This window comes from Rhipicephalus sanguineus, chromosome 8 (genome assembly GCF_013339695.2).
Source record: "Rhipicephalus sanguineus isolate Rsan-2018 chromosome 8, BIME_Rsan_1.4, whole genome shotgun sequence".
Lineage (NCBI taxonomy): Eukaryota > Metazoa > Arthropoda > Arachnida > Ixodida > Ixodidae > Rhipicephalus > Rhipicephalus sanguineus.
The window spans coordinates 58,954,725-59,026,813 of NC_051183.1; the positions used below are offsets into that span (position 1 = coordinate 58,954,725).

The window sequence follows — 72,089 nt, forward strand, 5'->3', positions numbered from 1 at the left end:
CCTAGACAAGCAGGAGTGTCGGGGGAAGATGAGCCTAGAGCGTCGTCCAGCCAACAAACCACCGAGAAGCCAGCTGTGCAGGCCCCAAGAGGTTCAGCAGAGACTGCTATAGAACACCGTTATAATACATCCCCGCGGCGGTCATCAAGAATCAGAAGACCTCCCCACCGATTGGGCTACCAGAATTAACAAGTCTGCTCTTGCACCTTATGAAGGACATACTGTGTAATCAGCTCGCCATTTTAGAGAAAAGAGGATGTATCGGTTACCGCTAAGACCGTCTATGTACGCCACCAGTCTGGCAACGCGCTCGAGCACTTCCGGTGTGCAAGCAATAAACATCAGTTCTTCCATGGCCACTGTACGTGTCGGTCTCGTTGCATACAGAGTGAACAGCTATCTCTCACGTAGACCACTACTCGCACTTGATTGATAGGTATGGCCTCTTACGTGGGAATGCGCAGATAAATATTTGTGTCTACCTTCGTTTCCGCCGCTGTGCGATTTTTCAGTTGTTAGCGGCGTTTCTGGTGTCTTGACTACCCTCCTGTGTCCGTGTTTGCACGCGCTGTTTTCATAAAAGGTCCCTAAACAGCCTCTGAAAACAAAAAAAAATACGAGCACGTTATTCTCTTGGAGTTTCTTTTCTTTTGGTGCACTTCGTGATGCCAGAACAGTGATTCACGTGACATCATCAGGGTACATACTCTTGAGTTATCCATGTACGATAAATAACAGTTGTGAATTGGTCTCCCACACTGCTTTGCTATGCAGCCAGTTCTTGTTTCTCTAGCGCCACTATCCTGCGTGATTAACTGATTTCGCTCCATTTTGTGCGTTTGCGACTGAGCATGCAGAGATAACATACTGTAGCCGACAAGCGCGAAATTCTGATAGGTTAAACGCTTAGTGCTGACATTGTATGCGTGCTTTGTGAAGAAATTAGTGGCTAGGAGATGTCCCCTATAACAAGGGTATTGAAGGCGAGAACGAAACCAATGGAAAAGGCGCCGGATTAGACAATTCTTCCAACGGACGAACTATTTACAGCGGAGACGATGCAGCTTTCCAGGAAAAAGGCGAGCCCGCTTCGACGGTTTTTTGTATGGGGGGACAACACATGCGCAGACTCACAACTGAAATTTTATTGAGTGAAGGGTGACATATATACACTGAAGATTAAAAAAAGGATGATTCTAGATCTAGGTTTTGACATGATGATTGACGCGTTCACGTGACCAGTTTTTGCCGAATGAGCTCATCCTTTTTTTAATCTTCAGTGTATATATGTCACCCTTCACTCAATAAAATTTCGGTTTTTTGTATATTTCTTTATTGCGTTAGCAATTCTATGGACACTCAGGACAGGTTTTCACCGTCGCCGTCATGTTCCGCATAAACTCAAAATTGATGACATCGTTCCGCGCATTGTAGTTCTACCCGCGAGTAAAAGCTCGCGATCGTTGGCAAGGAACATGACTAAAGCAGAGATGAAACAAGCTGGCCATCTCCGTCACATGGAGTAGCATCAACCCGCGTACGAGGCCTGCCCAAGGTCAATCTAAATAGGTCGCGAAAGTCGAAACTAAAAGTGGTCGCAAACCTATTGCGACAAACATCAACACCCGCGTGACGATTAAAGCGCTACTAGGTGAGGGGGGGGACAAATAATGAAAAGAAAAAATTAATTAAACGTTTATTTTCATTAGTTTTATTTTATTTGTCACGAATTAAATTAGTAGATTACTTTAATCAAACTTTAGTCTTGGGTATGTGGTTGAGTGGCCAATTTTTTTCGTTTATTTTCAGAAACAGCGGGCACATGCAGGCAGTCTGGTAACATGGGCCAACGGTTTTGCGCATTTTCAGATGCAAATGGCGTCGCTCGTTTTTGTGCAGTAGGTTTGTGCCTGTCGTCCGTAGGTGATTTCCTCGCATAAGCGTTGTTTTCTAGTCGTGGTACTTGGCAGAAGGTAATACAGCCCATCGCAGCCATCGTGAACCGTTTCAGTGACTGTGTTTTGCCAGCGCACGGCCGGCGTGTTGTCGCCCTTCGGGACGATGACTCCGCCACGCTACGCGAAGAAACGCTGCGCTGTCTACGGATGCAAGAGCAACACGTGTGCAAGGTTTGTGTGCACGTTGAATTCTCATGCTACTTCTGATTTCTGTGTTATATATTTTGGGGTAATATCCTGCTCAACTGCAATATTTCGCCAATAAAATACACCTTATTTATCAAATCTGTCTTTTTCGTCTTCCCGTTATCTTGCAGGCTTCCATTATGTAGCAGTCATAGTGATAAGAAAAAGAACGTGCAGCTATAAAAAAAGTAAGAAGCGGCGCCCTCTCAAAAAATTTCATAATTTCGCGCCCATCGCGTTAAAACGTGACGTCATTTCCGCTTCCGGTTGTGACGTAATCTTTTCTTTTTTTAATTATGTTTGTCCCCTCCTCACATAGATGGCGACTGTTGCAACAACTAGCCACCGGCTTGACACGTGGGCTTCTACGGAAGTTACGCTACCAGTTTACATATACCTTGGCCTGCCGTCGATTGCCCTCAAGCAGAAGTCATTTGCTGGGCGAAGGCGCAGGAAGGGATGTATGGGGAGAGGGACTGCGTAACTCGAGCAGCAACTGTGGACTATAAGCGCGGTTGAGAGCGCTGGCACGCGCGCTATTTCAGCAGACATCCCCTAGCGAACGGCTTTTATACCTGCTACGCGCTGTGAGCGCTGTGATCTCACTGCTTCGCGCTCGACCACTGATACGACCAACTGACCGAAAACCGCTTCTCTCCCGGGAGCGGCCGTATTGCCATACACCAGCGTTTGTAGAGTTAAATAAGATCGGATCAAAAAGAGTTAGCTGCTAGCCCTCGGTCATGTTATATTACGGCGTATACTTATCGCAAAAGACACGGCGTCTTTTGGGGATTATCACTATTTCTCCCGTTAGGGCCCCCCAATGTCTTCTCTTCGGAGACGACAGATTTAAGCTTTTGCATTCCCAAGCTATATCACAGAATGGCACATCACACAAGGTACATAGAAACGTTTATTGCACGTGCTACGAATCTGCGACGAGCCTCCTAGGACATCACTGTGCAAGGCCAAAACAGTACAGATCGGCACAGCAAGTCTTTTCTAGCAATTTGACGACGTCACGTCTAAGCATGGAGAACAAACATGCATACCTTAAACTACAATAAACGAACAGGGTGTGAATTCAGGGGAACGAGTTAAAATGAAGTAGTGGATAAAATTTTAGCAAATTGGAACGTACAAAAAAAAATGATTCCAAACGTCCGCAAATGCTCGTATCCGTTTTAGTGCTCAGCCGCGGACCCCGTGCGAATGTGGCAGGGAACGGCCTCAGGGTAACTTATTCGTCAACATCTGCGTTTTGAAGCTTCCGCACGATCATCTGCCTCATAGCGTCAATGAGGTCATGTAGGTTGTCCTGCACATCGGCCACATTAACATGGGCTACCGGTACGGGGAACGCATCGCGAAGGGCGTAGTACGCGGACCTCGTGTTCATGCAAGCCAATCGAACCCGGTTTTCCGCCGTGCGCGGCGAGAAGTCTGCGACCCGCTGATACAGGTCCAAGGGCGCTTCGCAGACGTCGAGCAAGTCCGCGAGTGCAATGCCCTCGGCTTTCATCCAGTCCCGGAGAACTAGCTTCGTGGCCCAGCCTAGCGCCATCTCATTCCTCTGGAGGGACAACAGGATCTCTGGGTCGCACTCGGCCAATTCGTCTCGGCGCTCACCCTCGTACATCTTGAGCACCATCACGCAACTGCAGAGTGTCGGAATGAAATATTTCGTTCAGATGTTACCCGACTGTCTATTTCCCTACAAAATCAAACTAATAATAATATCTGGGGTTTAACGTCCCAAAACCACCATATGATTATGAGAGACGCCGTAGTGGAGGGCTCCGGAAATTTCGACCACCTGGGGTTCTTTAACGTGCACCTAAATCTAAGTACACGGGCCTCGAACATTTTCGCCTCCATCGAAAATGCAGCCGCCGCGGCCGGGATTCGATCCCGCGACCTTCGGGTCAGCAGTCGAGTGCCATAACCACTAGACCACCGTGGCGGGGCCCTACAAAATCAAACTAAAAGCAAGGTAACTATAAAAATAGATAAAACGTCAATTTCTCATCAGCGAATTACGAATTCTTCCGACAGGCGGTATGCTTTGCTTAAAGGGAGTGAGCGTGATCTCACAATCAGCAAGTTATCGAGTAGGCTTGGATACGCGAGGCCGCTGTCCCGATAATTGAGCTCCGACAATGCCCTCTCCATGCTTAACCTCTGTGACTCGAGGCCCGCTTGCGTTCGCATAAGTACTCCGGTTGGCGCTCTTTTCGTTTTCAGCAAAATGAAAGCGTCTTTGGAATCCCTGCCCGGGGTACGCGCTAATACTGTTCCCTGAACATGCATTAAAGGGACACTAAAGGTATAATAATAATTGTTCGGGTTTACCCTCCCAAAACCACGATTTGATGATGAGACACGCCGTAGTGGAGGGCTCCGGAAATTCTGACCATCTGGTGTTCTTTAACGTGCACCTAAATCTAAGTACACAGGCCTCAGGCATTTTCGCCTCCATCGAAAATGCGGTCGAATACCGGCCGCGGCCGGTATTCGATCCCGCGAAGGGACATTAAAGAGAAAATATTTTCCTCGTAGAGGTAAATTGCACTTTCACGGTACCGGAAACACCACGCTTGGCGCGAGAATACTCTCGATGAGCGAAAAAAGGACACGCAAAAAGTAAATGCCGGCGGCGACGCCACCTTGAAGTTCCCGCACCAATCGCCGTGACGTCATAGGCTTTGATGGAGTCTCTTGGGGCCTACGTAATTACTAATGGGTAAAAATGGGGTGCATTGTTTCCTTCGGGATCTAGAGACGAAACTCTCACACCAAGTTTCAGAAAACTTCATTGAGCCAATGGAGACAAAAACAAAAATTACACCATCTCCCGCTCAAGGGAACCATGAGGGGATGCGAAGCAGCATTGGGGGCTCACACCAAGTTTCCGTTACGTTCACTCGGCGTTTCCGTTAGTGTGTGAGGTTTGTATTAGGGGCGAAGATCCTTAAGCCGTGGGTCTGTCCTTCCTCTGTGACCGGTTTGTAACCACTCGTCAACGTCATCTACAGCATACCAGAACGCGCGCTTCTCACGAGCTAGTATGCAGCTCTGGTATGCAGAAGCAGAAGAAGACGACGTTGAAGAGTGACTCTCGTGCGTGTTCGCCTGTGTGGTGTTCTTTCTTCTTAACTACGTCGTGGGTCTGTCCTTCCTCTGTGACCGGTTCGTAACCACCTAGTTGTATGACTCATTCAGCAGGTGGCGCTAGTGTGAGTGACGTCATGATGACGTCACTCGCACGTGACTGACGCGATAAAAGGCAATCGCTCTTGACGCGCTTCCTCTTTCGCAGCGAGTCATCGGATGGAGCAGGTGGCTGTAGACAGTAGACGAACAAAATAAAAGACAAAGGTTGATTTGTATATACGCGCACAGCCTCACGTCTTTCTTAATGATGTAATGGGCGAACTTTCACGGGAGGGTTACGGTTTTACCGATGATCTCCCCCTCTCGAGCTTCGCCTACTTATTCATTCCGTGGATATAGCGTGATTTTTTTTACTGTGTGTTATCATTACGTTGTGTTTGCGCGTTGCTTTCCGTTTGCGCCGAGTGAACGCGTAGCGCCGACGTTACAACTCATCTGAACGGGAGCGAAGCGAGAATGACGGAAGCCGAACGAACGCACACGCTTACATACACATGAAATTAGGGAGGGAGAGGAGAGAGTGGGTTACAGGCTGTATTTGGCTGCGATGCGGCTGCATCACGTGGGAGGAGAGGCTGCGCCGCGGCTGCAGCGCTGGGGAGGAGAGGAGAGAAGGCAACCGAACACCTGCGTAGAGGAGGAGAGTGGGAGAGAGTAAGCGCATGCGCAGTGGAGCGCGGATGCCACCTTCGACGACGGACACAGCCCCGAGCAAAAGCTGCTTTGCATTTAAAAAAACTGAAACCCAATTTGGTCAGGGAACTGGAAAATGGAACTGTCACCGCGACTTTCTCTTCATAAACAATAAACATGAAATTACATTAACGACACTAGAGTTTTCATAGTATAATTTGGCAACCAAAACCAGTGCCTCTATTTTTTCAGTGCCTTGGCGAACGCTCTCCTCGGGCCGTCGAGCGCGCGCTCCACGTCCGCTCGCCGCTTCCGCGTGGTGGCGCTGTGCAAGTAGACTACGGGAAGCTGGCGCTGAACGGTCACGCGTATCACGAAGCTCACGAATTCGTGTTTGCATCAGAGTGTTTGCATTTGTGCTTCTCGCAGGCTTTCACAAGTACAGGGAGAATGGAAAGAAACGCGAACATATCGCACGCTGTTTTCATCACGCTCTAATCGTGGTGGCAATAAAAAGATGCTAGATGGTATTTTATCGTGTAATGGATGACGTCGTCTTTTCACCAGTCATGCAGGCTATAACCACTTGAAAATAAATGCGAAAGAGCAAGGGATGTAGGTGCAGCAATCACTTGGCATAGGTCCTCTTTTTCTGGCACCAGCGGTTGCTTTCTGCTGGTGGCAACAAATGTAATTCTCAAAAGCTTCACGAAGGGAACGGGCGATCACGTATATCTCTGGAAGCAGTCTAGTGACATTTCGTGGTAGTGAGCGCATGAACTCCAGGCTTGCGTATAGTGCGCTACACCAGTAGACGGTAGCACGCATCGGGGAACTTTAGAGCCCAACCTTTCAGTATTAGCTCTTGGCAAATGCTGCTTTCGAAAATCGACTTTGAGACAGTCAAAAACGGACTCTCAGTCAAGCGAACGTAACGGTGACAAAACAATTTTCCGCGCATCACTGGCATGCGCTCTCTGGTATCGGGCTACCAGACGACACGCAAGCGTCGTCTGCTAGCCCGAAGACATGCCTTCGAAATGGGCTGGTTGTCCAGAACGACAAGTGCTTCATGATTCCAGTTTACAAGATTTCATTATACTTTAAACGACGCGAATGCAGCCGAAAACTGAACCATGTAGGAGCCTCGAATGCAGCCAAGGCATTCGTTTCCGCGAGCGACGACGCGACGGTGGGTCTACTATGGTGGCGGCGCCCGGTGGCTAAAAGCCGCACTAACGCCAACGGTCGGTTCCCATTGCGATCCGCTCCCTCGCCCAGGCACAGAGAAATCGAGGAAACGCTGCCAAAACTAAATTGTTTCACTTCAGTGTCTCCTTAAAGCTCACGTCGCATGACCTCGTTTGTTCCGGATGTCAACTGCCGCTTGAAGCGAAAACAAACATTTCCGTTTCGCTGCGGAACCGAACAATAAACGCTCTGGGTCACGTTTTTGTTCCGGTCAAAATATTTGTGTTTTAGATGCGAAGCAGCTTATGAACGAGGCCTGTCCCCCTGGCGTAAACAGTGCACCGCTATAGGGTGCCTCGATGTGTGCGCACCTCCACTTCCAGGGTGGAGACAGCTTTTGAAAGACTCCACGCCGCCTGGCGGCCCATATTGGTTCAAAAGTATCGGCGGCGCGAAGAGGCTAGCGCGGGAACGGTGCTGGAAACGCGTTGTTCTCGACGTATTGAGATCCGTTCTTTGGCCGCTATGACAGGTGCTGTGTGCAACTGTGTACTAGCTCACACGCAAAAGGCCAGCGGATGTTTCGCTTCCCTCGTAACAGCGAGCGATGTAAAAAATGGGAAGCACAAGTGGAACGCGACCGCTTGCATCCGACCGACAGCACCAAGATATGCGAAGTTAGTTGTTGACTTGTCCAGCATGTGGCCGTGCATTTTTTATCGCTGGCAGGGAGCATGCTGTTAAAGACATGCCTGCTTGTCTCGCTATAGCTGCATCGCATAATCATCGCGTGAAGCTGCTTTCACAAAGACGATGGTAAGCTTTGCGCTAAGCCGTGCGGAGTGAATGGATGCTTGGGCTACCTTGGCGATTAGCTTAGATAAGCTTGTCGTCAAGACAAGTTAGTCATTGCTCAAGCTAAATAATCATTGTCAAAACAATCAATAGTAATCGACATAAATCAATACTGATTGATACTCGTTGATACCAATTAGGCCGCCGGATTAAACCAGGTTAAGCTTAGACAAAGAATTCGGCGACGGCCCGGGCCCTCTGGACAGCCTTGAGCTCAGCTATGAGCTCTGTGCTTCGAAGCGCTGAGTCCCATGAGGACTCGTCAGAAGAGTCTGTACCCGCGTTGGCAGGGCACAGCCAGAGCATGGGCTCGAAATTGTTATATTCGTGGTCACAGTGCGAGCATACAGTAGGAAAGTCAGGATTGATCCTGCTTAGTGTCGTCGGTGTTATGTATGTTCGAGTCTGCAACTAAGATATTGCTTGTGCTCTGTTGAGCTTCGTGTGAGGAGGAGGAAAAGTTTGACGTCCTAGCCTATGATGGGAGGACTGTCTACCGGCCCCGACCTGGGTGGAGCCGCCGGATTGAATGGCGGGGCCTTCAGGACCGCTCTCTTTCTGCTCAGGACCTGAATAAAGTTTATACTCACTCACTCACTAGAAAAAGCATCGTTAATCCAGCATGTCGCAGCCTAATTGAGTTTGGACAAGCCCATTTAACGCTAGTCGATACCAATCTATACTGATAGATACCTATCAAGTGGGACTAGGCAAAGTTAGTGGAGATTATGTCGGATCACGCTAATCCGGTCCGAGATGAGATGGCATAATCATGAGGTACACTGGACCCGACTAGGCTATGTTCTTTCGGATTAAGCATGGCTAAATAAATCCGCGTTAAACTAATCCTGAACAACTCAATGTGGAGTGAATTCAGAATGACTAGCCGTTTGGGTGACTGCGTATGGTCACATTAAGCGGATCTGATTAAATTCAGTTAAGCTGGATTAAGGTAGTCCGAATCTTGAACCATCCAATTTTGAGTAAGTTTAGATTGCCTAGCCAGTTGGATGACGGAGTATGGCCACAATAAGGCGATGTGGATTAAGCCGGATTAGGCTAATCCACATTAGGCTAATCACGAACAATTTGGAGTGAGCTGAGATTGTCTAGCCTGTTCGATGCCGGAGCATGGCCACGTTAAGCCCACCGGCTTTAACTTAGATTAGGCTAATCCGAATTCAGCTAATCTTGAGCAAGTCTCTTATCAGTAAGTTGAAATTGCCTACCATTTGGATTACTGAGTATGGCCACAGTAAGACAATATAGATTAAGCCGGATTAATCTAGCCCGGGTTAAGCTAATCAGGACTAATGTAGTCCTGAACCAGCAATTTTGAGTAAATTGAGTCTGTCTAGTCAGTGGGATGATAGAGTATGGCCACAAAACAGCGTGGATTAAGCTAATACGCATTAAGCTAATCACAAGCAAGTGATTTTGGAGTGAAATTTTCTTGCCTGTTGGATGCCTGCGCATGGCCACGTTAAGCCAGCCCGGATTAAACCGGATTAAACTGATCCGAATCAAGCTAATCCTAAAGAAATTATTTTGCGTAAGTTGAGACTGCCTAGCCAGTTCGATGACAGCGTATGGCCAAAAAAAGGCAATGTGGATTAAGCCGCATTAAGCTAATCCACATGAAGCTCATCACGAGCAAGTGAATTTGGAGTGAGTTGAGATTGTCTAGCCTCTTGGATGCCGGAGCATGGCCACGTTATGCCCATCCGGATTAAGCTAATCTGAAATAAGCTAAATTAATAAAGCGGTTGTTATAGCTCCATGACCGGGCAATGTATGTCATGGCCTACATGACATGCATGACAAAGTTTTCGTGTTATGATCAGCTATTTATGTTATTCACAATCTCTTATGCCATGTAAATTTTGGTACTCAACTCTTTTACAAAACCGCCATTAGAGCTTCATGACCGGGTCATATATGTCATGGCGTACATGACATGCATGACATCTTTTTGGTGTTATGACCATTCATTTTTTTCATCTTACGCTGCTATCATGCCCCATCAATTTCCGTATACATAAAGTTAAGAAAACGGCCGTTAGAACATTATGAGTCAGGGCTGGGCAAAGATACTTTCAAATTGTATCGCGATACGATACAAGATACTCGGGTAAGAAGTATTTGAGATACAGATACAAGATACTCGCGGAATAATTGTATCCGATACGATACTTCCCAATTGTATCTTAAGATACTTCGATACATTTGCAAATTTGCTGTTATATATCTATATAATGAAGCAGCAAAGGCCTATGTGGAAATGTGTTTACTTGAAAATTTCTTAACTGCCACCAGCATTGTTTAATTTTAAGAAAATACCTGTTTGTATCACAATATACAAACTTTCTTGTTCAAGGCGTATTAGTTTCATTTCTAAACGACTTATTGGGATTTGTTTGGCTGCTTAACATGACAGCTCTAACTGCCGCGCTGTTAGTTGTTTTTGCTTGACACTTCTGTAGTTTATTGGTGTCGCTGCTCTACTTGGCGACCAGCTAGCTGGTTACCATCTACCTGCAAGTGCATTCGCACGATGGCGCAAATACCGCTGTGCAGTCTTACCTTGTCCGCAAGCTTAATGTTTTCGTAATACCGCATCCACCGACAGGTGTACAGCAGCAACAACATTGATAGCGGTATTGTTTGTGACGCATCGTGTAAAGACGAACTACATAGTGTGCGCTCACAATTAATTGAGGACATAAAACTGCAGTGATTTTTCATATTTTACTTATCTGCTGGCGTAAAGTGTTCGTTAGCAACATATTCACTAACGTGCAATCTTTTACCATTTGTTCTCCGAGAGAACCTGAGCCACCAGGAAACGTCTCAGACGTATTCTAGCGGCACAAAACGCCGTAGGTTATCACTGCTATTTACACTATTGCCACTTCTAGCTCTGCTTACCTGCGGATTTGTAACAATAAGAATACTTTAAGGTGACCTAAAAAAAGGCAAACGAATATATTTAAGTCAAATAGCAAGTCAAGTCAAGTTGGTTCTGATTTAAACAATCAAAGTGAGTAAGTATACAGGGTGTTTCACGTAAGTAGAACCCAATATTAAAAAGACAAGTGGTTAACCGCCGTTGAATGAAACCAAAGGTATTTGGTTTGCCGTCATGTGGCACTCGTTATGGTATGTTTTGTACTAATTTTAACTGGTTAAATAAATAAGGTCAATTATGAGACATTTTTAATATTCACTTTAGGGCTAACGGCGCTTCGACACATCGTAGAGCGAATTTAAAAGCGACCGACCCAATTTTTTTTTTTGGCAGCGTACATGCTGCGTGGTAAATGTTTTCGGGCTTTTAGAGAAAGCCCGCGAGATATGAAATAAAACCACGTTCGCAGACAGTTAAAAAATAAGAATAAAGCAGAGAGCGTATTTTAGCAGCAGGTTACAAAAGACATATTACAATAAACAGATGGGCGAAAAACTATGCAGAGTACTATATAGTAATGTATGGGATGCAAACGAAAGGCAGCAAAGAAAGCACTTGTGCTAATAATCAAGTTATCATTAAAAGACCGTTTTGAATAATTTAACAGGAAGAACAAAGACACAGTACGTCAAAATATTTCCTGTTACGTAAATGCTTGTTCTATTGCATCTAACGTCAGCACCGATAGTGGGACGGTTGTTAGAATCTCCTTTGCATGTAAGTCAATCTCATCGTACTATGTAATTCAAGCTTGTATCCACAAGAACTTTCGAATCGCTGATGTGTGAAAGGCGCGAGACGCAAAGCAGCCCCATTCTTGCATTCTTGAGACATTGCAACGAAGCAACACGCAAGACAAACTTCGATAGCGACAGTATAGCGGCATCAGAATTTGTGCGAAAGACGCCGCACGCATTGGAGTACGCAGCAGAGTGCAGAGTCTATGAACAAGTGTCATGACATCAACACAACTAAAAAGAAAGAAAACATCTAGAAAGAAAAAGCTAGGCTGCACGAAGACGTTCGCACGCTTGTTTTTGTCGCGATGGCTCGGGCGCCATCACGTGACTCTGCTGGAGCGCTCTGGCGGAAATATAGAAGGATGTTACGGTCGCCAGTTTTATTCAGGGGGCTTAGTGGCAGCAATATCAGCTTGAGAACCGGAATTCCTGTCGACGTTTATTGTTTCGCACGGTGGTGTTTCTATAGCAGTATCTTGTATCTTAAGATACACGATACATTATTGAATGTATCGGAAATACAGATACTCGTTTTGCAATACGTATCGCGATACAGATACAAGATACCCAAAGAGTATCTAAGATAGTATCGAAGATACATGTATCTTCGATACTGCCCACCACTGATTATGACTCATGTGTGTCATGGCGCACATGAGATGCATGACAAGGTTTTCGTGTTATGACCAGTCATGTATATTTTCCTCATGCTCTTTCATACCATGTCAATTTTGGTATACATGAAGTTGACCATAGAGCCGTTGTAGCTCCTCGACCATGTCACGTAAGTCATGGCGTACATTAAAGGCATGTAATGATATTCATGTAATGAGCAGTCTTTTGTTTTTAACCTGCTCCTGTCATGCCATGTCAATTTTGGTACTCGTCAACTTAATCGGCCGCGAGAGCCTACGCAGCCAGTGAGATAGCCAGACCGTTGATACGCTCTAAATGCCTTAATTTCGCCATCAAATGCTTCGTGCTTAATTACTGCCTAATCTATTTGTTGCCAACATTATATGTGCAAGCCTTACCGCCAGAAGGGATAAACTGAGCCAAATTACCGCGCATTTCACTTAAAGCGTTCCATCTTTGCATGCCAGGCGTTGCCACCCAACGCGAACGTTTGCACCACTATGGCGTCCACAAAAGCAACGTCTCCACCCTGTTCTGGAGGAGTACATCGAGGCACCCTACGCCACTAGTACTCGGAGCGCCCTCTAGATGGCTCTGCAGTAGAGCGCCCGCTTCACTACGGCCATAGAGTATAATATATTTACTCTAGAGGAAAAGCTGGGCCGCAAGACCGCTAACCTCAAGAACGCTGACATGTTGGAACGTTGTCATTCTTGCCATCACATATCAGTCCTAAAGCAGCATTTGCGCAATTAAAAACGCGTCGATATTGTCTGGTGTTTATTTTGAATACTTTTACGAAAGAATACGACGGCTATTTAGGCAATTTACTGTGCGCAGAAAGGAGCGTTTGCAGGCTGGTTTACTAGATGGCGCCACCATATCAACGCCAACACTCGAGAGTGTGCTCGCGGCCGATCGCGCCGGTTTGCGCGTCGTGCTAAAGCCCCTGAAACTTCGTTTACGTCGTGTATCTCGTAGTTGTCACAGTGTCCCGTTGTGTGCGTTTTCTGTTGCCACGTGCCACTCGCCTTCATGTGACAGCCTTTTTTTCTTTCAAGCTGGAAACTTCAATGCAAACCAGGACGGACGGCAAAGAAGAGATGAGACAAGCACTGAAAGTTATGTACCAACTAGGCGCGACCGAAGTTTTTTTTTTACTCTTTTTAACGGCGATAACATTTCGTGTGCCGTGTATTTTTTTTATTGAAGCTTTCGGGTGAAACCTCACTCAAATTCGCCGCTGCATGCTGCAATCGACATTTTTCTGCTTTACGTTACGGCTCTCTGCGTTAAAGTACGCCACCAATGATCTGAAAAAGAACGTGGATACAGGTGTCTCGTCATTGCAAGTCGAAGCACCGCGCGACCACGGCTTACGCACTTTGCTTCGAGCTGCGCATCTGTCGAGTGACCCTTATGCCAGCGAACGTTGAAACTTTATTCGTTATGCATCATCGGTAGGGCGTGCCTAGTAAAAACCATGCAGAAAGAGGTGGAAATAGCTTATCAGTCGGCTCAGTTGCACAGACAACGCTACACTAATACACGGCTTCACGCATCAAAACACAGCTGATATTTCCTGAACTGCGCGTAGAAGGCTTAGGTTGGTAGATTAAAACTGATTACTGCCGTCAACTATAACGAGCGTCTCAGGGTCTGGCAACGTTCGTTTTGTTCCATCATGGCGGAACGCATGCGATTATAGGTTTCAATGCATGGGCCCTATGGCGGACTTCTCTACAGTCAGTATATTACCTCTATGACTCCGGCGCGCTATTTTTTGTGTGGAGACCGCTAGCGGCGCTCCACTCCTCTCCCTCCTAAAGTCCCTCTATCTTTCAAAAGTAGTGAAAGGTCTTGATCCAGCCGCCGCGCCCTGCGATAGGTCGGTTGGCGACACGTGACCTTTTCGCCTTCGCGCCCCGCCCAAAGGGTCCAGCGGCGGCAGCGCTGTGCCGGCCATAGGTACGGATCTGTGTTTTCAAGCGTGGAGTGGCTCAATTTTAGCAAGTAAAGAGTACTTCACGCGCCTCTTTCGCAGTGTTGTTGCAAACTAGAAGCGTTTATGTGCCTGAAATTGAGTGGACACAGGAATTCCGCGTTTGAATTTAATGCTTGGAGCGTGACGTGATATAGTATGTCGGGTCTATGCCTTCAGTGGCGTATCCAGAGGGGGGGCGGTAGGGGCGATCGCCCCCCCAAAGACTGACACGACCCCCCCCCCTTTTCTCTAGTGCCTGCGTCCACCTCAGCAGAGGAAACCGAATGGCTAGAGTGTCCGTTTCCAATGCGGAATCTACTGGGTTCGATTCCCAGTGCCGCCGGACACCCACCGGTTTTTCTAAAGAGTTGCCCCAGCCTGGCAGTTTGTGTTCTGGGCACTCTAGATGGTGCCCTCGTCTTTCCTCGGTCTTCTTTCACCCCCTTTTCATCTTTTCCAACGACGATGAGCCTCTGTTCTGCTATTTTAATCCCCCTCCCCTGGACAGGAGGGTTGAGATGTTCTTCTCGACGAGAGACCGGTTACTATCCTGTACTTTTCTTCTTTTTCCAAGATACTCATCTCCTCAACCCCCTTGCTTCCTCAGCAAAATGGGGTGGCAGATTGAAGGAGCATTGACACAAAAAATTTGGATCTTGCTTTTTCTACGACTCGCTTATTACGGATGGAAAGCTCGTTTCCTCGAGCGCGTGACGGTTAATTATTTGTAGGTGGTTTTATAGCGCCCAGCCGCAGTTGCGGTTTCAGATAGCGCGGAGTGAACACAATAGTTATCATGCAAATAGTTATGTGTATCGAGAGGGCAGCCACCGTACCGTAAAGAGACACACTATGCGACCACTCTCCCTCCCTGGCCACCCCGCCGGCTACAGCGGAATCGTAGCCACCCCACCGGCTACAATGGAATCGAAGAAGCCGGCCAAGCGCGTTGTCATTTCATATGTGCCGGGCATCAGTGAACAGCTCTCCAAGGTCTTCGGAAAAGCGGCGGTCACGGTAATTCACAAACCGGAATCGACGCTCACCCGCTTGCTACCGAGGCCGAAAGACTGACCATCACCAAGGCGTAGTCTACAAGGTGTCATGTTCCGAGTGTCCAGCGAGCTACATAGGCGGGAGCAAGTGTTTGCTGGAGAAAATACGCCAACACAAGAACGACGTCAGGAAGATGAAATCGCAGCGCAGCGCTCTTGCTGAGCACTGTGAGAAGCACGACTATAAAATTGACTTTGACGGCGCTTCTGGTCTAGAAACAGAGAGGAATCTGCGGAGGAGGCTCTTGCTCTAGTCTCCGAACATTCAGCACACACCTGCAAATGTGAACCGCTCGCTAGGGACAATGCCCCAGTATACGTTCACGGCCTCCGAAACGTGAGGAAAAGGGAAAGCAGGTGCCGTAGTGAGAGAACAAGACGCGGTCATGCTTCTATGATCAACGCAGTCACCCCCTGAGGAAGGGACCGAATCGATCCCGAAACGTTGGGCTCTCTGCAAGCTGTGGCTGGAGCCATTTCAACTTCCTAAAACATCGTTGACTACGTGAGTACACAAAACCGCGTGCACATGGACATCGTGTCGTCAACTCTTTTCAACGAAGGCTTTCTGGGTGCTGTTATAATCCCCTCCGAGGCGTTGTAAGTATGCGTGACCCCCCAAAAATGCACTGCCGAGGCCAGGACATGACCATTTGTACTCCCGTTCAAGTGTGCCCCCTCTTCCCGTTCAAAAAGTCTGCTAGGAAAGAGCGCTCGCAAGAATCGTGACAGCCAGCACAAACTCGTGGCGCAGGTGGTGGTTGGCTCGTTACACGAAAACCAAAGGCGAGCTTCGCGTGCAGTGGCGCTACACGCACTTTAAAATCGATTTTAAATATGTTCTAGGCGATATTATCCATCGATATTTCGTAGGTGATGCGTCCATGTCCACACAAATCTATCCCACAAGTTATCTCGCCTTCAAAATTTTGCGTCAGTACTCCTCTAACAAAGTCTCTTCGCGGCGTAAGACAAGGCGCTGGATTGCACACATCGCTGACATATCTGAACCAGAGAAGGTTATGACAACGAAACAAAGCATGTAGGAACCTTTGGATTGTTGCCGTCGACGGGATGAAACTGTGTTCTTCCCGTCACCGTTTTTTCCGGCATTCCCAATGCAGCTTGTCGCTTGGCACGAAGTTGTCCCTCTAAGAAGTCAAAGGTAAGAGGTTCTTGAAACGATGCACCTGCAGGTATTAGGCTGCCGAAGTTACTAGAACGTAGGTTTTTACCGTCACTGCCGCATCTTGCTAAAACGTTTTGTCTCCCACGTGGTCTCATCTTTCACTCCTTTCCGTCTTTATTTTTTCGGTGTAAAGCATGGGAGAGCTTCCACGGCAGCTGCAGGTTTTTCGGATTGCAGTCCTATAATGCTGTAGGTTTGAAGTTGCACTGCGCTTCTTACAGCGTAGGAGTGAAAGGAAAGTGGCTGCATCGCCTTTGTTTACGCCAAGGATTTCCACTCTCAAATTTGGCGGTAAACAGCGGTGCGCATTGACAAGGCACAGGCGGCTGGCAACTGCCCCACCGTCCTTCGAGTGTCTAGACGCGCGCGTTGCTACCCGAGTCGTATGAATCCGGAGACTGGTACTGTGGTTGCCACTTGACCCGTGCCGGCGACACAAGGTAAGCGTAGGTCACGCACAAATATATAGCTTGCGTTTAGAACTTTCGGTTTGATATTGTCACCCCCTCATTCTTTTGTTTCTGAGTTAAAGGAAACTTCCCTTACAAAAAATCTTATTGAAAAATAACTGAAAAGCTAGTGGTCAATGTTGACGCAGTGTATTGAAAAGTATTTGAATGGTATTTGAAAAGTTATTGAAAAGTCATTGAGCTCACCATTTACACCCATTGAAAATTGGCCGGTGATATTTTATAAAAAAGTTATTGACACAAAAGTGATTGAATAGTAGTGAACCTGTTATTGAATAGTTTATGAGCTGCAATTCAAGCAGCATTGAAATTTGATGATCTAGTTATTGAAAGTAAATGTACAGTATGTCGTAATAGTTGTTGAATTCTTGTAGACATGCAAGTGTGATATCCTCCCCCTGAAAAAACAATGCCTACTGAAGCACATGCCACAGCAGGCATGGTCCAAAAGGTCTTGCATAGAACCTCTTGAAGAATGCCTGCTGAGGCACGTGTTTACAATATAAATTGCAGTTCCTTGGGCTTCATAAACACTTTTCGTAACTCTAATAACAGCTGCTAAGTGCCCTTTATGGGTTTTATATGAGCACACAGCTATCTATAGATAGGCACTGCTGGTGTATGCTTGCATAAAAAAGCAATAAGAGGCCTGCATAGTTAGTGTTATTGTGGCAGACTGTGCCAACTCGCATTCTGCATGGGAAACAGCAAGCTATACGTACACAAAAAGCAAAGAATGACTTAAGTCAGGTACTTTTATTTTCACTGCAGTGGCACTACAGTAAGGAAGGCATAACTGCTCCACTAGACATATACAACCTCGTGTATGCAGCATAAACATCTCTAAAAAATATAACTGAAATTGTGTGATACGAACAAAATTGGAACACAGAAGCCACTCCAAAAGCATAGTTCCTAATATTCACTTAGAAATAACACGTACTGTGCACATTTTGACTTGTTCAAAACTTTGTCCCCTCCCAAGCAAAAAAAGAAAAACAGAACACGTACACTTACAGCATAATAAGGCAGCTTGCCTATAAAACCCAAACACTGAAACCACTACAAATTAAAGCAATTAATCAACACCTGAAAATGCGCTGTGCATATTTTAAATTGTAGAAACCCTACCCTCTCTCAAGAAAATACTACAGAAGGGACATGAACATTTATGGCATAAGGCAGCCAGCATATAAACCAATATCTCAACACTTAAAATTAGAATACTGCAGCCACTACAAAACCACAGATATTAAAGTTCACCAGGAAAAAACATTGCACATATTTTAAATTGTTCAAACATACCCTCTCAACACCAAAAGAAATGCAGAACAAGAGAAGTAGCATAAACACTTACAGCATAATAAAAACACCATTTCACTGCTTAAAAGGGAAACACAGTAGCAACTACAAATTAAAACACAGTTCTTAATAATGACCAGGAAAGAACACATTGTGCACATTTCAAATTGTTAAAAACTTTCTACCCTCCCTTAAAATATATATGACTAGAGAAAGATCACGTGCAGTCTGAACTCGAATGCTGCGCTGCGTTACAATATGTATTTCAATTCCCCATTGTATGCTTGGGATTCATATACACTTTTCGTAACTTGAATAAGAGCTGCTGGGTCCACTTTCGTGAGTTTATATGAGCACACAGCTGTCTACATGTGCACTGCTGCTGTGTGCTTGCATAAAAAACTATAGGAGGCCTGCAGAGTTCAAGTCTTATTGTGACAGACTATGCCAACTCACTCTGGACGGGAAACAGCAAGCTACATGTACACAAAAAGCAAAGAATAACTTAAATCAGGTCAGTTTACTTTCACTATAGCTGAATTACAGTAGGTAAGGAACAACTGCACGGAGGCAGATCGCGCTTTCAATAACTGCAATAGCAAAAGCTTTTTATCGCCTGTTATAATGCTTCAATTCTTCCAACCCCGCGTAATCCTGGAAACAAGGTAATCTGGGCGAGAAATAAAATACCAGGACACGGGCACATAAGTCAACTGAATGACACACACACAGACACTGGGAGAAGTCAACTCTTTTATAAGTTCTGTGACCTTTTGTTTTCTTTCAAGAGCCCAAGGAAAAGAAAAAAAAAACGCAAATATGCGGACAATCTATCTTTATTTATGCAAAAACTGCAAGTAACCCCATCACCAGAAATGAAAGCCATAATTTGTTTGGTGTAGCACTTGTTTCAAAATAAAAAGGGTGACTCCCACCTGCAAAAAAAAAAAAAAAAAAAAAAAAAACAGGAGAAAAGGAAATTGTATAAGTTCGTACCAGCAGAGGACGGTGTGAACAGGCGAAAACTCGATAACATCGTACGGCTACAAAGGGGCGAACATACTACAATTAACCAGGCTGAAGCGACGCGCGGGAGAACGACCACTTTGAAGGCGCGCGTCGAAATAGTCAAGGCAAAGTAACACCTTGGCACTAGAAAAACGCCCCAATTATGTCCCTAAAACAAGATTTTGAACACTCACTCACCATTCGAAACTATTCCAAAATAGCGCAAATAGCGCAAAGTAGCTTTGCAGAGTCAGAATCGTAGTACAGGCGCTCGAACGTAAACGTATATTGTATACCTTGAAACAAGCTCCGTTAAGCGCGGCCGATAAAAGTCAGTACGTTCGAAAGTCAACGTAAATCGTAACCTACATTTATATTAGGAGAGTGTAATCCTGCATGCCGCAAAAATTACGCAGTCACGTACTTCTGAAACATGTCGCGCATGTAGCCCGTGATGCAACAAAACACGCATTTTTCATGGCTTTCGAATATAATTGCGCACAGGTAAAGAAAATTAACTTACCTTCAACAAGGACAGAGGCCTGTAGTTTAAAGAATCCGCAAATCCAAGCAATGGTAAGCGCACATCACGGTGATCGCTTCCGTCCCTCCATCTAAGCAGAAATGAAGATGCGACAGTCTCGCGCCCAAACTGAGACGTCCATTTCTCCGCAGGAAAGGTTCCGGGACTAGGCTTAACTCCAGTACGCGTATAACGGCCACTAACAGGCATTGCAGAGGAACGTAGTCCTTGCATGCAGGTACACGAGTGCTGAACATGCCGCGAAGTAGCTTCTTCACACCTGCATTCATAATTTCCGTGAATCACGGCACTCACAGAGCACGAACCAAAGCGAGAGGAAACTAGCGCGGCGAGCGCGACCGGCACGTTCGAATTCCGCGTACTCGACTGACGTCACACAACGACGCGGATGGATACACCGGACTAGAGCACCAGCGCTACGAAGCCCGTCACGAAGTTAGGCGGTAATTGCTATTATTAAAAAAGTTACGTAAAGCTTGCTGGTTAACGACCTTCGCACTCTGCATGTTTGTTGACTCAATGCAACACAACAAATTTATTATTCTTTTGGCGTTATTTTCTTAGTCGCAATAAGACATGGCACGCAAGCTCGAGTTCAAGCGTTCAAGTTTCAACGTGTTTTGCATGGAGCAAAGGCGTGCGTTTGCGACAGCAGGGATAGTAATAAAATGAAATGAAAAGGAATGATAGTCGATGGTACATCACGTTTCTTTGGCAGATGTACGCGGTGAGGTTTGAGATAATGGTTTAGTCGACACCGGGTACAGGCAGGCGCTGTATTACGCGCCGAGGCCCCCACCATCCATAGGTAGATACTTTTACGTCATGCCCGCGATAGCGTTAAAGAGCTCGTTTCGCAGAAATTCCGTTGTCGGCGGCGGCTTCTTTGGTTGCGAGCGAAAAAGCAGCGTTGGCCGTGAGCGAAAGCACGAGGTAGATGCAAATAAAGATATCAGCCATGGGGCACTCGCACATTGGCTTTCCATGCGGCACGGTTTGGGTCTCTACCGAGAAGCGAAGGCAGGCTAGCGATCGGCAAGGCGATACTCACTCGTATACATTGGACACACAAAATATTGTTGTAATAAATGTGCTGTTGAAGAGGGCGCAAACCTTTACCTTTACAATACGTATTTCGTGTGTGTGTGCGCGTGCGTGCGTGCGTGCGTGCGTGCGGATATCGCTATCGCGTTCAGTTTAACGGTTTATCAATTTTTGTTACTGGCTTGCCTCCACGGCGGTACATAAATGGTGCCTATCCTTAAACACTGCTTATGACCGTTAAATCCTCAAACGAATCTGCCTTTGGGGCCGCCGCGGTGCTACAGTGGTTACGGTGCTCGGCTGCTGACCCGAAGATCGCGGATGCAATCTCGGCCGCGGCGGTCGCATTTTTAATGGAGGCGAAAGTGCTAAAGGTCCATTTACTTCAATTTAGGTGCACGTTAAAAAGCCCCAGGTGTGTCATATTTCCGGATATGAGCTCTCCACAACAGAGTGACTTATAATCATATTGCGGTTTTGGCGCATAAAACCGCAGTAATTCATTAATTAAGCATTCTTTGTGTATTCAGCTGCAGTACAGTTTCTGTGCACTGTATACCGTGTCCTAGGAGGTTACAGTTACCTGCGTTGCTTCGGGTACTAAAGCAAGAAGTCAGCAATCCTTTGTTGCCGCATGAAGAGTTATGTAGTGGGTCATTCGGTTAGAGCTAAATAAAACGGACAGGCTTGAGAATCACGCAGTAATATAATCCCACGTAGGGACCGCCAGGCCAAACTTGAGGGCCCGATCGCGGGCACTCTGGATGGCCAGGGTTTGGTCATTGAGTTCGGGGCTTCGCAAGCCTCATGCGCTTCTGAATATCAGTTACCATTGCTACATCTCTGCATTACTGTACAAGGTTGCGTAAAATGTGGAGTCGTATTTAAAAATAAAATTGTATTTTTTTGTAATATATTACATTACTTGCAGCAGCAAGTTCTGCATATGCTTGAAAAAATTGTGCTTTACATTGGCTGACACATAGAGAGCGTCCATGATGCAAGTAGTGCTGTAGTGTTGATTGTGTGCAAGAGTATTTGTTGCTTGCCGGAAATTAAATGTCATGTATGCCGGCTACCAAAAAAAAAAGCCAAACAAACCTACTATATACGCATGTGTGTCTGGGTTTCTTAATCAGATGGCAGGAGTGCTCGTGATATTATCCGTAATAAGTTTCACGCCCACATTCATACGTGCGCGGCCGGTCCTAAACTCAACCACCGTACAACATAAAATCAACAAAACATCAATATATTTTTCAACGTGTACTTTTGATTGGAAAGAATCAATGACAATATCGTTGTCTAGTCATTGAGAAGATTCAACGACATTTGACATTTAGTTGAAAAGTCATTGATTCAACTATTCGTCAATCATTTGTCAACAGTTACTCAATAGTCATTTTTATAAGGGTTGAAACGTGCCTATCATTGCTAGCTGCAGTATTGGAGATACCAGTCATGCCAGTATTCAGCCAAGTATATCCTGCAATTTGTCGTTATTAACCTATTCAGAGCAGCCAAGAAATCCGCAAACTGACTATAGTGTATCTTTCTGCAGCCCTTGTAATGCAGTTACGAGGAATGTACCAATATCCTACAGAATCCGCTATAACGCTATGACTGAGTTAAGTACTTTTTTCTTCAGTATATTTTTTCCACGTGTTAAAAAACTTCAAGGTATGTTTTCCAAGACACGTGAAAGAATATGAACATGAATTGTTTTCTTTTGCTTGAAATAAACGCTGCCCACGATTTTGCGTTCGGAAGTTTCAAAGGTACTGAAGCAATGCCACACTGACAGATAAATTTTCTAAAGTACAAGCGATATGTCGCACGCTCATATATTCAGCATCTCTTGCTCATGCTCAGCCCGATATAATGTTAATGCGCACATTGCGATTTATTCTTTCGGTTACAAAGTGCGCAGCTATTTTTTAAAAGTATTCCGCAGAAAGTCATTTGCAAGGCTTACGTAAATATGCGTAAGCACTGTGCCACTTACTAATTTTCGTCGTCTGTGATGCTGCTGCCGTTCTCCTTTGTCGTTGCTGTCTTCCTTTTACTTGTTAAAACGATGCGACGTACGCGTAGAGATGAGCAAGTGGAGCAGTGCTTTATTTTGAAGCACTCTCTAAAATAACCAGTTTCATTTGCAAACGGCACATGCGCAGCTCCGAACCCACCTCCCTACACTCGCGTGCCTACCCTGGTCCGGTTGTCAGAAATGCTATTTCTTTATCGGTTAAAACAAGTGACTGTTCACTCACGCATTTCTCTCCTTGTTTCTTTATCAAGAAGGCAAGAGCCGCCACTCGTGCCTTGTCGCCTTGAAATGTTTGACCTCACTTCTCAGCGACTGAAAACGACCTGGAGTGGGTTGAGAGAGAGCAACAACGGTATTACGGTACCGCTCTTCCTTTCTCGCTCGTTGTGCTTTCGCCGCTGCTCATTGCGGTAAAGGCATCCCAACACCACAATTTTTTCGAAATTTACTGTGTGGTGTCACGCCTCATTATCGCCTGCCAGCCCCTGCATTCTTAACGATCCACCTGTCGTTCGGGAGACGCACTAGTGCGTCACTGGAACTGGGAGCGGACGAGCGAGAGAGGAGGAGCGCTACCGTAATCCCGCACCCTATTTATGTACCGTGTTTCCGTAACTTGATAAAAGAGTAATAGCGCACCGTGCACCTGCCGTGTCGTCTCTGTCGTCTGTTCGGCGCCATACGGATGATTTTTGTGCAAACGTATAATCCGAGTACAAGTGCAGACAACGCGAGGTCAACGAGCCTCCTAATCCCCGGAAGGATCGTGAGAGATGGTGGACCTCAACCTCTGAAGTCTTGCGCGGTCAACGGCACATTGAATTTTGAAGTGCAGGTGTGTGCTCATCATTATGACCCTACAAAGGTTCTAGAATTGGTGTAATCCTGGTGTGGTGAGAGCGTGGAGAGAGGGAAAATGGGGTGGACTTCAATCTGCTAATTTAATCCGGTGCTGGTGCACCGGAGAGCACCGTGCCTGTTCCCTGTGATCTGAATAATGTAAATTACTTGTATAGTTATCTTCCTTCCATCAACTTATCCTGGTGAGTGCCTGGCAAGACACCAACCCGTGTTCGCACCGGCCACGCAACCCGATTTCTAACAAGGGCTTAGCGCAGCAAAATGCGCATATATCTGAAGTGTGGTAGCCCGTAATTCGTAGCAATTATTCCAATTTATTAGGATTTGAAAACTGATTAGGACAAATGAGTGGAACCACTTTATGTACAAATTAACAGTATTTATGCTGTGATGGGGTTCTTTTAATAATAGTAACACTAAAAACAAAAGTGAGCCCCCCCCCCCCCCCCCACTTCTCGAGTTTTGTTCAAGCGACCGCCCCCCCCCCCCCCCCTAAAATGAGTGGCTGGATCCGCCCCTGTATGCCTTCGGTTGCCTCCCCGCGCGGAGGACAGGAAAAAGCTTTTTTTTTTTTTCGTTCCTCGCGTTAACAAAAATATATGCTGAAGGAAGGCCTAACAAAATCAGTCGCAAGAAATTTGTGCCCACACAAAACACCTGGCTATGCGAACTAAGTGGTTTTGTAATGGTTATAACTTCAAGCAGCCTTTCGCCTGGCCGGTGTGCTTTTGTTCGTGCATATTCATGAGCATTATCTTAGCAACGATATTGCTTCGACGCTCTTTATGCCGTATATTTGTGCATAGTAGTACAATGCAGAGTCACACCCCGTATCTCTAACATTAAATTGCTCGGAACCCAATAATGCTGTCTTTGTTTTTCTCACCGGGGTGGCTTCAACACTACAAGCTCACAGGGAAATGAGCGTTTGGGATTAGTTTTTTGCCACAACTTGCCGTGTTTTCCCGCACTGCTGTGTGCGAGATCGATTAAGGCTTCTTCGTTGAAGCATTCCGCGTAATGTTTTCCCTAGAGGATCACAATGCTTTTGGGGAGTTCGAATAAATTATACTGCAATTCACTGGGAGGAAGAAACTGAAACCTTATATGCCGCACCAAGCATCTTTGCTAATTTTCCAAGGCAGAAGGAACGGAAGCCACACTGCAAGCGAATGAGGGGGATCAGTGCTCACAACAAAACTTCCAAAGAAAAAGTTTCTTATGAATTCATGCGATAAAACCCAGTTTTTCAATAAGTGCTATTTTGTTTTCTTGCATCTCTGCAAAATGCCGCCTAACTTAGATTTTCTGGTTGTAGTCTGGTTTTCGGGCCAGTACGTGTATACATACCCCAAATTTATTTGAAATTGCATTGGGTAATATTGCAGCGTACCTTTATATCTTCGGGACACGGAGGCAGCGGGGGTAGTAAAAGGGTGATGGCTTTGAATAAATGCACGTTGTTAAAAACAGTTAAACATTAAAATAGGCGAGACACTAGTGGGCAGGCTATATTTCCTAGATCTTGAAAGGTACTCAAGTCGCTGATATTCCTCAAATGCAGTGCAACTGCATTTGTGGAATCTCCCCTCTTCTCGTAAGTAAACCTCTTAAAGTATAAACAAAATAAGCTTAGTTAAAAGTACCATGTAACTGTGGGAAGACTTCCGAACGCTGAGAAACACAGTCAAACCAATAAGAGCGCGTATTTTGCGCTACGCAATACAAGAGCGCTAGGTGCCCGATGAAGTTTCCGAAAGTAGCAGTACGCTCACTACCTGCCTATTTTATTCGAACTAGAAAACAAGCACGTTTAACTCACCCAAGCACCACCTGTTCTTCAAGTTACGCTGAATGTCAAAAGACGCAAAAAAAAATATAAATGCCATGCATGACAGCTGCTGTGGGGAACCCGCTCGGAAACGCACGCGTTTTATTTCAATATTTAACGTGCTCCGTGCTCGTTAAAGTTATTGTCCCAGTACTTTGATAACTGATGAGCATCTTGGGCCACAAATAATTTAACGGTTCAAGTGAGCACCGAATTCGGTTTCAGGCACCCGCACCCGCAATATGCACGGGAGCGAGCGGCGCGTCGTCTGCTATCGCTGCTCCTTGGACCCCTCGAGAGGGCGCGCGTGTAGTTGTCGCTACCTTTAAAAATATAGGGACCTTACTCCCTCCCCACCTCTCCTTCGCTGTCCTCTCCTCTTCCCCGGCGTGCTCTCTTCTACAGCAGGAGCTGTCATGAGGTGCGCTTCGACGAACGAAGGTGGCATCGCGGCGGCGCGGGCTCGCGAAGCCGAAGCGAAACGGGCGCGTCGTCAAATCGACCCGGAATTGAGAGCTCGAGAAGCTGCAGCGGCGCGGGCACGTCGACAAGCAGACCCGGGTTTTGTATCAACATCGCATTCTCAAATTTCAAGCTGGCAACCTTAGCAGCAAGAGCGATTAACTTTACAGACCGCAAGGCCGTTATACTGAAGGGGTTACGTTCCCCTGAGCTTGAAGTCATATATGACGAGTAACAACAGGTGAACCTCGAATGGAAGGACCAGGAACAGTGATGAAGAAAATAAAAGACTGACAGAACTTTTAGTCAACTCATGGCTGCTTCGCATACTACTCAGGGTTCCCTTTACGGGGAGATGGTGAGTTTTTTGTTTTCGCTCAGTTCCGACACACTGCGTACCTGTTCTCGCGAAGACCTTGCGTGAGAAAGGGCTTGAAGCCCTGGTAGGCGGCAAAGTCCTTCCAGTAGAACTCGAGCCGAAACAGGCTGCGGTTTGCCGTGAGCATCGTTTCGAAGGCTTGTCCCATCACACCGTCGATCACCCAGCCCTCCACTGTGAGCAGCCGCACGTTGCGGCACTTTGCCAGCGCGGCCAGGATCAGGACGGCGGCGGGTGACGTCAGACGGCAGCGCAGTCGGAGAACCTTGAGCTTAGTGCACGTCCGGATCAACTCCGCCACGCAGTTTCCACCCATTTCGGACAAACCCTGTGTGTTGGAGGAAAGGTGGTGTACGGTGTTGCACGGTGCAAGTACGACTGTTTGCGAAAACAAAAAGGCAACAAATACGCAAGAAACGATGTGGTAAACGAAAACCCCCAGGCCTGCGCTGAAACCGCAGCACAGTAACAGCGAAAGCTGGAAGAGCGGTGTTTCTAAAGCACATTAGAGAGTTTTAGTGCTGGGGACCCCAAGCCACCTGCGTACGCACGCTCTTGCGTTCCTTTGTACTCCCAGCCGCATCCACCGCCCCCAAGCCCGCGGGTCCCCAGCACTAAAACTCGCTATTGTAAGCTCTCTTGGGGCTACTAATACAAGTACACTAGCAAGGTACCCACTACGCCATAAATCACATTTTTTGTGAAGTTCGAAAGCACCTACTAAGCCATTATCCGTCAGTCTGCGGAGAAGCGAGGCACCAGCTACATGTTTGTAAGCATTATGTGCACTTTGTTGACGCGACGACTGATGACGATGAAGAATTATGGCTCAACCCTTTGTAATGGGTTGGAAGCTTTAAACGGCCCACCAGTTAAGTAATTTGCATTAGGTGACGCCCGTTCCTTATGTCCCTCTCCCGCCATACTGTATAACATACGTTGACGTGGGAGAGAGGGGGGGGGGGCGAAGAACATTACTGAGACCCCGAGGAAATGGATCATGCGCTTATGGGCTTCCTTGACAACTAATACAAGTGCATTTGCGAGGAACCCACTATGCTATAAATCATTGCAATTTTTGAGAATTAGGAAAGCAGGCATTATGCCATTTTTCGTCATTCTACGGAGAGCCGTGGTACCTGCTAAACGCATGTAAGGCATTATGCGCACTTTGTTGATGCTGTGCCTGATGACGATGAAGAATTATGGCGGAGCCCTTTGTAATGGGTTGGAAGCATTCAACAACCTTCTCGTTGCGCAATTCGCATTGTGTGACGCCTGATTACACAATTCGCGTTGTGCGACCACTCGGTGTTTATTTTACTCTTCTACCACGCTATATTGCATATGTTAATGTGGTTCCTTCCCGACATGAAGCCTGTATAGGACCTTTTTGCAAAGCAGTTTCAAGCACCGGCATGGCTCAGAGGTTGAATACTGGGCTCCCACGCAGAGGGCCCAGGTACGAACCTCGTTCCATCCTGGAATCTTATTTCGTTTTCTTTTTTTTCTTATTTCGAGCGATGGTGGTTACGGACACCGGCGGCGGCGGACAACTACGGTGCCAAAAACGGCCGGTGAAATGATCTCATAACAGCTTTCGCTGTAAAATATACCGTGAATGAACAGGTCTATAAGTTGTAGCAGTGAAATGTGCAACGTATGCAATAATGAAAGGATTAGTGGGTTTTAACGTCCCAAAACCACGATAGGATTACGAGGGACGCCGTCGTTGGGGGATCCGGAAATTTCGACCACCTGTGGTTCTGTAACGGACACCTAAATCTAAGTTGCGGGCATCAGGCATTTTTGCCCCCATCGAAAATGCGACCGCCGCTGCGGGGATTCGATCCCGCGACCTTCGGCTCAGCAGTCTGGGAGCATATCCACCAGACCACTACGGCGGGCGCGAAGCACCTCAAAAGAGGCGCTCAACGGGATCCCAGAGCGGGACTTCCAAGTCGCCAATAAACACGCAACTTTGCTTGCTGGGTCGCTGTGTACAAGGTTCTTATTTGCACCATCACCACTGGACCACCGTCGCGGACGACAAATGAAATAATGTCATTGGCGATTGACATTAGATCTGATAAGATACGTCGTGCTAGTGTCCATCAAGCCGGCTAGAAGCACGGTTTCTATAAAAAAAGACGGGGTTGGGGCAATCTCAGCTGTGTAGATAGCTTGAAACGTCGTGGTATCATGTGACCGGATAGACCAATATGACGTAGACTTTAATGACTGTGGTGCATCAACGTACAAACAGAAAAACAAACGCACTCAATCATCAAGTTTGCGCTCCTTTTCAAGAGTGCTGGCTATGTGGGGCCTCCAATTCCATAGCACAATCATAACACGAATGAAATTTGTTGCTTGGTGTAGAGTTCTCCGCATGGGAAACGCAACTTTGTGTTGTCTCTTCTAAGAGGAGAACTTTAAGAGCGCTTTCGTCAGACATGGGCAGCTTTTTTTTAAGTAGCCAAGCATTTAAAAGAATGCGAAATGAACATTGCACGCGTACGTTTAGTGGAGAAATTACACGTTGCCTGTGGTACTTGTGCGATTTATGGGGCTGGAGTCCCATAAACCCCACAAGCCCCTCGACCACCTCTAAACCTCTCAGAAACCTCCGCCAGAACAATTTCTTCTTGCCGAGCTGTGATACGAAACATCCGGCTGCACCATAAGTCATCCCGGTATATTTCCTACATGATCTCTACGCTCAAAACGACGTTTAGGACACGAGCATTCTGCGAATTCTTGCTGGCTACCGTAGGTAACCCAAGCTCAAGTTCGATCGCGACGCTCGCGCCGCCGAACTATGCGTTACTGGGAATAGACGCTGGTGGCGAAGGCTGTAGGTCGCCCGATTTAGCGGCGGTGCCGGCATCGTCGTCGTCGTCTGGGACGCGTGAACGCATGTGCTCCTCATTGGGCTCGGAGCACCGCTAGTCAGCATTAGTTAGATTGTGACGCACCACAGACGCAATCCGAGAGCTCTGCGCGTGCGCGGAAGCGGGGACTGCCGTGTTGTGGAGAGAGGAGACGCGTCGTGGATATTCCCCTTCACGAAAGAGCAGTGGCGCTGCTCGACGTTGCTTCGGAAGCCTATAGCCCGTACGATTATACGAGAAGACATGATTCATACGACATTCATAAGAGATTATTGGACATAACGCATGTGTGTCATGAAAATTTTCGATAGGGACCGCATGCCTTTGACCAGGTCGAGCAGTTTCAGTGGTCGGGAGTATCGACGAGCACCTCCGCAGTCTCCTGGGCACGTCTGCAACATGCGAGCCGCCTATTTGCGCTAAAATTTCCACAACTTTTCAGCTACATTTTAAACCGAAATTTACATGTCACAACTACATTTCAAACTAATATGTCATGAACCAAGTAATTCTGCGATACCGCCAACAACGCGGCGGCCTTTGAGTTTTTCGTTTTGTTATAAGACTAATAAATGTCACGGATATCAAGCGTCACCAAATAAAGTCCCCACTCAGTTCGCTATAGCCCATAATTCGCTATATAAGTGTTCGTTATAGAGAGGTTCGAGCCGACCACAGTCTCGGCGCCAGTCTGTCGTTTCTGAGCCTTTGTTTCGTATTCCTTTCCTCGCGCTGCACATCCTTGGTATGCATTAGTGCGTAAGCGGACAAAATTGCAATTTTCTATTTGTTTGGATGAACAGAATTTGCTGTACGCTTCGTACTGAAACTAACAGGAAAGCAGCTGCAGTACACAAATACTCCGTTGGCAAGAAGTGAGCGCCTAACCCTTGTCGCGTTACGTAATTTAATATTGACTAGCTGCGCCACTGTCCTTATGGCGCTTTTTTTTCTTTTTATCTGGGTTTCACCTCGTTCTGACTTGCTTTTGCCTAGCCTCCGGGGGGCAGTACTTACATTTTCACTCCTTTGCCAAGGTTTTTCTTTTTTCAATAAAACTTAATTTCTTACCCGCTTCTGCTTTTTACCAGTTTCAATTTCTTTGTACACACAATGAAACACGCATAAGAATGAGCGCGTTAACTTACCCCGTTGCTCTTGATGGAGAAGCTTTCCAGCGTGTCGGCAGCGGCCATCAGGTTAAGCAGAATGCGCTCGACCTGCGAGCTGTCGCCAATGGACAGGGACACCTTGGCAAAATGCGTCTGGTTCGGGAGAATATCCCAGTCGTGGTAATTCTGAATGAGGCACTCGGTGCAGACGAGCGTGATCTTGCTGCGGACGCCGGCTTCCGTGATGCACCGGAACATTTGCCGCTGCTGCTTGGCATCGCCGACAACGGCTCCCACGTTGAGTTCCTTGAAGTTGCTGTGCTGCAAGAACTCCGCGATGGCACTCGCGAAGCGCTCCACGGCCTCGCACTCGATCCCGCATTCGTCCAGGTGGAGCTCCTCAAGCTTGCTGCTTTCGAGCGCTTCGGCGAGCGCGCCCGACTGGGCGAGGTTGATGGTCGATCCGGAGAGTATCAAGGTTCGCACGCAACTGCGCCGTACAATCCACAATAGGGCATTCATGGAGCGGTGGGCGGTATGCATCTCGCTCAAGTCGAGGCTCATTTTGAGGCGTAGGGGAAGCTCGCGTCTTTCAAGTGACAGACGAAGGGATTCGAGATCTTCCGAGCTCCGGATCATCGGCTCCAGCGTGAGTTCGGCGAGTGCCCCGCTGAGGGTTAGGCAATTAAGCAAGCTGCGAATACTGAAGTCGACGTGCACATAAAGTCTCGACAGAGTGCTTGATTTGCCCAGTAAGGACAGTGCATTCTCGAACGTCCTTGTGTGTATGCTGGCGCTCGTCTTTATGCGCAAATCCTCGAGCCTCTGGATTTTGTGCACCGCCCCTATGAGAGAGTAAAAGGTTGCGGCGCTGAACTCAACGTCGATGAGAACGACGGCGACGATAGAGGCTTTCCTTCGTTCCAAAAAATCTATCAGGACCAATGCGTCGGTCTCACAGATGTACATAGAGGACAATCCCAGCTCTCGCAGATTACAAAGGTCCTTTAGCACGTGCATCCATGGTTCGCGGGATGTTGAGGAATCTGGCAAGTCGCCGACAGACATTTCCTTGAACGGGTTGTCGCCCATTATCTCAAGCTTTGTCACGTACATCGTGAGTTTCAGCATACTGAGGAACAGAAGTCCGTGTCTAGGTGCCACGACGGGAACGGATATGGAAACTGAAGAGATGCAACGATGTTGTTCCAAGAGCCACAGGCACAGGCACAGAAACTTGGCGTCGTCCGCTGCCAGCAGGTCTTCCGGGTTGACATTAAGGGTGCGAAAGCGAAGCGTTCCCGCGTCTACCTCGACGAGCTCGATTCCGCGGGGGCCGAACAGTCTGGTCCACCCTTTCTGCTGCCCGAGAGCCCAGCATTCGAGGACGCCGTCGTAATCATCAATGTGTGTGCAGCATCGGCTCACGCGCCTGTCACGCGCCTTCTCGCTAACAAACTCCCGGTCGGCAGCCGTGAAAATGGCGCGTACTACGTCGGCAGTCGGGAACAGGGAGTAGGCCGAAGCCACCAGCCCGTCGACGAATTGTTTGAAACTTCGAGTCTCGCCTTCCTGCTGCAAGAAAGAATCGGCAGAAAGAGGTAAGCCATCGCCGTGCACAACTAAGGAGCATAGAGAAGACTGAAGAACACACCAAAGCGCTGCGCTTTCTCTTCCAGTATCCTATTCTGTCACTTTCAAGCGCTATTTGCACGATGTTCAAGAACTATTACCAACAAGCCTGTTCTCCATCTCGGAAGTTCTCTTCCGCACTGTGAAGGCTACAGGGCCCCTTAGCCAATAGGAAAGGTGATTAGCCCCTCCACATGTATTCAAGCGTGTCACGTCGTCTGCTCGGCGCCCGCCTGTCGTCTCCTTGCACGCGTAGGGCGAATGATGCGAACAGACGGCATCGCCGAAATAGAAATGGCTGCACCCATCTCAGCTGGTGCCCTCCGCTTCGAAATTATCAAGCCGTCATCGCGCACTGTCTGACCCGTAAGTTACAAACTGACGTTTTTATTTACTGTAGAATAACGTGCTGACGCTTCGACATCAATGCATTCGTCACTATATTGCGCTAATTCTAAAAATCGTTCTCAATTTCTCGGCGCATTAAGCTTACAGGCGTGGCTAAACAAACAGCTGACCTAGTAAAGAACGACAAACTGTACTCCATGCTTTGCCCTCAGCGTGAGATGGCACAAAGCGATTACTTATTTCACCATTTATTTGTTGTTGCCAGCGCAGCGAGCGAATAGCAAGCGCAAGTTCGGATCGAAGCGGGTGGTCGCGTCTGCATGGTTACTGCCATGTAGATTTGTAACCACAGTTACAGGTGGTTACTGACAGCAATTAAAGGCGACAGCGGCGAAAGGTCTCAACCCTGCCACTTGCAAGGCAATAGTACCTGGAACCAGGGGCGTACCCGGAAATTTTTTCTGGGGGGGGGGGGGTTCAACCATACTTTATGTATGTTCGTGCGTGCCTTTGTATGAGTGCGTGCCTATATACCCAAGCAAAACTGAAAAATTTCGGGGGGGGGGGAGGTTTGAACCCCCCCAACCCCCCCCCCCCTTGGCTACGCCCCTGTCTGGAACTATGCTTTGCTGCGCAAGCGTTTGGCTTGCTAAAACCCCGTAGCTTTGGTAGTGCTGACAAGTAGTGGTGAGACGGAGTGCAGTTCTACGCTCTTCTATAGTTATTACTATTTATTAGCAAGTACGTCCTTGCCGCAGCGCCAGCGAACTATTTAGCCATGACAGCTACTGTGTTTTTTGGCGCAGAGAGCACACCATCTCCTTTGACGTTACAGCTGCTTCAAAGTGGCGCAAATGCAATAATTGCATTTGTGGATGAGACAGTGTGCATATTGACATGTGCCGTGAACAATAACGGTAATGTGGGCGAGTTGGTTAACGCGCATTCTCAAGAGTTTACAGGGCATGCCCGCAAGTACTGGCAGAAAGGAGCCACAGTAAATTAATGAAGGCAAAGAGGTAAATTACAGGTATTTGTAGCACGCGGGGCAGTTCTGTTTTGGTTGACCCATCAGCGCTCGCGTGCATCCCTCTTTGCCTTCCCTACTTCGCTGTGCCGCCTTTTTATAGTGCAGCTCTAAGGCGGCCTTTCCTGCGTGGAGCAGCATCGGCGTAACCGATAGAGCGAACGAGGACGAAAGAGGGCCAACGCGGGGAGCGCGCGCAGATAAGGATGAACGACGGCGATAGAGAGGAGAGCGCGAGGAGGAAGAGGGAACGACAGTGGCGATACAGCAGGTTCCGCGGCGGCCACCCAAAAAATTGGCCGCGTATCTGCGTGCTTCGCTGCAAATGTCGTGTAAAGACGATAGAAGAGGCGCTGTGTGAGATATGGACGCCATCTGGCAATACGTCGGGAAACATGAGTGCTGTGTTGCGTGCTGGTAGTCCCGGCGCAGCAGCAGGCGAAGACCGGCGGTGACCAACGCGACCGGCGGGGACGCCAGCCAGCCCGAAAACGCGGTTTGGCGCGAAGCGCTGAAGCAGAGAAACGTCCGCACTCAACGAGTACTCTCCACACACTCTTATTTACACGTCGCCTGGGTAAAGCAGGAACGCCAGAGCGGCGCCCACAACCGGCAGCCTGAAGGCCGCCCACAACGCTGCTTTTTCATTTTTTAAATATTTTTTTTTCACCTTCTTGGCCTTCTCAAAACTAAAGTTTTTCAACACCAACCCATGGCATTCGTACAGTGCAACAGAACCGAAACCGAAACACGACAATGAGCTCGTGCGAAGGGCACGGAGGAAGGCAAATTTCAGCGCAGTCGCATTTTCAGCTTTGTTGAAACAGCGCTCACTCGACGACGACGAAGTAAAGAAGGCACAGGAGAGGCGCTGCCTGTCCCGTGCCTTCTTTTACTTCGTCGTCGTCTAGTGAGCGCTGTTTCAACAAAGCTGAACGCATACCAACTCGCTCAAGCTTCCATTCTTATGCATTTTCAGCGCAGCTTAAGAAACTAGGGTCCTTAAAATTACGTATGTATGCATTTTCTATTAAAGGAACACGCCACCTAATACTTACCTAGTGATGTTGCACCTCAGATATGCATGATATTTACTTTTTTATCGACAACGTTCACAAGTATGAACAGCCGTACCAGTTCAAGACGGCTGGCCCTTGGGCAAGTGGTTCAACTTTGGCCGAGTGGCTGAATCGAGGGACGTGCCGACAAACAGAAGGACAGACAGACCAAAATTTCTGCGTTTAAGTTCCCCAAGAAAGACTATCGTCTTTAATAGTATGCGTCGTCGCGCGTCGGCTCTCGTGGAACGCACCCACGTACTGCCTTCCGCGTTTAGCGAAGCAGTCACTCTACGCTCCGTTTGAGCTGGCTTGATGTGAACTGGGCTGCACGAAATTGTGCACGCCAGTCACGCTACTCACGGCGTTCTCTTTTTAATGTAAAGCGTCTCAGCCAGTTCTTTCTGAACAATGAGGGACGCAACTGGTGGAAGTATGCCGCTGCTAAACGAGCTGCCCGAGCAGAGGCTCAACGCTGCCGACGCCAGAATCCGGAGTGGCGCGCCGCCAAAACAGAAGCATTGGCGTCAACTTATCGCAAAATCAAAACACCTAAATACCTTCGCTCAGATTTCGTATCAGGCAGTATCATAGCCGTCAGTGAATTTTTTCAGCACTTACGTGCTTGCAAACACTTCTGTGCGTTTCAAGGTTGCCAGCTTGTTTGATTGCATGTGTATCTCGAGCGGTTAGGCTTAGCTTGGACTGTTAATTTATTACGAATGGTTACTGCTTGTTGAGTCTAGCGTGAAAGATAAGGCAGGGCATCGTCTTCAAATTGTTCTACCGCTGCATGACCTGTGCTCTTCGCAAATTGCCGAAAGACGCTATTGGGAGTGTTGCACAAGAAGGAACGTTTTAGCAGCATTTGAAGCAGAGCACGATTTCGTATTGGTGACTCCTAAAAACCACATTATCACTATCATACCATAAAGGTATGTGCAGAATGTTGCAAACACCTATAGCCTTGCCTTGGTACGTTACGAGAAAGCATTTGATTCGGCCTAAATCATAGCGGTCATACAGCCAAGAAATCAAGGTGCAGAGAACTCGCACATAAAAACAAATGGAATTACGGCGGCTTCACTGCCACCATTGTCTTCCATGAAGAAAGCAATAAAATTCATAAGTAAGCGTGTGAAGCAGGGAGATACGATTTCGCCAATGCCCTGGACAGGAAGCACTTTGGTGTAAAAAGTAACGGAGCCTTGGGAACCTACAATTCGCTGGGGACATTGCCTTGATGAGTGAATCAGGGGACCAGTTACAAAGCATGATTACTGAATTGGACAGGCAAAGCAGAAACGCGGGTCTAAATAATATCCATAAAACTAAAGTAATCAACAGTCTCGGAAGAGAACCAAGAACCGGAAGAGAAACGTCTGCTAGAGGCAGATAGTGACCACCGATCACGAACCAGGAGACGTGAAGTAACCCGAAGAATAGGAATGAGGTTGAGAGTACTTGGCCCGTATTCTCGGACCATCTGGTACTGTACCAGTGTCCCTCAAGAGAAAAGCATAACTCCCTGCATCTTACCGGTACTTAATGGGGCGGCAATGGGGGCTAGTTGGTACATCTTCATGCTTGTGATGCGCTGTAGATATACACGGACCAGAACAAACGAGGAAACAACACAGGGTGATGCGCAAACTCACAACTACTTTATTTTGATCATAGACAGCCTTACGTACGGGAAAGAAAGAATCACAAAAAAGAGGGGGGGGGAGTGTTCAGTGATTAGTCAGTAGAACACAAAAAATATGAAAAAGAAAAGCCCATGAGGGCTTCAAACAATGTCGCCGAAACGTATCAAGAAATTACGTATGCGGTGGTCCTTGAAGGATACTTTCATATTGTTTTGTGTTCTACTGTGTTATTACTGAACCCTCCCCGCCCCCCCCCCCCTCATTTAGATAAGAGGCAGCTTTTGCTCGGGGCTGTGTCCGGCGGCGATGGTGGCGTCCGCGCTCCACTGCGCATGCGCCTACTCTCCCACTCTCCTTTACGCAGGTGTTCGGTCACCGTCTCTCCTCTCCTCCCCGCGCTGCAACCGCGGCGCAGCCTCTCCTCCCACAGCCTGTAACCCACTTTCTCCTCTCCCTCCCCCATTTCATGCGTATATAAGCGCGTGAGCTCGGTCGGCTTACGTCATTCTCGCTTAGCTCCCGTTCAGATGAGTTGTAACAGTCAACGTCGGCGCCGCTCGTTCACTCGGCACTAACGGAAAGCAACGAGCAAACAAAACGTAATGATAACACAAACAATAAATACAAACCTCACACACTAACGGAAACGCCGAGGGAACGTGACGGAAACTTGGTGTGCGCCTCCAATGCTGCTTCGCATCCCCTCATGGTTCCCTTTACTGGGAGATGGTTTAATTTTTTTCGTGATTTATTTCGTGATAATAAGCGAACACAGTGAATCAGGAAAGACACGCGTGTTAAAGAAGTATTAGCCGAAGTCAAGGCGAAGAAATGGGCAAGGGCGGGGCAAACAGCGAGAAGGGCAGATAACCCCTGGTATCGGCGGTTAACTTAGCTCCGCATATCACACTAAAAGCTGACTCATTTTATACATGCGATAGTCATGTGTAGGGGTGCTATGCAGGATGGCCCGAGTTTGGCGGTCTTTCCGAGCTTTGGCGACACCCCCTTTTGAACAAGCTAACAGTACGAAAAGATCAAATCCATCCCTGAGCGCGCGCTGCGCTCCTTTGGTTACTATGGAGCGCGGCGTCACGTCATGTGCGGTCGACAAAGTTTGGCGGTGTTTTCAAACCAGAGACGCCTTGCTTTCACTTGTTTATCGTTGGACTGAGTGCAGGAAGTGCACCGATGCTAGCAAAGTGTCAGGAACTTTCACGGACGATATTTTTTTCGAGTTACGGGCTATTTAAATACTTTTTCGGGCGTTTAATATCTGCACTAAGTATCCTTTAGAATAATCAGCACCCTGGCCTCTGAGATTAGCTCCAGCCGAGCGCCTTACAACACCGCGGCCGAAATAAATCGCCGAGCCCACGTGTGTAATCATGGTCACCCTGTACATTCTAGCGCGTTGCTAGGCCGGCGCGCGCCCTTTTCATCCTCTTCCTCATCTGCTAACTCCCGAAGCTCGTGCGCCCTGCTGATTAGCTAACTGGGTGGGTGGTATACCTAGCTACTTAAGACAGGGCATCCTATGACCAAGCTAACTAAGCCAAGTCATGATGAAGGGAACGAACTACACCGACCAAACAAAAGCTTAAAATAAAACGACGTTTCGGCTTTCATACGGAAGCCTTGTTCACAAACCTTGTTAACAAGGCCTTTTACCGAAACGTCGTTTTCTTTTAAGCTTTTATTTGGTCGGTGTAGTTCGTTCCCTTCATCAGGTTTCCTCCCGACCAGACGGGTTTCCGTCGAACTCTCGATTTCATAAGCCAAGTCATGCTAAAACCGAGCTGATTAAGACATCGTACTAAGACCATGCTAATGAAGCCGTGTAAAGCTACGATCGAGCTAATGAGGACCGTGCTGATCAACGCGATGCTATTTAGGTGCGCTAATTAAAGCCGGACTAATTAGCACCTTACTCAAAAAGGACATGCTAATTAAGCGCGTGCCCAATAGGTCTGCGCTAATTAGATCTGTACTAGTTAGGGTCCTGTGTAATTAAAGCCGAAAAATTAATGTGGAGGTAGTGAAATCATTATCAATTGGGACAACTATTCAATACCATGTTAATTACGACCTAGATAATTAATACCATCTAAATTGAGATCGAACTGACGTGGTCTTCATTCCGAAGCAGACCGAGCAGACTGGGTAGACGAGCCACGTAAAAAGCTGGAAGAAGCTAGGGGAACACAAGTTCCTCTATTCCAGCCTTGCTTGCACAAGTAGTGCAAGCTGACCAAATTATTTTGCATGCTAAGAAGCTGCTGCTTAGCGCTTACCGCATGAAACGTTTGACAAGCACACCGGCACTGTGACAGTCCGGAGTTGAATTGGGGCCTTTTCAATATCAACGAGTTTGTACCAGAGTTCGCGCGAAAATCAATTTGACAGACCCCCGCGGCGCTGATGGGGTCCGCACACCGCGTTTGCTCTTGCCAAGGAGCAGTGCTCACGCCGCAACGCCATCGAACGGCACGATTCATCTATAAAGCTTAATCGCACAGACTGCACACGCCCACGAAGAACTAAAGGTCATATCACGTGGCTACGATGTCTCGCATTCAATTTCACCGCGCTCACGATGGACCACTCAAAGCCATGCACCAAATGCCCCTGGCGGCATTTGTGGCGAGAAATGTTACTATTAACTTGCTTCCCGGGACGTTGTTTGTAGTGATCCGCTACTGCATAAAAATATTCAGACGTGCAATGTAAGTAGCAGTAACCTGTCCATTTATTTAGCTGTAACATTCGAGAGAAGCGAAACGAGCTGCACGAGGGTGCTGCGTGTGAGGCTTTGTTGCCTTCGAGAGTGAAAATTTCCATGCTGCAGGTGGAACGAAAGAACATGTCCGAAAGAGGACAAATGCCCATGAACACGCCCGTCGGATGAGTGTTCATGGGCGTTTCATGGGCGCGACAATCATGCTGGCGTCGATGCACTGTTGAAATGTTGACCGAGTGGCGGCGCTGACGCGCTCGCACGCGGTGTTCTTTGAAAACCGCCGCAAATGCCCTACATGCGTTTGTGACGCGATGCTCGTTCTTGTAGCCGTTTTTAGCAACGCTTCTATCGCGCGCACGGCACTGTCTTCCTATTATGACCGCCGTAGTGCGAGCTCGCAGCAAACTTGCGTGCCCGAGAAGCTCGAGCTATCCTGCATAGCAACCTAGCACTTCCTTTGGAGAGGCATGTTGACTACGAGAGTCGTGGGACGCACCAGTTTCCAAGAGTCAATAGACCTCTCCTGAAGAGAGTCAACGTTCCTCTCTAAAGGGAGTGTTACACATGGCGACTCTCACATGTCTAAAAGGAGAGTCAGAGGGCACCTTTTTTAGAGTGTAGGTTGTGAAAGAAGGGGAAAGCAACGTTATGTTAGTCCTCGTAAACACGACTCAGGGAAAGGAAGCGCGCAGAGATACGGAAACAATACTCTGAGTCACGTCAAACAACATTCTTCAGCAGCAGGTAAGTCCTCTATCAGCCAGTTTCACGACCGCAACAGCAACAACAACGAAAAATGTGAATGTTTGCACTAAGTCGCGCTAGGCCTGGTACAACGAAGCACGGGCCCGTCGCCGCTCGTACTTCCCGTCGACAGACACGCCTAGCTTCGAGATGCGCGGCTTCCTTCTCATTCCCTTCCCAGCCCCCTTGCTACACTATACTAAACAAGGCTATGCTCTGCTAGCGTGCCTGGGTAGCCGAGTGGCGAGGACGCTCCCCTTCGGATCCAGAGTACGCGGGAAGGAATCTCGCCTTGGGAAGAGTTTTTTTTTTCGGCAGGAATTTCTCTTTCTCTTAATACCTTTATTTCCGTTTCTCTATTTCTCTGTCTCTCCATCTCTCTCTCTGTACTCGCTCTCTCACCGATCACGGTTTTTACAGGCCACGCCGTAGCATTGAATAGTGGGATTTGCCCAAATGTTGTGGCACATACCCCTTTATCATGATAGTTTTCCGGCAGGGTCGATAACACGGCTGGCTTAAAGAGCTGCGCAGTTAAAGAAAATGCGACTAACCAGCAACTGGTCCTAAACAAACACCGCGGCACTGGTCATGTTAGCCGCCAACTGATGACGTCAAACGGAGATGTGCTCCAAATTTCAGCCATCCGCTGGCGTTGTAAGCTACTGCCGCAGAGCACAGTTGCTGATCGTAAAGGACCACTCAGTGCAGTCGCGAATATACAGAGTTTTTTTTTTTTTTTTTTTTTTGAGAATGCAGATTTTTTATAGAAATCCTATGACAGTGAGGCTCGTGTCGCTTCTTCACAGGAAGTGTACGTCTAGGCGGAAAAGATTGCCGTAGATGAAATGACACTGTGGCGAGTAATGAACAAAAACTAACTTTAATTATTGACCTGAGGGGTAGGTCTTCATATTAGAAATTTGTAGTGCGTGGCAATATATGGTATGCCCTTTTTTTTTTAAAATCGCCAAAGGAGCACGTAATTCGAGTTCATGTGATTTTAAGGCCGATATCGAAACTGATGGCGCCCGACGCAAGCGAAACGCGACCACGCTGTCGCGTCAGACCGGTATTACCAATGAATAATTAAAATGTTAACCAGTTTCTTAGTCGAGTCAATGTCATTTTAGTTGCGGCAAAAATTTTCCACCTCGCCATACGGTGCGTTTGCTAAACGGCATGAGCCTGAATGTCACAGAATTCTTATCAAAAATTTATTCTCTAAAAAGAAATCCCTGTGTAGTGCTCACTATGTCATAATATGCGCGACAGTCAGGTGTATTTTCTGACTGAAGCCGCGCGCTTCACTCGTGCTCACGACTGGGTGCCATATTAATAGTAGAACACCAAGTCGGGCTAGTTTGTGTCACTGTAGCACAAACAGTTATGACCGATGGATACATGACAACACACTCCACAAGACACTTCACTTCATACACAACACCGGCCTAACGGCGCACATTTAACACAAATATACCCAACAAATATTATGCCTTAAGGGCAAGTCTCTGTCGTAAATTAAAAAAAAAAGTCGGGCTAGTTGCCTTAAATTCACTAAAAACACAAAGACGGGGAAAACAGGACTCGCGCAGGCTCAGAACGGAAAGTTTGATGTTTGAAGGGTGACATACATACACGCTGAACATTTGTTGAAATAGGATCATTGGACACGGATATGCATATGTCACAAAGTGGCACCTAAATATTTTAGCTCACAATCAGCAAGAGACACCGAGGGTTCACTTATACACCCTCGTGTATTGTTAATCTTGAATGCATCGAACAACTCGTGTGTGCTCCGGTCCTTGTGACGTCTTCGTCTTTTTAGCGCAGTTTTAGTACTCATTACCATACTAACAAATTTAAAAAGCAAGATTTGGGGAAGATGGATGCTTGGAGATAAGAAAAGATCTGAACACGGGGCCGCGTCGGAGCCAAAGTTTCGAGAAGAGTTCTTCTTCAAGGCTACAACTGAAGTTGTAGCCTTGAAAAAGACAACTGCGCTTTTCGGAATGCTGGCCGCAGCGACACGCCGTGTTCCAACAACTTTTCATACTAGCAAATCTATACTCGTTTATTTCGGATATTTAGTGTCCTAAATCATTCTCGTGCACACATATGGATTTTATATAAAGCTGGTTCAAGAAAAATAAACCAGGCTCAACGCAGCTTCGCGTTACCCTCTATGTGGCGTTGAAACATTGCTTTCGCGCAGTTCATGTCAAACCACTGAACTCGCACCCTAATTAAGTTTGTCGCCGGATAGTCAACTATCTAGTCCCGAGTAAGCGTGTTCTTTCCGAAGGACATCCACACAGCACAGTTTAGACACTTGCGCGAGCGTAGCGTTGGCTTAAATCTGATATCCCATGAGCGTGTCGGCGAGTACACGAAAACAGCCTCCTGTGGCCTGCACGAAACGCGCCCGCTTTCTCGTGCTCGAAAAAAAAAAAATTTATATCCGTGATACACCGACTGTGGCAGCGAACAAGGTTTTCAGCTTACCGGAGCTTTCTCTCCAGGCTTATCCACAGCAGGCTGGTCTTCCATGCGGCTCGGCTGCAATTAAGACGAAAGAAAAATACGATAAGAACAATGGCGTAACACTCGCCCAATAACTTGAGAACAGTATTGCCTAACTGGTTGGTTGAAGTGTTGCCATCGTGAGGATGGTTTTCAGCCGAACGCAGCAGTAGAGCGTTATAACCACCGCGGCGGGTTTCACACTTCAACGTACTGCAGTCTTAGACAATTGGCCCTTGCAGTGAGCCAAGAGTTGTGTTCCAACCGTTCCTTTTCGCTTGATTTTACAGCGAAGGTGTACAGGTGCCCCAAAAGTAAAACTGAGCACGCGAGCTGTGGCCAAAGGGGATTAAACTAAAGTCCCTGGATATTCTTGGGAAAGTACCGTCTTTCTTTTAACCAAGCCGCCACGCCGAGCACCCTCCTCTCCCGCATTCCACCTCCCCGCTTCACGGGCCGTCGCCCGACAAACGCGCACGAACCTCTCTTTTTTTTTTCGTTTTCATTTTTCGCCGAACCCGACTTCGCGGTCACCAACGTTGCGCGCGTTATCAGCGTGACATAGCATTCTTGATAGGAAAGTGGCGCGAGCCGGGTTATAGGGCCGGCGCCCGCACAGTGGCCGTTTGGAAGAAGATATAGATATGGTTTGCACACTTGGGAGAGGAGGGTTGGACAATTTGGAGAGGATATGGAGGAGACTGTCGCTACGTTCTCAATATTAAGGGACTTTAGTTTCGCCCCGTTTGGCCACAGCTCGCGTGGTTTTACTTTTGGGCACCTGTACTTGGCTAAGGTATGCTTGACTTTGGCGAAAAATACATTTCGTGAAAAAAGGGGGGTGGGGGGGGGATGAACAGAGAAGTTAAGCTCGAACTACGAACAAACTAATGGCACTGCCAGAAAGGAGCAGGAAGAAAAGATACCTTCCGCGCATGCGTAACAAGCTAACGTGCGACGTGGAACGAAATGGTCAAAGTGACGTGTTAGCAAGAAAGGGCATGACGATGCCATTCCACGACATGGCCACGGCTCCGCATTGTTCCCCATGTCTTCCATGACATGGTCTTCTCTGTTCTTTCCCCTTTTCACGAAATGTATGGCGCGCCACAGTCAAGCCTACCTAAGCAATCTAACGGCGTTTTCCATTGGGCGAGCAGGAGCAAGGGGAACGAGCAGCCAGAGCAGCACACGGGGGCAGCGAGGACGCGTGCTCTCGAATCCCGAATGGAACCATCACGCTGCTCCGAGAGCAGATCAAACAGAGGCCGCGCGTGATGCCAGGCGTCATGTGACCAAACTTTTCCGCTCGCGCGCACGCTTCGCGGACATGTTCAGACATGGCGCTCGCTCGCACTGTCCTGCCCGGGTCTCCCTTTCCGGAGGTGCATTGAGGTACGGGGGCGGAGTCACTTTTCTTTTTGTTGTTGTTCGTTTCCTGACGTCACTTCCGTTTTCTTTTTTTTTGCGGGGAGCGGCTGTATGTTTTCTGAAGTCTTTATTGTTTTCGTTTTTTTTGCGCGGGTAGGAAGGACAACACAGCAGAGCATGGACCCGACTTAATTTTTCTAGTGACTAACCCGACAGCGCCGACAGGCTGACACGATGTTCTCTGCTGACACGGGCAACACGGGCACATTTGATCGCTGCATCAAGGTCGGCTGCATGGTTTAATCGTTTAATCGCGATTTGGCTAACCTTAGAGCCAAACTCGATCCGTGTCGGCCCTGATTGCGATCAAGTGTCCGTACGACACCGGTATATGACACGGTGTGAAAGCAAGCTTGACGGCTCGCAGAAGTTCGAGCCATCGTGGTGACCGCTGTTATGACGGTGGATACGCAGGTCGTTGAAGGCGCACGTAATATTTCCAAGGTTATTGTCGGGATCGACTTGAACATAAGCCTCCTGTGTTCCCGAAGAATCTGACCTGGAAACTGGACTCGCTTGAGCGCTGGCCAGACGTCAGCTGAGTTCAATAACGAACTGTCGACCGCATCCTGGATTAAGCGTTGTACGTATATGACATCACGTTGGCTGTCGATCGCGATCAAAAGTGTCCGTGCGACACCGGTATTATGGCACGGTGTGAAAGCAAGCTCGACGGCACGCAGAAATTCGAGCCATTGTGGTGTCGGCTGTTATGACGGTGGCAGTGATACCTTTCTCTATGGTGATACAATGATACACGGTTTGTTGCTCGCGAGTAAAGATTGGATACGACATACGGCCAGCCCACGGGCCACCAAGTAGCTGTTTGGTACTGGAACGACGGCCACAGTCGACATTGGACGCGTCCTCATTAAAGGATTAACATATTTAGCGCGCATTAACTAATGCTCCACTCACCCAGCCAACCCGAGTTCGTTACTGAACTCAGCCGACGTCTGGCCAGCGCTCAAGCGAGTCCAGTTTCCAGGTCAGATCCTTCGGAAACACAGGAGGCTTATGTTCAAATCGATCACGACAATAACCTTGGAAATATTACGTGCGCCTTCAACGACCTGCTCGAACTTCTGCGAGCCGTCAAGCTTGCTTTCATACCGTGTCATATACCCGTGTCGTACGAACACTTTTGATCGCGATCAGGGCCGACACGGATTGAGTTTGGCTCTGAGGTTAGCCAAATCGCGATTAAAGGTCTCTGCACCGTGTTGTTCCTACCCGCGCAAAAAGAAAAAAGACTTTTGAAAACATGCAGCCGCTCCTGGCCGCTCTACGCGAAAAAGAAGAAATAATAAAAAAAGAAGCGGAAGTGACGTCAGGAAACGAACAACAACAACAAAAAGAAAAGTGGCTCCGCCCCCGTACCTCAGTTGCAAAACTCCCCGCGTCAGCCAACCCGTCGCGCGGCGCCGGGACAGCTTCCGGTTTGGTGGCGCTGGCGGCGCAACAAGCTTCCGCTAGCAGACGAAAACGCGTAGTCTGCGTGACAAACGCCGGGTCAGCCGTTCAGAAAGTGCTCGGTTGTTTACTCGCCGACTGTATATTATCGTGATTTTTCGTTGCGCTGCCGCTGCAATAGTTGAGTAATATTTAGCAGCGGTAAGGCGAAGTCAGTAAAGCTATGGCTTTCAGGACTGTCCAAGATAACTGACGCTTGATAGCATAGCATACGAGTCTGTCCATTACCCTATAAGAAATTAACTATATGGCGCATTCTCGTAGCGTAATTATTTAGCTAAAGCGGATGCTTGGGCGTGTTGGTACTTATATCTTTTCGTTTTGGACTGTGCAAGTATTGCGTGGTGTTAACGAATAAATCTTTGTTGCAAGTCAGCGCTGTTGTTTGTGTAATCCTTTTTCTGGTGCTCCGTAGTTTTTCGCGCTATTTTTTTCGATAATTCTTCACTTTCACTTTTTTGAAGTGAAGAGTTTTCACTCTGTACCGCGGCTGTCGTTACTTGTAATTACTGAGTGGTAAAATCGCCGTGTGTGTACTGCACGCCACAATTTCAGTCCTGCTACAGAAAGAAAAATTGTATTTATTTTTCGCACGCAATGCAGAAAAACAATCTTTCAGATATTGCATGTATGGTGTGATGCACACAAACGGCACAACTTATTTACAGCCTCAGGCATTAAACCTTATCAAGACAGCTCTAATTAACAGTAAAAAATTATTTACAGCACAATTTTCAGAATCACTCAAATCAAGGCAAGTTCGGGAATATCTTTGGGACGCAATCTTCGACGAGGCTCCTTTCCGCTGGCGATTTCAATCGTAATTCTTATCGTTGATCGTGTGAGTGAAAGTCTTCAGGATGTCTTCCTCATGAATGTGCATATCACATGCAAGTGATATGTCGGACACTTTCTTGTCCATACGAGGAATGGCGCGATCCCACGTCGCTCGCTGGTCAAGGTCACACGGGGCACAAACAGGTTACCAACCGTCTCGTATTTCGCGGGACTGTCCCGACTTTTTATACAGCGTAGCGAGCCGTCCCTGTCGGGACAGCTATATGTCCCGGATTTATTCCGTACCGTCCAGTTAGAACATTTATGTGATCCAACGCACGCCTGACAACGCGCGTCACGCTCCAGAACACAAAGTTCTCACGAATAGCACGTACGAAGCAATGTTGCGGTGGCTAGCGGTGGCTGCGAAGGGCTTCAGTTACTTTGTCTGAACTTCTGTGCGAAACGCGACAACTTTTACGGATACAATCTCCGGCAAGAGGAAGCGTTGCGAGCAGCACGTAGCCAGCTGAAGAGGCCGAAACAATGGACACCCCCCCCCCCCCCCCCCCACCCGTCCCGACTCCCTTCATTGAAGAGTTGGTAACCCTAGGCACAAAAGAAATGTCGGGGTGTCTCGGAACAGAATATGTCGGCATGGTGAAGACACGCAGCATATCCGAAGCACAACAGAAAACGCCACGGTGTTCGCGCAGAAAGCAGCCTCCACGGATACTGACGCGACGCGCCGCAACACCGGCTGAAGAGAGCGGAGTGAGTGAATCCTGTTGCGACAGCAGCGCCACATCTGTCGCTGATGGCGGCGGCGCCGCGCAACATCGCTCAGTTTTGCAACTGACCTGGTTCTATAAACGTTGCCTCAGTGCACCTCCGAAAAGGGAAACCCGTCCTGCCCGGGCATAAAACCAGAAGTGACGTGAGAAAGGTCATGTGACTTCCTCCGCGCTCTCTTTACTCCGCCGCTGGCGGCGGAGCACCAAGAACTGCTCTCGGCTGCCCCCGGCGCCGAAAAAGTGCTCCTCCTCGACCAATGAAACACAATGCCCCCGCTCCTGCCCGACCACTGGAAGGCGCCGCAACTCGCGAGAGCACTTTGAGCGCAGCTAGAAGTGCTTCTGCTCGCCCAATGGAAAGCGCTATAAGCAACAACTCGCCCAAAAAGAAGTCTTTCTGTGTATGGATAGGGTTTCGTGGATTTGACCTGCCTTCGACAAACGCATGCGTCGCCACTCACCACAGGTGCACTAAATACGAAGAAGGGAACACGCGTGCGGCAAACGCCTATTAAGGTCGTGCTCGAAACGACAAGCGCACGCGGCGAGCCAGCCAAACAAGATGAGGCATGTCGTGAAACGGAAAATGCGGCAAAAACACGTAGGTACCATGCTGCTGAAGCGGAGAACTGTTAGGAAGTCTACGCTAAATCCAAAAGGAACTTTCTGGAAAGATGTTTAGGACTTATTTGCAGGTGTGCCGACGGCAACGGTTTGAAAATCTGTGCCGTGTGCAAAAGATCGTTGCTGGTCATCCACCTTCATAGAGTATAAAAGCACACAATTTTCTTCTAGTTTTTTTGTTTTTCGCGCTGGGGACGGTACCGTAGCAACAACTAGCTCAATTCTGTTCAGTTACTCAGCTGTGCCATTCAAACGGTACAATGAATACGTCGCGAAAACACCTACGGATAAGATTTCTCTTAGAGTGCATTGCTTTATAGCAGGCTGCACCAGCTAGTGCGAAACACCGGGCTGGACTTTACTTCAAGGGGAATTAAAGGGCTCGTTTTTTTTTCTTAGACACAACCTCAACGAAAACCAACCGACAACGAAGACAAGGAAGGTGTTATTTGCATTTTTTGCGATGTAAAGGTGCATGAAAGTGGACGAAAAGACAACTTGCCGCCGGCAGGGACCGAACCTGCAATCATCGGATTACGTGTCCGATGCTCTACCAGTTGAGCTACAGCGGCGGTCGTCTTGCTGTCCATCTTATCGGGTATTTCTGCGCATGCAAACCATGTATGCCTTCCGACTGGACTTGACAATACCTGTAGCTGGGCGTGTTAGCATATACTCAGGCGGAAACACGAGCGCGAGCTAAGACTCGGTCACTGAAAGGACGGGACGAGCGCTGACCAGCTGGAGCACTGTGTCAACGAAGAATCGTTAGAACATCTTTGGGCATGAACTGCGAAGCCTGCCAGTAAGGAACCCTGATGGTTAAAAGGCCTGCAGAAAAAGAAATAGCACTTACCCCGGCGCCAGGGTCAGACATAGTACCGTTCGGGTTCAGCGTACCACACTGGGAACGATCACTGACGCCGCACACACGCACGCACTCAAGGTTGGATGGCAACCGTTGCGACCAGAAGTGCCGCAAAGCCCCCGTGCGACGCTTGCCTGCTTCGGAAGCGTCTGTTGCGAGCCTGATCAGCGCGCGAAATAAATGTCGGGAACCGGGATCGCATCTAATACCTCGAGAGACTTTGTTGGTTTTCTCTGAATGACGTCTCCGCGATCTTATCGACGCACTCTGAAGTAGATACGGGTGCGCAGGAGTGGCTCTAAACATTGTGCTCAAGCCCTATGGTTCCGTGGTTATGCGCGTTTGCGCAGCAACCGCTTCGTACGATTTGAACGCTTGGTGGCCGTGATTTTAATCGACACGTTTCTCGGACAATGGGGCCAGTCAATCAGCGTGTTCACAATGACCTCATTACAAAAAAAAAACAAAAAAAGAAATATTGCTACATAAGGAATGTGTGCTGACGTCTTCTGGCTCAATAGATCGTTTTGCGGCAGATCCAAACAAGAGCGGTGAAAAGCTGCAGTGCATTATTTGCACGCGCGTATATGACAATAAATTTAAGTCAGGCAGCAAAGTATTGCATGTGCTATAAGAAGTTACAGTCAGCATTCATGAATAAAATTATGGTGTACAGAGGACTTCCCGTCAATAAGAATTACATCGCTCTTGGTGTATTACGGTGAACAGTGTTGTTTATGTATCGAGTAAGACAAAGTATTCAATGAAAAGAACCTTGAGCAACGTCGTGGCGTAAGGTCTTTTCGTACTTCACACAATCAGAAAATTATTAGGACCAGCACCATGAACACAAAACTTGAGGCATTGAACGTAATGGAATATTCCCGCTAAGATTTATACCTTATATACTCACTTACTTTCGGCAAAAATAATTTGAAAATTAATATTGCCTAATCGATCATCGTTCGCTCCCTATTTACGTTAACGGAAAAAACTTTATACTCGTAACGAGGTGCAGGTCACTCCGACCGTTAACATTTGCGTTAGCACAAATTAGCGTCACTAGGCAGCATTCAGTCTTTTCACCTCAACCGTACTAACATGTCAGCTGATAGCAACAACAGTTGCCAATAATACTCCGTTGCGTTCAGCCATGTATTTGCCTGCAAAATTTTTATATGACTTCCAAGGAGAGTGTTCATTAATCAAACGTCCTCATCAGGACATTGTTACAGTCACTGCTGAATGAAAATACACCCCTTCTCTTCAGACTCCATTTCGCTCCTAGCATGCCCTCTTCATGCAATACTGCCTAAGCTTCTAAACCAAGAACACGAAACCAACACACACACCAACATAGAAATGTACGCAACCGCGCTGTTGGGTTCGCTTCTGCGTTATCTTAGCGCTCTCCTCGTATGCAAAAAAGGCTGAGCATTCGGTCTTGCGTACGCCGCGGCGGAGCAGTCGCTATGGTGCTCGGCTACTGACCCGAAGGTCGCAGGTTCGGTCCCGGCCGCGGTGGTCGCATTCCGATGCTGGCGAAATGCAAGAGGCCCGTGTACTGTGCGATGTCAGTGCACGTTGGAGAAGACCAGATGGTCGCAATTTCCGGAGCACTCCTCGACGGCGTCTCTCATAATCGTTCCGTGGGTTTGGGACCTAGATATTGTTATTATTCGCTCATGCCTATCCCTAAGCCGCCCCGACGACACCATCTAAAAGCTATAAACTCACTTCTCGAAGGGCCTTCTTTTTTTTTCTCTCAATCGATCGTACTGATACGCCCCACACCCTGAAGCTGTCTTCACCTCACGTGGTGCTTCGCTGCCTCCGGGATCGGCCCACCTTTGACCAGGCGACCATGTCATGAGATGAGCTCATCTGACGTCATGCTATGTTAACTCATACTAATGTAACGATGACGTCACACATGTTGGCCATTTACATCATCACCTGCGATCGTGTCACTACTTTGGTCCATTAGGAAATAGTAGCAGCGCCATATTCTACACGGGGACACACAAGAGAAGACACACGGACAAGCGCTGTTGCACGGGGAACTGTTACACGGGGATATCGCGCTGTTACTATTTCATAATGCAAAACCAACCAGCCCAAAGCTTCACTTTGGTGCATTCGTGTTGATGCCGGTTGTCACTTCTCGCGTTTGGTGAATTACCTTAGGCTTTCGCCTTAATATCTTGCGATTAACGGCTGCATTTCAAATTATTAGCAAGCTTTAGTACTGTGTACGTAGCGTCCGTAATGCCTGTGCGTTCTGCACAAAACGCGTGCGTAGAACATCTGCTCATGCGCAATACGCGAAGCGCAGCGCTCTTGAGTGCGCAACGCCGTTACGGACACTCGTACGCACTACTAAAACTCGCTATTTTCCCATCTTTTGGACAGCTGCTGAGCACAAGCTCAACCGACTCGCCGCACATGCATCGGTTGCTGAAGATCATCAACGCCCACGGCTCCCGCCATCTCCGAGAACCCGCACCGCCGCTGCAGTGCCACTGGTCGGGCCGCGAGAACGCAACAGGAAACGGAAGCTCGCTGCTCGCCCAGTTTGTTACGTCATTGACGACGCGAGATCCGCCGCTGATGCTCGTCGTTCCCGGACTGACGGTGGCGCCGCGCGACGGCCCTTTTGCCATCTTCGGTGTAGTGGAGGCGCCCACCAACTCGAGCGACGCGCGGCGGTCGCCGGGGCCGCCCATGCCCACGGGCAAGTTGCATTGACGGGGACTGAGATTCGTCTTGCTACTGGCGGCCTTCCTGTTGGTGCTCTCTTCTCTCACGGCCCACTACGTACGCTCTTTCCTGACCAAGTGCCGACGAGAATACGAGATCATACGAAACGCCCAGTTCTTGTGACCCTGCGACGCGGCCAAGAGTTCGTCGTCGCGTTGAGGCTGCGACGTGGCCAAGAAGCCACGGTGGTGTTGACTATAGGAGCAGACACTCCTGCAGGGCTATTGCAGTGCTTCATTTTTTTTTTGTCGCGAAATCTTTTGCCCTCCAACAGGCTCGAGCTTAATTACCGATATCGCTGTGTATACTGCATTTAGAGTCCTACTTCAGTACATACAATGTAATGTCGCATACGCCAATTCATTGTCAAAGTAAAGACGTAACTGCTGCATCCAGCAACAGTATTATACCGTTCGTGGCTGACCAAACAACTTAACCCCTACACAGGCTAATGATAAAATATGTGGTTAATGAAGGCTAGTGTTGACTAGAAATGGCTTAATGATTGCTCATGATGACCAGATAGTGGATTAGGTGAGTATAGGTGGCCACATCATAAAATAAAGCAATTCCAAATACTATGTTTCCGCTTTATCGGGCAATTCCAAAGCATGGGAAGTTTCTCCCGCAATTTTTTTAAGTGAGATCAACTATCAACACAGAGCGGGAGTGCATCCCCGTCAGTGCATTTAGGCATAATTTGTAATAATACGTTGAATCACGTGATGCTTACGAGGAGAAGCGAACGTGTGCCAGGAAATGTTAATGAGACGTATAGCTACCCCTTCAAGCACTTGACAGCCCCGATGCACCACTACAAGTGACAAAGTAGTTCTATTTAATATGTACTGATTGGCTAGTTGATGAGCCATCGTAATGACGAAGCAGCGCAGAAAGAACAAAATCACACGCACATAAGCGCAAACAAGAGCGCTTGTGTTTGCGTCATTTTTACGCGTATGTATGCCGGATTCTCCTTTTGGCGCTGCTTCATCAACATCAGGGGTTCTATGCTTGATAAAATTGTTGTTATGTAATATGTAATCAGGAGCTCTGTGCTAGTTAAATTGCTGGTTCTATGACGATACAATGTAGGTTAAAAGCGCCTGCAGCGGACGCAGCACGGGCACTTTTACGTTTGCCTGCTGTATCGACGGCTGATCGCATCGTTCTCAACGCTTCAACGCGACAAGTTTCTGCGCGCATGCGTATTTATCACAACTTGTTGATCATGGCCAGCGTGTACTAGAACAGGGGAGTTTCTGGAACGAGCTTCGAAAAGTGAAGCCCAAACAGGGACAATCCGCTTGTAGCGCTGCCATCGGTAGTCTGCAATGTGTCGTCGTTTAAGAGATGCGCGCGGCTCCGCCGAAATGGTGCAGGGGTAGAATGCCCGCTTCCCACTCAAAAGACCCGGGTTCGAATCGCAGCTGCAGATGATGGGTTTTTATTCTTAGTGTCACCTTTTGTAGCTGTATTGGTTTTCCTTTGTTTCTTAAAACTAGCTTAAGTTGTGACGTGTTGGTTCAAAAAGTAATGCAAAATGTGAAGTAAAATAAAAAGAAATTTGAGAGCGAGCGCAGTTATTTGCAGCGCCACCGCCCGGGATTGAACGGAATCGTAAAAGTATGGCCCCCGAGATTTTCGCGAAGACGAGACTCGAACCAAGATTTCACATTTTACGTTACTTTTTGTAGCAATACGTAGCACCAGAAGCTAGTTTTAAGAAAGAAAGTAAAAATCACAGCATATCCACGGACTGAATGATGATGAGTGGGCGAAGCTGCGGAGGTTCATCGGTAAACCGTGAATCTTCCGTGAATTCTGCCCAGTACATCATCACCGACGTGAGATCGGGCGCGTTTATACTAAAGGTTCGATGAGTTATGACGACTTGCAGCTCACTTTAATTTTACATGTACGCTGTGAATTTTCATTGTTTAGAAAACCATTGCTTTAGAAAACATCTGGCGTCTTTCGTTAAGCAGCTGGCGTCTTTTCATTTTGCTTTAGAAACATCTGGCGTTCTTTCGTTTTGCTTTTACAAAACATCTGGCGTCTTTCGTTGGTTTATTTCATCAATCAACGGCGTTTTGAACAAAATTTTTATTGTTTAATGACGCACAGGAGAAATCTCACCAGGCACTACCTTGGAGGTAAACAATGGCTGCTAATGGGAATGAGAGACAGAAGAAGTCGGCTTTTAGCTAACACTTACACTTCTACTAACGTTTCCTACTGGAACATGCCAATGGCTGCTAATGGGGAATGAGAGACAGAAGAATTCGGCTTTTAGTTAACGCGCACGCTGCGAATTTTTTATTGTTCAACAACGCACAGGAAAAATCTCGCACCGGCACCACCTTGGAGGTCAAAGCGTAAGAATGGTTACGCACTACGACTACTACTACGACTACGAGGGTCGAACGGGTGCCGCCTTAAGGAGCTTCGCCCCTAAAACCAGCACGGCTAGAAAAGGTGGCACTAAGAATAAAAACCCACCATATACAGCTGCGACTCGAACCCGGGCCTTTTGAGTGGGAAGCGGGCATTCTACCACTGCACCACTTTGCCGAAGCCGCGCGCAACTCTTAAACGACGACACATTGCAGACTACCGATCCCAGCGCTGCAGGTGGAATGACCCTGTTTGGGCTTCACTTTCCGTACATTGGTGCTGCGGCCGTTCCGAGCACTCCCCTGTCCTAGTACACTCTAATCATGGCGAAATGTGTTGTCGAAAAGGGTCAGTTCATAAAGACACAAAGCCAAATCAAGCCGCTAGCATGTACTTTATAGGCTGCTGCATGCAAACCGTAGCATGTAACCTAGAGAATATTTCCCTTTTAGGGAGTTTCCCTACGTGGTGGAGTCAAACTTTTTCTTTATTTTCTCTTTTTAATCTAAATTTTTTGTGCATTTTGTTGTTCTATCTAATTTGTCGATTTTGGCCTGCCATACTTAGGTGGTGCAGGCAGGGCAAACATATTTTTGTAAATATAATTATCATTTTCTTTTAGCCCAACTCCACTTTAATGTAATGTGATGTACTACCCATCTTTCGCGCCGTGGCCGTACTGTTTGCAGCTCCCATAGGCAGCGCCGAAAATTTCTTGTAGTTAGCTTGTTGTGCGGTTTCATGATAAAAGAAGGTAGGCTTTGACACACGAACACAAGAGAAGTGATTGCGTCCTGATCCTCTTCTGTCCGCATCTGCCATAAATCCCATAAATCCATAAATTCCATAATTTTTTTACCATAAATCCCTCTTATAAGTGCTTTAGGAAATGCTATGACCATTCCCGCGTACTAAAAGGGACACTAAAGTGAATTGCACTAAGAGAGCTCTAATTTCGATAATTGCACCAGCACAGCTTTAATAATGGAAGAGAAAATCAAGGTCAAAATCGCATTTTTAAATTTCACGCCGAAATCTCCGCGCTGGGCGTCACGGATTTCAGAGTGTATTTTTCGTTGGCCACACTGGCTAAAAGACTGTCCGAAGTCGACGGAATTAACCACACGATCTATGCCGACATTACCATATGGTGTACTGGAGGCAGCGATGGACGAATAGAGGCGGTGCTACAGGAAGCTATTGAAGTCACGGAAAACTACCTAAAACCGACGGGTCTTCAGTGCTCGTCGCAGAAATCAGAACTCCCGCTGTACAGGCCCAAGCGCAGGGGCCTCAAACCGAAAGGTTGGAAGCCAGTAGAGGACGTCAGCATCTCTCTTAGGACAGGTGAAGGCTGCTTCATCCCCAGGGTGGACTCCCTCCGGGTCCTAGATATGACTATAGAATCGAACGGCTCCAATCACCTGACGGTAACCAGGCTCGCCAGAAAAACGGACAATGCCATCAGACTTATAACGAGGGTTGCCAACCGGCAACAGGGACTTGTGGAAGACAATCTCGTAAGGCTGTTGCACGCCGTTGGGATGTGCCACTTTACCTACGTTACAGCCATGCACAACTGGCAGAGAGCGGAACGTGACAAGCTCAGCACGTTAATCAGGAAGGCCACCAAGAGAGCGCTCGGGCTCCCTATGTACACAAGCTCGGAGAGACTGTTTCGACTCGGAATGCACAACACGCTGGAAGAAATTGCGATGGCTCAGGAGAGGGCGCAATTCGTCAGGCGTTCGGGTAGGAACATTCTGCGGGAATTAGGGACTCCATCGATGGAAATCGAATCTCGCTTCTGCAGCATTCCTCGTGAACAACGAGGACGAATCACCGTTGTCCCCATCCCGCGAAACGTCCACACCGAGCATAACGAGGGTAGGAGACGGGCCAGGGCAAAGGCTCTTTTAGAAAGGGCTCACGATCAGGCCGGGGACTGTTGCTTCGTCGACGCGCCCGGTATCCCGAGGGGAAGGCGTATGTCGCAGTGAGCATCAACCACGAGGGGTTAATCACAAACTCGACGACGGTCCGGACGACGGCAGCCGAAATAGCGGAGCAAGCTGCGATTGCGTTGGCCTTGCTGGACAACAAGAGGTCCACAATTTACAGCAACTCGAGATCGGCGATCAGAGCATTTGCCAAGGGCACCATCTAGGAACCGGCCTTGCGGGTCCTCCGGGACAAGAACATCGAGCCACACACACTTGTCTGGTTCCCAGCTCACATGGGACAGATCGAGGGAGCCCCGCCCAATCTCAATGAGTCGGCCCACATAGCTGCGCGAGGACTAGCAGACCGCGTAGCTACCGGAGGGCGCGCTGAGGTTTTGGAGAATCGGGACCCTCCCACCTCGTATAACGAAATCGCCAAGCATTTTTATCTGGGGCGGAGACAGTACCCTCCACCACACTGAAAATTAAGCAGACCACAGGCTTTGGCACTCAGGCCACTTCAGGTCGGGGCGTACCCTAACCTCGCGCTATTGCACAAGATCTATCCTGTAATACAGCCAAGTAATGCATGTTCATTATGCGCAGATATCGCTAATCTCGAACATATGCTCTGGCGGTGCCCCGCGTTACACGGCGGCGAAGTCATGACGCCGTCAAAATGGGAAGAAGCTATTACAAGCTCCGGACTCGAAGCACAACTATGGGCAGTCCAACGGGCCCGCGACGCAGCAGAGAGACTTGGTCTTTCTGTTCCGACGTGGGAGCGGCCCGCAACGTGCTAGGGCGCGTTCCGAGGGACCGAAGTAAAGTTTATTCATCCATCATCCATCCATACTGGCTCAACGAAATTTCCTGAAACTTGGTACGTTATGTCTACGACCCAGTCAGAGGACAAATTACTTAGTGTTTACTGATTAGGAATTACGTATGACCCAGTAGATGCCGTCGAAATGTATGGCGTCACCGCGTTTGGTGCCGGAATTTCCAACTGGCGCCGCCACCCGCATTTTCTGTTCGTCTGTTTTCTCGCTTACCAAGCGTCTTCTCGCGGTAACAGTAGTGTTTTCAGTGTTGAGAACTTGTCATTTCCTAATCCGTGAAAAATCGCTTTCTCTCTGGGCGACGAGAACGCGCGCACGGTCGGAAAATAAAGTTTAATTCTCTCTCTCTCTCTCTTTAGTGTCCCTTTAAGTGGTGTCCCAATCGCGTAAACAGCTTTGAGGTTTCGTACTTCACCCGCAACGGTGGTCTAGTGGTTATGGTGCTCGACCGCTGACCCGCAGGTCGTGGGATCGAATCCCGGCCGCGGCGGTCGCATTTTCGATGGAGGCGATAATGCTTGAGGCCCGTGTACTTAGATTTAGGTGCACGTTTAAGAACACCAGACGGCCAAAATTTCCGGAGCCCTCCACTACTGCGTCTCTCACAATCGAATCGTGGTTTGGGGACGTTAAACCCCAGATATTAGACACTTTTAGTTGGGCGTACGTATCGAGCCCACGTACGCAGCACTGCCACGGGAGAGAACTGCGCATGTGCAGTACGTAACGCATCGATTCCAGAGATGCGCGCGTACGCCCGATAAAAAACGCGGCGTGCGTAAACGTGACCAGGCGAAGCGTACGCGGCGTGACGCTCTCGCGATATCTCGATTGATATAGGAACCAGATAGCAAAACGCCAGCGATGGCGTCGAACGCAGAGAGCAACAAAGCCGGCCCAAATCGAGTTTATTTTACTTTGAGCGACGATATTGCGCTGCTAGCGGAAATACAAACTAGCGATCCGTTTAGGCACCCGGAGCAGTGCGAAGAGATAGCTTGGCGCCTCAGGGAAGCCCTGAAAAAACCTTTTACAGCGCGCTGTGTGCGCGAGCGCCTGAACCTGTTGCTGGCATGGTACTCGGATAATGATCAGCGAAACCAAAAAAAGTAAGTCTGGATGGTTGTTTCCGAGCACGGTACAAAATAGGGTGCGTTAGTCGTTGTGCGACCAAACACACGGTAAAAGCGCACGCACATGCAAAACCTCGCGTAACTGAACAAACCGACGTAGACCATGGACCATGGATCCAAAAAACGATTCGCCTTGGCTTGGATGCTAGTGGCCATTATGACGGCCGCTACCACGCGAGGGCGCTAAAAAGCACCCAAAAGCTGTTTTATTTCTAATAACATACGTCCAGTTGAACCAAACGTATCTCGGTACGGCAATACGGGGAACTAAAAGTGTCGTTGAGCGCTTCGCATGCAGCGTACGCAACGTATCGTGCCGCGTACGTGGGCTCGTTACGTACGCCCAACTAAAAGTGTCTATTATTTTTATAAGTGTTCCTACTTCGCGTGTATCATCATAAGTAGCAACAGTAGGAAAGACCTATCACAGGGCCGACAGTCGCGTTTTGTAAAAGATTTAACGGAAATTGCCCCTATTTTCTACGTGTTTCCTAACGAGCCATGATACTCTGATTCGGCTTGGGTGTTCGTTCTGTGGGAGAAAACATTGGCAAGGCTAGTATAATTTTTCTACAAACTGTAATAAAGAAGTCTTCAAATACTTCATTTATGAATATTGCAGTGTCTCCATTCGTAGTAGCGTTTCCTTCGAGGACGAGTAATACATTTGCCGGTGTACTCTGTTGCAGCGTCCTCAGGGAAGTTCACGCGAAACTGCACTGTCAGCCCGCATTTGCGTGCACCACAACGAATGCAATATACTACTATCCGTTAGATTTCGTATGCTGCATTCCCATAACATAGCCGACCTGCTTTTCCTGTACACTTCAGCGCAACCTTATTGGTCTGGGCTAAACAGCGAAAAAACGACTGCCGCGTATTAAGATTAAAAAGCGCGTGAGGTACGTTGCGCGCGAAGTAGCAGGCGAGGTAATACGCAAGTATTACGTGGTGTGTTCATTTACTATAAAATGCATAGATACATAATTCCAAAGAGCCTAGTGTTTCTGAGGCTGCGCTGAAAATGCGACGCTATGCACGAAAAAGCCCTCTGCCGACGATATGGTGCTGCCACCTGGCAGTGGCCCTGGGAACAGCATAATGGGTGGCCGCGGATGAGACTAGGACTCATGCAGTACGGCCGGTAGAAAACTATCGTCTTTCGACGACATTTGCAGCGAAGCACACAGATACGGGACCAATTTTTTTAATTAGTTTACTTTTTCTTTCTTCCTCTCTCTATTTCTTTTCCTATCTTACCGTGTTCTCTCTTGTTTCTCTCTTTATTTCTATTTATTTATGTCTATTCCTTTCTCTTTCTTGCTCGTTATATTTTTATTCCTATTCCTTACCTCTGTCTCTATTTCTCGATTGTTTTTTGTTCTTTCTTTTTTACTGTCTCTCTCTCCCTCTTTCCATCTGTTTCATCTTTCTTTGTGTTTCTACATTTGTTTCTATTTACTTCTAGCACATTCTGTCTATGCTATGCTTGTACTATTCCATGTCCTCCTTTCGCCCTCACTTCCCTTTCTCATTCTTTGTCACCATCACCTTCTCTCCCTCTCTCATTGTTACTTATTGCGCACCACTCTCAGGGCGAAGACTGAACCACACGAACAGGTTATGTCACCATGTCAGTGGCTAACTCTGTATTGCAGGCAGTCAAGAAGTCCCAGAAGGAGCGATTGTAGAATAATCCCCAGAGCGAGAAAGGGAATTTTCGTAGGACCGCTGTGATACCGTACTTTCACGACGTCTCCCATCGCCTGAAATAGATTGGGGGCCGTGTCGGAGTGCAAGTAGTTTTCACGGCACCCCGTAAGTTGTCGTCACTTTGCAACGTAAGAAAGGAGAAGGTGACGGGAACAAGTGCTTGCACAACTAACCACAGAAACAAGTTTGTGAATTGTGTCGAAAAAGGGGTGTACGAGGTTCCGCTCCCACGCAGAAAGAAATACGTAGGCCAGACGGGAAAGTGCCTAAATGAAAGACTGCGGGAGCACAGCAACAATGTGCATAAATATGTGCAAGGTCACCTAGGCTTGCATTGTCGAGATTGCGGATGCCAGCCGAAGTTCCGTGAAACCAAGGTTTTCGCTAGGCACAATAATCAGATCACTCGTGAAATCATTTAAGCGTCCAAGATTGTTCGCCTGGGGGATGACTGCGTCAGTATGGCATCTTTGGGACTAACGCAGAAGGAAATAACGTATCTGAATATGTAATGGAGGGATATGCGATAGGTGCGTGATTCATCGGCATGAGTGCCTATCAGTATTGTATTATTATTTATAAATATCTCCCTTTTTTTGTAAATGTTTTCATTTTGTTTGTTTATTACTATGGTACGCGATTGTATAAAAGCTTCATGTGTCCGTCCAATAAATTCAGTTGTAAGTTTGCACTTGTGTTCGTGTGGATCAGTCATCGTCCTGAAAATGGTGCGCGATAAGTAACAATTAATATATACCAACTGGCCCAAGCAAGTACACACTCTCTCTCTCTCGTTCTTTCTATCTTTCTCTTTCTTCCTTCTCTATTTATCGTTGTCTTTCTCTTTATATACGTTTCTGTGATTCTTTTCGTTTCTTTCTCTACTTGTCCCTCTTTCTATGCTATGCTTTACTGTATTTCCTCGACACCCTCACTTTCCTTTCAAAACCCCTTGTTCGGTGATTCCACGTAAGATCGAACAATCGATGGCTGGTCGACCTCTCAAATTTATTTCAAAATTTTATATATTATTGCCTGATGAGTGGAAAGAAGAGATCCGCAATTTGTTTTGCCGCCAAAAATTTTTTCGAAGCACAGGAAATCAATAATAACGAAGAGGTGGAGTGGAGCGCTCATCCGCTGTGCTGTTTTGGCCAACTTTCGTTATGAATTGCACAACATATATTAAAGTTAGGTAGCTGAAATTTCTTTAACTAAATATATGCATGTTTTTTCTTCTGCTCAGGTATTTTTAGTTTTGATGTGTAGTGTAGATCTTTTTATAAAAAACCTCAAATTGGCCCAGTAAACGTTATTTTCTTTACTTTGAAGGTCTTTATCTAAAAAAAATCCTTCTAGCAGAGAGACAAGAATTCCACGTTACGTTCTTCGCATGCTTATCTGCCAAACTGCCGAATCTTATATTTATATAGCTTTTCAGTAAAGAGATATGATCGGGCTATAAAGAAAACACCGAACAATAGAAACTTCTAACGACCATTGAAAAAAAAAAACCATTTTTTATATTTCTTAAACTTTGTCCACTTATTCTCCTCCACATCAGCTTTGATAAACATTGAAAACATGTTGCATAATATCGTTGCACTAATATTTACGACCCCTCCAATGAGACCCTTAGGCAAGGATTGTCAATTCCGACTTCTTGCCCAGCAAGTGTAAAATGCATGCAGGATTGAATTTCATTTTATTAAAAGGCCAGCAGGTACCGAAAAAGGTGTCGCCGGCATTGAAGACGTTAATTTTGAAAATATTTGGTCACTGCAGCGGCCACGAGCGCGGGGCTTCCGAGCAGGCGCGCGCGCACCCGAGATGCTCGTTGTAAGAGACGGCGCAGTGAGAGCTCGTTTTCGCGTCCTCAGACCGATTGAGTTCGAAACAGCAACACCTCTCGGGTGACTTGAACGCACGTGCACCGGTAGTCGCAGTGTGATCTGGTTAATGACGTCGATTTCTTTTTCAGGGGGCATAAGAATGTCATCGTTGAACTGTGCGTTCCGTGAAGATCTTTCATTGCAGTGGTACCAAAAGCACGCGTAGCACAAGTAGTTAGTCTCACGGCCAGTCACTGATCTTTCGGGCGTTAAACGTTTTTTCAAAGCGTTTATGCCTAGGTCGGTAACTCTGCGAAATTTTGGCTTCTTTGCAATAATTAAAGGAGTACTGACACGATTTTGAGACATTGCAAAAGGGACATTTTTTGCTTCGTTGGTATGCAGTGTCAACGCTGTCCACACACTGGAGTCGGAGAACACGTGTAAAATATTTTATTGACTTTTATTTTAATTCGTCGCTGAGCATCTGCAAGCCAGCTCCGCTGCAAGGTCATTATCCCGACTAGTCAAGACAGTTCCCCTGAGTATGCGAGTTCTGCGTCCTGCATGCAGCCTAAATCGAAGAAATCACTGTCAGGGTCACAGGACGACAATTCACTCATCGTTGTTTTTGTGCACCACGAGCAGATGACGAATTTGCTGCTAGTACGTCGCGAGTTTCTGTATCTCCGTGACGTCACACTGCTATGAAACGACACTGAGAAGCCACCCCCTCGATATCTAAACCGAAAGTGTCTTTTTAAGGTGGCGCTAATTAAAATATATACGATGCATTCTCAGGCACCACCATAGTCGTTTTAGATTTCTCGACACCAGTATTTTTATTTATAGCAACAATCCGAAATTTTCACAAGTTCTTGTCAGTACTCCTTTAGCCTTCTTGTGCTTCGAAAGGTAGTCTCCACAATACACTCATTCCGAGCTATACTTTTTCGCCACCAGACGCACAGGAGGAGTAGAGTAAGAGGAAAGCACAAGAACTATCCGCGCCGAATTGAAGTGTGAACAGCGCTCTGAACGCGCGGCTAGTTCAGGCCGTCTGCTGCCGACATCTAAGATAGGCAAGCGCATCCGGTTACCCGATAGTTTTGCTTTTCTTTCCTTTGACATTACATATTTTGCTTTGCCACTGGAGCGCGCGCACACACACACACACACACACACACACACACGTTAATGCTTTCCACTGATCGCAACTGGCGCAGCGCAGTTTCTCTGGCAGCAACGTGTGTGAAGTTTTCATCTTGCTTCCATCTCCGCCGTGTTCGCCCCGCGCTCGTGGCTGCTGCAGTGACCAAAAAATTTTCAAAATTAACGTCTTCAGTGTCGGCGACACCTTTTTCGGTACCTGCTGGCCTTTTAATAAAAAAGAAATTCAATCCTGCCTGCATTTCATACACTTGCTGGACAAGAAGTCGAAATTGCCAATCCTTGCCTAAGGGTCTCATTGGAGGGGCCGTAACTATTAGTGCAACGACATTATGCAATATGTTTTCAATGTTTATGAAAGCTGATGTGGAGGAGAATAAGTGGACAAAGTTTAAGAAATATAAAAAATTGGGTTTTTTTTATTGTCGTCAGAAGTTTCCATTGTTTGGTGTTTTCTTTAACATAGCCCGATCATATCTCTTTACTGAAACGTTATATAAGTATAAGATTTTGGTAGATAAGCATGCGAAGAACGTAATGCTGAATTTTTGTCGCTCTGCCAGAAGGATTTTTTTAGATAAAGACCTTCAAAGTAAAGAAAACAACGTTTCCTGGGCCAATTTCGAGGTTTTTTAAACATCTACACTACACATCAAAACTAAAAATACCTGAGCAGAAGCAAAAACATGCATATATTTAGTTAAAGAAATTTCAGCTACCTAACTTTAATATATGTTGCGCAATTCATAAGGAAAGTTGGCCAAAACAGCAGAGCGGATGAGCGCTCCACTCCACCTCTTCGTCATTATTGATTTCCTGTGCTTCGAAAAAATTTTTGTCGGCAAAACAAATTGCGGATCTCTTCTTTCCACTCATCAGGCAATAATATGTAAAATTTTGAAATAAATTTGAGAGGTCGACCAGCCATCGATTGTTCGATCTTACGTGGAATCACCCTGTTATACTATACAAGACTATGCACAGCTCTGTCAGCGTGAATTGTTAGCCGAGTGGTTAAGATGCTCGCCTTCGGATCGTGGGAACACGGGTTGGAATCTCGCCTCAACAAGGAATATTTTCTTCGCCAAGAATTTTTCTGTTTCTTTCCCTCCCTCCCTCTCTCTCAGTATTCGTTCTCTCGCCCATCACGTTATTCTATCTCGCGCCGGAAAAATTGCCTCACGTGTTCGGGCAGCGAGACAGAAGATGAAGGCAACGACGATGAAGAAGAGCACGAAGATAGCGCGGGCCGTTTCATGATGACGACCATTTCTGTTTCCGACAGAAAAATTGCAGCGAGCATCAACATCTCAGCTGTTTAAAAAAAAAATCGAAGATTCATTCCACTCTTTGAAGTGGATGTCAAGCGAAGCGCTTTAGCACACGGCACAGAGGCAACAGAGAATTTCGAACCGCAGTCGATAGCACACGCCCTGCAACAGAATCAGAAATGTCGCTCCTGAAAGACCCTTCCGATTTGAGTGTGCGTTTCTGCAATGTTTTAACATTTGTGCAGAGCGAGTCCTTTGTCGCGGCATCCCTCGTCGTTTCTGGCCTGCTGAGGGCGCTTGGCGTTCCTTGCACGATCTTAATTGTTCTTTGCTACCCGTGTGCTCCCTTCATTCTTACTTGACGAGGGGTGATTAATTAGTGGCGTTCAGCCGAATGCTGTGGCATATCCACTTGTGGTTTTTTTTTTTTTTTTTGCAGACACGCGGATGAATTCGCATTTACAACTTCGCTGTGAAGTAAATTCTCACAGTAATTCAATCCTTGACATTTCTAAGCATAATCTGAATTCCTAGAGCAATGTCGCACCGGAGCTAGCATTCGTCTTGGGTCACAACAGGGCGTCTTTTGAAATTATCCCTATTTCTGCTGTTACGGCCTCCAATGTCTCCTCTTCGGAGGTGGCAGACCTAAGTTTTTGCCTTCCCAAACTATCTCACAGAACAGCACATCACACAAGGTACATAAGAAAGTTTATTGCACGCGCTACTAATCTGCGACGAGCCTCCTAGGACATAACTGTGCAAGGCCAAAACACTACAGATCGGCACAGTACGCCTTTTCTAGCAATTTGACGGCGTCACGTCGAAGCAGGGAAAACTAACATGCATGCTTTAAATTACTGTAAACGAACCGGGCTGAATTTAGGGAAACGAGTTAAAATGAAGTAGTGGGTAAAATTTCAGCAAATTCGAACCTACAAAAAAATTACTGCAAACGTCCGCAAATTCAACGGCTCCGTTATAGTGCTGAGCCGCGGACCACGCGCGAATGTGGTAGGGAACGGCCTCAAACACTCTCGCGTAACTCATTCAACAACAAGTGCATTGTCAGGATTCCACTCGGATTCCAACCTCGTAGCGCTGACGAAGTTCTGTAAGCATTCCTGCAGCTCGACCACATTACCAGGGTCTACCAGCGAGGGGCACGCCTTGCGCAGGGCGTAGTAAGCGGACCTCGTGTTCATCAGGGCCATTCGGACCCGGTTGCCCGCCGTGCGCAGCGAGAAGTCCGCGACCCGCTGATACGGGTCCAAGGGCGCGTCGTAGACGTCGAGCAACTCGGCGAGTACGGTGCCCTCGGCAGTCATCCGGTCCCTGAGGATTATCTGCGGGAGCCAGGCTAGTGCCATCTCGTTTATCTGGAGGTACAACAGGATCTCTGGATCACGCTCAGTTATTTCGTCTCGGTGCTCGCCCTGGTACATCTTGAGCACCGCCGGGCACCTGCAGAGTGTCGGAATGAAATGTTTTATCAGCGAAGCTGTTTAGGCTAGCGATAATTTGTGCGGCCCATCGGGTATGAGCCACTGTGCGGCCTATCAGAATACTATAATCATAAACAGGTATGTGCCACAAAAATTGGATAACCCCAGCATTCACATCTTCCACAGAAAATGAAAGCCACACATAGCCCAGAAATGGCCACGAGGCGACGGCGGCGAGCCGAAGACCCGAGTACATACAACCAGATAATGGTAGGGAACGAGAAAGCACCTGCTGCTGCGAGAAGACCCCGAAGCGATAGAATCCCTGCGCCAAAGACGACGTTCCCGTGTCGTGTCTGTGGTTGCCTGTGCTTGAACTCAAACCTCTCTGCGCTGAGAATCGACGTAGAAACCATAGGCGTGCGTACAGGGGTGGCAGCCCCCCCCCCTAATCACCTGAGAGGGGAGGGGTGCAAAATCTCCCCGTACAGTACCCTTTTAGTCAACTAAGAGGCGGGGGGGGGGCACAAAATCTGCCCCATACATTGACTTAGTAGGGTGGGGGGGCGCTACGATGAACCTTTGCCCCCCCTGATGGGGAACCATGCGCACGCCTATGGTAGAAACAACCCAGCATCCCCTAGCTAAATCCTAGGAACGACCTAGAAGCAATCTAGAAACAACCTAAATCACGAAACTAAGGACTAGAAACAACCTAGAAGCAACCTGATTAGTCTTCAGAATCGTCCAGTTTCGCTGTTTCAAGCCTTCCTCGGCTTAGTGCAAGCTTCACCAGTATTTTTTTTTTCGTTTCGGCTTTACTTTCAATAAAGCGAAACAAGTTCCGCTCCGTTTCTGTACGGCAACGAACAAAAATGTTCCGTAACGGTTTTTATTTGTGTCCAAAAAAAGACTGAAGGTAATGATCCAAAATAGTAGACAAATACATTATTTTTCTCGTAAGTGAATTACGAGTTCTTTGAACAGGCGGCATGCTATGCTTAAAGGAAATGGACATGATCTCAGAAGCAGCACGTTATCGAGTAGTCTCCAATATGCCGCTACCCTGTAATGCAGCTCCCACGACACCCTCTGCCCGCTAAACCTGCATGACTAATAGATCAAGGCCGATTTGCTTTAATATAAAGAGCTCCGATTGTCACACTTGGTTTTTCGCAAACGGAAAACATCCTTACTTTGGAATCCTTGCCTAAGACACGCGCCAATACTGTCCCCTGAGATTTGCATAAAAGGGACGCTAAAGAAAGATTCCTCGCATGGGTAAATTACACTTCACGATACCAGAGACACCACGCTTGCCGCGAGAAGACGCTTGCTATGCGAGGATACACGAAAAATAAAATGCGGGCGACGACGCCACCATGAAAGTCCCGTACCAATCGCGGTGACGTCGTAGGTATTGATGGCGTCTAGAAGGGCCTACGTAGTTCCTAATTGGTAAAAATGAAGTACATTGTTTCCTTTCCTCCAGAGTGGGTATGAGCCATGTGTAGAGGAACATCATCATCATCTGCATCGGAACACTCGCGCCTGTTCGGCTGTTCTCAAGGCCGACCACGTAGTAAGGCCAATGCTGTGTTTACGGAACCACTGCCTGGCGACGTCAGTTAGGTAGAACATGAGGTTGGTAAGCTTGTGCGGATCGTCCCATTTGTTGTGCTTGCTTACCAGGTCGTGCTCGTCAAGCCAGTATTCCGCGTCCTTGTCAGTACCACTGAAGAAAGGAGGGTCGCATTGCCGAAGAGGGCCCGGGCAAACAACAGTTGGAGGGGTTGTTGCCAAGGGGTGAGGCTGCTGGTCGTCGTCCGTGGCCATGAAATCAACTGTATGCAAGGTTCTGTTTCGAAGTTCCAGGACGGTAGAGTGCCCCACAACTCCACCAGTTAAAACAGGGCGTTTCGGCGCAGCACTTCTTTAATGAACAGTAGGAACCGTCACGGCAGGCCAAGGAGCATCAGCCGAACAGACGCAAGTGTTTGCTTGCATGTTTGACCACTTGGCTCTTACACACTACGGGGGATTGTCCATGAAACCGGCGGTTAATACAACTGGGGAAATTTAGAATTTAAACAAAGGAATATGAAGTAATCGGCCGTCTAGGGTATATACAAAAATTTAATTATTTGCTAAGAGGTTTATTGGCAGAGAACGCGTGTGAACAAGCAGCGGTCAGCAGTGGTTCGGCCAAGCGCAGCAACCACGAGCTCATGGCGATGGTGATGAGGCGCAGAGCAATGTCGCCGAGGCCACTCTTCTCTACAATCGCCCTCCGAAGAAAGGCGCCATCCTGGCGGCTTAGGGTGAGGACACAACGATTGGCTCGTAGTACGGCTTAATGCGAGAGACGTGGACAAGTTCGCGGCCACGATAGCATAGATCTGTCGATGGCGTGATGGGCTCCACGAGGTAATTGACGGAGGACGTTTGCTCTACAACGCGATATGGTCCGAGGTATTTGGCAACGAGTTTTGCGGAGCGGTCGGCTGCGGTAGCGGGTACCCGAAGCCATACCACAAAGCCAGGGGAAAACGTTGGTGCCGAACGGTCGACAGGTTGACGGGATTGCTGCTGCGACTGGTCCTCGGTAGAAAAGGAGCGGGAAAGCTGACTGCATTCTTCAGCATGTCGGGCAGCTTCGGACAGGGGAGTACATTCGGACTGGTCAGGTTTATACGGTAGAATGGTGTCGATAGTATTTGAAGGTTCTCGTCCGTATAGAAGAAAGTACGGAGAAAATCAAGTAGCTTGTACCGCAGTATTGTAAGCGTAGGTGACGAAAGGGAGAACTTGGTCCCAATTTGAGTGATCAGAGGCGACGTACATTGATCGCATATCGCCAAGAGTACGGTTGAAGCGCTCTGTCATGCCATTCGTTTGCGGATGGTACGCTCTACTTGTGCGGTACACGATTCCGCATTCGTGAACTAGTGCCTTCGAAGCTTCGGCAAGGAAGGCAAGGCTTCTATCGCTTAGGAGCTCGCGAGGGGCACCATGTCGCAGAACGAATTGTCGCCACAGAAACGTCGCAACGTCACGGGCTGCGGCGTTCGACAGTGCGGCTGTTTCGGCACATCGTGTCACGTGGTCTGTCGCAACGATAATCCAGCGGTTACCTGCTAGGGTTGATGGCAGCGGTCCGTATATGTCAATGCCAACATGGTCAAAGGGGTCGACAAGGACTGGGAAGAGGTTGCGACGGATAGGTTGTGCGGCAGGTAACTTTCGTCGTTGGCACTGAGCACATGAGCGAATGAACTTCCGCACGTAGTTATACATGCCGCGCCAATAAAATTGGAGTCGAAGCCTAGCGTATGTCTTGAAGTGGCCTGCATGCGCGCACTGTGGTTCCGCGTGGAAAGCGTCGCATATAAAAGCACGGAGATGGCGGGGTATCACAAGAAGCCACTTGCGACCGTCGGAAAGGTGGTTGCGTCGATAAAGAAGGTCATCCCGAATGCAAAAGTTGGTAGCCTGGCGGCAGAGAGCGCGAGACGGCGAAGAGGTGACAGGATCATAAAGGATGCCGATGAGAGTACTGATCCAGGGATCCTTCCGTTGCTCTTCCGTTAGATTGCGTAGGGCGGGTGATGCAAGTGCAGGCTCAAGGGCAGATAGGCAAGCACCGTCATCCGATACCGGTGAGCGAGAACGGGCGTCAGCGTCCGTGTACTTGCGACCGGATCTGTAAATAACGCGGATGTCGTACTCCTGAAGCTTGAGGGCCCAGCGAGCAAGTCGTCCAGAGGGGTCCTTAAGAGTGGATAGCCAACAAAGGGCGTGGTGGTCAGTGACGACGTGACCGTACAGATAAGGGCGAAATTTTCCAAGGGCCCAAATAATGGCTAAACACTCTTTCTCGGTAACCGAGTAGTTAGCCTCGGCTTTCGTCAGAGTTCGGCTCGCGTAGGTGACGACATACTCATGGCTCTGGTTTTCGTTGCGCGAGCACAGCGCCAAGTCCGACACCACTGGCATCGGTGTGAACCTCCGTCGGAGCGGCAAGATTGAAGTGATGGAGGATGGGCAGCGAAGTTAGCAGACGGCGTAATCTGGTGAAGGCGTCGTCGCAGGCCGGTGACCAAGCGGAAAGGTCCTTGTCGCCGCTAAGAAGGTCCGTCAAGGGCGCACATATGGAGGCGAAATTTCGTATGAAGCGTCTGAAGTACGATGACAAGCAGACAAAACTTTGGAGCTCCTTTAGGTTCTTCGGTTTCGGAAAATTGGCGACTGCGCGAAGCTTGGTTGGGTCTGGAAGGATGCCGTCCCGCGATATGACGTCTCCAAGAATAGTGAGCTGTCAGGCGCCGAAACGGCACTTTTTTAGGTTGAGTTGAAGTCCTGCGTCAGTGGGGCATACGAGAACGCGCTCGAGACGACTTAAAAGGGTGTTGAAATCAGCAGAAAAGACAACTATGTCGTCGAGGTAGCATAAACATGTGTTCCACTTGAGGCCCCGTAAAATGGTGTCCATCATCCTCTCAAACGTGGCTGCAGCATTACATAGGTCAAAAGGCATGACACATGCTGTTTTCGGTCGATCAGATGCTTCCATGGGAACTTGCCAGTATCCAGAGCGTAAATCCAGCGAAGAAATGTATTCCGCTACCTGCAGACAGTCGAGGGCGTCGTCGATTCGCGGTAACGGGTAAACGTCCTTCCGCGTGATCTTGTTTAAACGTCGGTAGTCGACACAGAAGTGAAGGGAGCCATCCTTCTTAACAAGAACGACCAGTGACGCCCAAGGACTGTTCGAAGGCTGCACAATACCTCGCTGGAGCATGTCAGCAACCTGTTCGTCAATAACACGGCGCTCCGACGCAGAGACTCGATAGGGACGTTGCCGTAGACGCGCATGGCTTCCTGTGTCAATCGTGTGGGAAATGGTCGATGTGCGACCGAGACCAGTAGCATGACTTCGTTCTGAAGAAGACGTTGCGGCATCGATGGAGCGATGGAAAGCGTCAAGGAGTGGCTGATCAACGGCAGGGTCAGAAGTGAGTACGCTGAGATCCGTAGAAAGTGAAGTAGCCGGAGCGTGAAAAATGTGAACGGTGTCGATCGGCTGTACGCGACCGAGGCATTCAACATGGAATAAAGGTAAGGGCCACGCCAGTGTGTTGTGAACGAGCGTCTTCGTGACGCCACTATGGAGAGTAAGGAGAGCGACGGGCAGTGGAGAACATTTGCGGTGAATGAAGAGGTCAGAGGGCGTAAAGAGAACATCCCCATCTGAAATAGCTTGCGCAGGACACAAGCACGAGCATGGAAGAGCACGGAGGAGGAACGGTTGTGGCGTCGGATACGGACAGTTTATATCACGGACGGGGGGGGGGGGGTTCGACACCATTAACGTCTTGAAGTGCAGAAAGTTCAGTTCGGCGCGACAGCAGTCAATAACGGTGTTATTATTCGCAAGGACGTCCCAGCCTAATATTACGTCATGGGAACACGAGGGAAGCACAACAAATTCCACGATATACACAAGTCTTTGGATGACGACTCGTGAGGTGCAGACCGCGAGAGGTGTTATGCTTTATGCGTTCGCCGCTCGAAGTGACAGGTCGGATAATGGCGTCAGAACTTTTCGGAGTTCGCGGCACAGATGGGCAGAAATTACGGATACAGCGGCTCCTGTGTCGACAAGTGCATGACGGCGATACCATCGACCGACCCTTCAATGACGTCGGCTGGAGAGGGGCGAGGACTTTGGCATCGCGACGTGGACGCAGTTCGTGCCTCGAGAACTGCGGCCATCAGTTTTGCTGCTCCGTGGGCCCGGTATGGCGACGCATCGCAGAAAGCGAGCGACGACGTGGACATGGCGAGCGGCGAGTAGGTGCGAATGAGCGATCAGGGCGAAATGGAGTGGACGGATTGCTGGAAGGCGCAGAGGAAAACTGAGGAGCGAAAGACGGCACCCGTCGATTGCTCGGAGGAGACGCTGTGCGACGAGGGCAATAACGCGTCACGTGGCCAACACCACCACAAGCAAAACATATGGGTCATCGTAGGTCCGCCATTGGTCGGAGTAGACTCCAAGCTGCGGCTGGGGGGTCGGAAAAGGCGGCCGGTGTGTCATCGTCATACGGGGCGGTGAAAAGGTCGGTGGTTGATGCATAGGCGGTGGCTGGAGCGTCTGGTGAAGAGGTCGGGCAACGGCCTCTGCGTACGTGAGTGGTGCAGTGACTGGTGGCGGTTCACGGGCTGGAGGAATAGCTTGCGCGACGTGGTCTTGGATGAAGTCGAGGAGCGTAGGTGCCAAACTGCGTGGTTGGTTTGAGACGCAAGCCATGAACGAGAGTTGACGAGCGACCTCGGCGCGGACGAACTCTTGAATCTTCGACAGCAGAGGAGCGTGGTCGTCTCCGATGCCAAGACTGGCGAGAGAGTCCTCAGGCGCCAAAGGACGTCTGGTGCGAAGACGTTGCCGGCGTAACTCGTAACTCTGGCATAATTCATTGAGTTCGAGGACAGAGCGAGGACTCTTCGACAGTAACATTTGGAAAGCGTCGTCCTCAATGCCCTTCAGGATATGCTTGAAATTTTCCTCTTCGGACATCGACGCATTCACCCGCTTGCAAAGGTCAAGGATGTCCTCGATGTAGCTGGTAAAATTCTCACCACCCTGTTGGGATCGGGTACGCAAGCGTTGTTCTGCGCGCAGTTTTCGTACCTCGGGCCGACCGAAAACCTGGGTGAAGCAGGTCTTGAAAACCGACCACGTAGGAAGGTCAGCCTCGTGGTTTATGAACCAGTTTGGCCACGTCCGACAGGTTAGAGGAAACGTAGCTCAACTTGGAGTCGTCGTCCCATTTGTTGTGAACACTCACTCGCTCGTACGTGGAGATCCAATCGTCCATGTCCTGTCGTCAGTGCCCGAGAATATAGGGGGATCTCGCAGACGCAAGGAACCGGCGCAGAGTACAGTGGGCGGCGCCGTTGGAGGATTTGGATGAGCAGCGCTTGCGTCGTTGGGCATGATGGAGGGTAGAGTGCGATTCCGAAGTTCCAGGGCGATCGAAACCGAGCAGCCTCCACCACTTGCTAAGAGGTTTATTGGCAGAGAACGCGTGTGAACAAGCAGCGGTCAGCAGTGTTCGGCCAAGCGCAGCAACCACGAGCTCATGGCGATGGTGATGCCGCTTAGGCGCAGAGCAATGCCGCGGAGGCAACTCTTCTCTACATCTTAGTTTATGTGCCAATAAAAATAAGAATAGACCAATCATATGGGATACCATGAATTAGCCAGAGAAAGTCCGATGCACGAAATTTTGATTGGGAATAATTAACAAGGAATTCTTTTGTCGCTAAGAAATTCGCATACGGCTAAGCAGACGTTCCTGTT

At 48.0% G+C, this 72,089-nt stretch overlaps 2 protein-coding genes across 2 annotated transcripts in view; both read right to left on the reverse strand.

The window, feature by feature from the left end:
• Positions 1-26,516: 26,516 nt before the first annotated feature.
• Positions 26,517-42,277, reverse strand: LOC119403247 (uncharacterized). Its single transcript, XM_049418240.1, has 3 exons — positions 42,233-42,277; positions 30,563-32,101; positions 26,517-26,848 (listed from the first exon to the last, which is right to left on the reverse strand). Exons 1-3 carry the CDS (start codon positions 42,275-42,277, stop codon positions 26,519-26,521), a joined length of 1,914 nt encoding a protein of 637 aa, XP_049274197.1. The 3' UTR covers positions 26,517-26,518.
• Positions 42,278-64,324: 22,047 nt separating this feature from the next.
• LOC119401985 (uncharacterized) overlaps positions 64,325-72,089 on the reverse strand; it is a 21,994-nt gene continuing 14,229 nt past the window's right edge. Inside the window, exon 4 of the mRNA XM_049418241.1 lies at positions 64,325-64,742. Coding sequence (XP_049274198.1) covers positions 64,325-64,742 — 418 coding nt within the window. The remainder of the gene's footprint in view (positions 64,743-72,089) is intronic.

Excerpts from the sequence above, each read along its gene's own strand:
- LOC119403247 (XM_049418240.1), bottom strand. The coding sequence starts at position 42,277 with ATGGAAGACCAGCCTGCTGTGGATAAGCCTGGAGAGAAAGCTCCG. Across the intron at positions 32,102-42,232 it reads AGCCTGGAGAGAAAGCTCCG|CAGGAAGGCGAGACTCGAAG; the intron begins GTAAGCTGAAAA and ends TCTTTCTTGCAG. Across the intron at positions 26,849-30,562 it reads TCTCCATCAAGAGCAACGGG|GGTTTGTCCGAAATGGGTGG; the intron begins GTAAGTTAACGC and ends TCCAACACACAG.